This window comes from Bufo bufo, chromosome 4 (genome assembly GCF_905171765.1).
Source record: "Bufo bufo chromosome 4, aBufBuf1.1, whole genome shotgun sequence".
In the NCBI taxonomy this organism is placed as follows: Eukaryota; Metazoa; Chordata; class Amphibia; order Anura; family Bufonidae; genus Bufo; species Bufo bufo.
In genome coordinates, this window is record NC_053392.1 from 362833056 (window position 1) to 362905144 (window position 72089).

Sequence of the window (72089 nt, forward strand, 5' to 3'; positions counted from 1 at the left end):
CGTCCAATGCAAGATTGATGATAAATGTGCCAATTTAAAATGGCAACCCACAATAAATTAGAATATGTGTATGGAAATATAGCTAAAAGTTCTATTAGGATAACGCGCTCAGCAGCACTACACAATCTTATGTCAGACAGGAGGCCACCAAAAATGTCTCCTTGTAGTGAAGTTGATGCATGCATGCAAAATAGGTACATTCTTGTGAGCTTAGTTCTGGCCAACATAAAACAGGGTGACATTTGTGGCAAAAAACATGCTCTTTTAGATAAGATTAATAAAAAAAGAATACAAATTACACATTTGAGATATTTCCACCCCAATAGTAGCAAAAATTGGCAAAAATATGAAATGCCATTTCTTTGTCTAATCATATCTTGTCTTCAAGTTGGTTGGAAAGCTTGTGTATGTGACCTTAAGATATATGGCATGGGCCATAACTTCTGGAAAAATTACATCCTGATCGGTCATGCATGTCAGGAGCAGTGGGCAGTCAAAGTAGGCCCTTAACGGTCATTTGTCAATTTTTGGGCCTATTTTGATGGCATGTACAAATTGAGTCAAGTCTTCTTAAGGCACCAAACTTTGCAAAATTTCAGCCTCCTAGCTTAAGATACTGTGCCTTGACAAAGTTGCCACTTTGGGTTATGCAGCAAGCAGCGCGTTACAGCTGGTCCATCATCAGCTGCCTGAAACTCTGGAACCAACAGAGGTCCAGATGAAAAAATTTAATTTAGGACCCTAGGGAACATCTGTGCAAAATTTTATTCAATTTGGAGAGGATCGGATTTTTAGGTTGGTCCACTTGACATGGAATGACCCTTTATGTATGTTTTATTAGAAAACTCATTAGCATATGTGGCTAAGATCATACAATATGTGCACCCTTAGGTCAACCTGTACATAGCCAGCTGATGCACTGCATGAATTGTTCCACACAACCACAGTATACAATAGTAGTTCATAATAAGAATGTCAAATCCATCAGCAGCAGATTGTTGATGGTTTCCAGTTAGCAACAGCCTTTTCCATCAAAGGTGGAGCTTCACTTTAAAGTGCATGAAGAGACACAATACCACAGGAAGGAGGATGTTTCTTCTGTCCACCATGCTATTCCTTACATGGATGGCAGTGTCCTCTTATGTTTGCTTCCTGCTAAAGGAAAGATGCCAGACTTATTTATGGAAAGACGTGATGCCAGTCATACACAGACATGTGACCCTGAGTGCCTGAAACTCTTCTAGAACTAACCCTAAATTGTCTTGTACTTTAATTGTTTTACTATGTGGAGACTCCATGAAGATTTCATACTTTTCAAGATTCAGACTCCAAACTTTACAATCTCAATAGTTTACCACTGGGCCTAGAACGTCCTGACTTTACACCGGACATAACGTGGGTATTGTGAATTTGTCAGTGCAGCAGAGTTGAGTTTGTCGTTTCTCAGGATGTGCTGTAATATAATGATATATTATTTGATAGAGTAGGTGGCGGTTATCTTGACTTTGTCACAGATGCTATAATATAATGGTGATGGTTGGCACTACAAGTCACATCAGTTGGCCAGTTTTAAAGAAGTTGTGGATTCAGTTCAAGGGGTTATCTCACAACTAATGCAAAAAGTCAAAATGAGAGATCATATAGTACAGTGGTGGCGAACCTATGGCACGGGTGCCAGAGGCGGCACTCAGAGCCCTCTCTGTGGGCACCCGTGCCCTGAAAAAAGTCTATTGTGTGCCAATATACCTTAGACTGCCATTCATCAGCACAGGGAACACTATGAACAGCACAAACAGCGCACTGAATGTAGGCAGACTAGTATAGCTAAATGATAAAGTACATGGAAGATATATTATATTGCTATTCAGGTTAAATTGCTGTGTTGGCACTTTGCGATAAATAAGTGAGTTTTGGCATGCAGTTTGGGCACTCGGTCTCTAAAAGGTTCGCCATCACTGATATAGTACATGACAATCTCATTGTTTTCTTTGCTGTGATGTCACACTATACGTGCTGACCTCTCTGTGGTATGCTATCGTGATTAGGGATCAGCGAATCGACTTCGGGTGAAACATCTGAAGTCGATTCGCATATAACTTTGTTGTAAAGCCCCATTTACACGTCCGCAATTTCGTTCCGCATTGTGCGGAACAGAATTGCGGACCCATTCATTTCTATGGGGCCGCACTTCCGGGTCCGCATTTTCGTTCCCGAAAAAAAAAAGAACATGTCCTATTCGTGTCCGCAATTGCGGACAAGAATAGGCATATTCTATTAGTGCCGGCGATGTGCGGTCCGCAAAATGTGGAACGCACATTGCCGGTGTCCGTGTTTTGTGGATCCACAAAACACACTACAGACGTGTGAATGGACCCTAATACTGTACAGAGCAGGAGCTCAGTACAGTATTAGAATGTATTGGCTCCGATGAGTCGAAGTTATTGCCTCAAGAAGTCTCGCGAGACTTCGAGTAATAATTTCATACATTAGTTTGTACTGTAAAAAAACATTTCCTGAACTCGGGTTCAGTTCCAAGTACCTTGGGAAATGGTTTTTTACAGTACAAATTAATTTATGAAGTTATTACCCGAAGTCCCGCGAGACTTTTCGAAGCAATAACTTTGGCTCATTGGAGCCAATACATTGTAATACTGTACGGGGCTCCTACTCCGTACAGTATTAGAAAGAAGTTTTATGCAAATCAACTTCAGATGTTTTATCCAAAGTCGATTCGCTCATCCCTAATCGTAATGTATATTATCCCTCTTCTGTGACTGTGAGATTTATACTTGTAATGGGACATCACTGTGTGCATTACACCCATACTGGCACATGACTGTGTGCATTAAGGAGATTAAAATAACCAGAAATGTATTCTGAGCTTACTGCTGAAGCTGGTAATGGTGGAGTGGGGGGCCATTACATGTTTTGTTATGTTCCTTGCCTGCTACCTCCCCCCTTAGGGCTCATTCACAGGAACATAAGGGCTTCGTGCCCATGCTGCAGTCCATGATGTACGGGCACCAGTCGTCTGCATTCTGTGGTGCAGATGCGGACCCATTGACTTGAATGAGTTGGTGATCCACAAGACAGCAAAAGATAGGTCATGTTCTATATTTTGCAGGGCGGAGGTATGGGATCTGAAAGCCCACGGAAGCGCTTCGTAGTGCTTCTAGTACATGGATTGCAGGATAAAACTTACCAGGAAAGATTAAAGGACCTTAACATGTATAGCTTGGAAGAAAGACGAGACAGAGGGGATATGATAGAAACTTTTAAATACATAAAGGGAATCAACAAGGTAAAAGAGGAGAGCATATTTAAAAGAAGAAAAACTGCTACAAGAGGACATAGTTTTAAATTAGAGGGGCAAAGGTTTAAAAGTAATATCAGGAAGTATTACTTTACTGAGAGAGTAGTGGATGCATGGAATAGCCTTCCTGCAGAAGTGGTAGCTGCAAATACAGTGGAGGAGTTTAAGTATGCATGGGATAGGCATAAGGCCATCCTTCATATAAGATAGGGCCAGGGGCTATCCATAGTACTCAGTATATTGGGCAGACTAGATGGGCCAAATGGTTCTTATCTGCCGACACATTCTATGTTTCTATGCTTCCGATCCATGCCTCCGTTCAGCAAAAGATAGGACAAATTTTCCCCTTATGATAAATTCCCCCCAATGTATCCGCATCTGCACCACTGAGTGCACACAGCCGATGCTCGTATATTGAGGACCGCAGCATGGGCATGGAGCCCTTGCAATCATGTGAATGGGGTCTTAGGGCTCATGCACACAAACATATGAATTTTGCGGTCCGCAAAAAACAGATCCGCAAAAAATACGGATGACCTCTGTGTGCATTCTGTATTTTGTGGAACAGAACAGCTGGCCCCTAATAGAACAGTACTATCCTAGTCGGTAATGCGGACAATAATAGGACATGTTCTTTTGTTTTGCGGAATGGACACAAGGACATACGGAAACAGAAGGCACATGGAGTAACTTCCGGGTTTTTTTGCGGACCCTTTGACATGAATGGTTCTGTATACGGTTTGCAAAAAAGACGGAAAGGACACGGAAAGAAAATACGTTTGTGAGCATGAGGCCTTAAACAGAGGGCCCTGGTCATTTGTTCCGTCTGCTACAGCTGCTCCACTCCAACCAATGTTCAAGTCTATTGGGACATCATGCCGCAAAATTGACCGTCAGAATCTTGCAGTCACGTAACTTGGGGACAGAGACTGAAAGCTGGGCGTGATTGGTAAGTTAAAGGGGTTCTGCAGGATTTGTATATTGATAACTTATCCCTAGGATAGGTGGGGAGTCTAACTCCAGACAACCCCACCGATTAGCTGTTCTGCGGTAGCTCCAGCTCTGGAACTAGGTGCAAGAACTGCATGTCTACAAAACAGTGTACACAGATGTGTAATTCTGGTGTCTAGTTCTTGTGCTGGAGCTACTGCAGTTGAAATGCAGGAAATAGGTGCCGGGACTTGATAAAGATAGGCCATCAATATAAAAATTCCAGAGAACCTCTTTAATTGTATTATGAAGGCACTTACATACTCTCAAACAGTATATAACATAACAGTATAGAAAACGGTTAGAGAAACTAAGGGTTATAACAGTTACAAGAAGTTATCCCCTATCCAATGGACAGACTAGACTGGTGGGGGTCCAACACCTAGGACCCCCACTATTCAGAAGATCAAGGGTCCTGTGTCTCTCATGAGAATGGAAGAGCGGTTGAGCGGTGATCGCAGGAGTCCTACTGGTCGAGTCCCCAACAATCTTATGGTTTTCTCCTATCCAGTGAATTTAAGGATAACTTCTTCTTACTGTGAATGTTAACACAATGGGGGCCACTTATCATATACCGATGTTTTATTGCTGGTCTTTGATATCCCTGCACCACCTGAGGATATGCCTAATTTATAACCAAACGCAGGTGTTGCCATACATTAAGCTAATCCTCTAGCAGTCCAGGGGCCTAGACTGAAATATACCCCCGCTCGTAGCTGGCATAATGGTAAATGTGCCGATGCTGATGGCCGTACCCACACCACACCCCTGCCACATCTTCATATCCAGAAAGGGTTGGACGGCGCTATAACAACACCACATGCACTTAAATTTAGGCATAATGGTTAGGGATGAGCGAACTGCAAGTTTTGAAGGTCGAGTTCGGGTATAAGCTGAATTGCGTTATGGATTCCGTCATAATAGAAGTCTATGGCCAGCATAACGGATCCGTCCGGTTTCCGTTATGATGGAGTCCCTTGTTCTGCCAGATGCTCACTTGATCTGTGTCTAGTGGAGTGCAATTGAGTGCAGGGGGCCCCAGAAACCAGGTGAATTCATCTGGGGCCCCCTTAGTAATGGTGCACTGAGGGGCCTGGAGCACTTGCTCCATATGCACGATTGTTAATCTGGCTCTGACTAGGGTTGTTACGATACCAAAATTTTGATTTGGTTTCGATACCATAAAAAAGTATTGCGATACTCGATACTAGAGGTGGGATGAATCCAATTTTTTTCCAATCTTTCGAATCTCGAATCCTACGAATCCTGTACATAAGAATTGTGTGAACGGTGTAAGAAACAAAGTGATCCAAACTCAATATTCTTTTAATATGAAAAAATAAAGAGTCCTTACTTTTTTAACAATGGATCTGTATGGGGATGAATGATCACAGACATGGTACTAGAAAATCATCCCCATACAGAGGAAAGGATCACTACATGTAAATGCAGCTATCACATCCTTGGAGGAGCAGGCAGTTACTTCCCAAAGTTCCCAATCACTGCCTGTAATGAGGACCACAGGCTTGGTCTATAGGGCAGCTGCCTGTGTCACTTGCCACCTAAGGGTGTCTTATAAATGGATTTATGTTTGATAGTAATGTATAAAGAAGCTAATATATGAGGCTATTATATGTAAAAATTCATATTGATAAATGATGACTGAAATTGTTAGACCATTATAAATACACTGATGGGCAAAGAGAGAACTATCCTGTGATTATCAATTAGGTAAAATCAATGTATGGAGGGCTGTGCTGGAGAGAGAGTTACCTGAAGCTAAGCAGGAGTGTCACAGGTGCAGCCGTTCGCTCACCAGCACGTGGGGCGTTTGGATCGCTGTGTGCTCACAGCGCGCGCTGGCTGCAGGAAGTAAATAGACCAACGTGGGGGCGCGCTGATTAGAGGGCGCAGCCAGTGGGCGGGGCTACACTCACAATGCCGGCGGGGAACGGAGGGAGCTGATACGAAGGGAATTGACTGGTGGGGGAAGGGGGGGGATAAACCTGATATGATGCTGAATACTGGAGGAAAGTGAGAAAGAATGACTGGTGTGGGAGTAGGGCATAATTCTGATGATATTACTAAAAAGGATTGAAGAAAAGAATTGAACTGGTATTAAGGTTGACAGAATAATTAAGTATATGAGTGAAACATGATATTTAATGCATGTGGAATAACTTGGGGGCTGAATGGAGGGAGAATGAAGTTACTGGAAATGACACTGGGGGGATAGTTGTCACTAACGGTGTATTAATTGGTCTAATTGAGAAAGAAAGGATGACAATATGGGTGTATTGAGACATGACGTCGCGGCGGGATTCGTCGGATTTGAATTTCGTAAATTACGTCGGGATTCAAGTCCACGAATCAAGCAAAATTCGAGGGATTCGTGGATTCGACGGATTCGTCGTCCCACCTCTACTCGATACCATTCCGCGTGCATGCCGCATTTTATGGAACGTCCGGCTCATAATCGAACAGTACGATCCTATTTTTTAGGGGGACAAGGTGACAAAAAAAATGGCAAATCGCGCATTTTTTATTTTTATTTTTTCTGTTCTGGCATTCACCGCATTTTTTTAAAAAATTTTAATAGTTTGAATAGACTTTTAATAGACTTTTCGGACGTGGCAGTTTGTGATATGTTTATTTATTGTAAAAATTGGGAAAGGGGGTGATTTATACTTAATATTTTGGTGCTTCTTTTAACTTTCTTTTTTTTATTGTTTATTTATTAACTATTTCCCCCCTTAGGGGCTATAACCTGTGATTTTTTGATCCCTTGTCCTATACACCCTAATAGAGATATATTAGGGTGAATAGGACTTTACACTCTCCCTGCTAGCCTGTGCATATTACACACAGCAGCAGGGAGATTACCGTGGCAGCCAGGGCTTCAGTAGCGTCCTGGCTGCCATGGTAACCGATCGGAGCCCCAGGATTACACTGCTGGGTCTCTGATCACAACAACCACTGCACCACCAATGAGGAGGGGAGGGGACCCTGTGGCCACTGCCACCAATGATTTTAATACTGGGGGGGGAGGCGCACTGCGCCACCAATGTTTTTAATACTGGGGAGGGGGCGCACTGCGCCACCAATGTTTTTAATACTGGGGAGGGGGGGTGCAATGTGCCACCAATGTTTTTAATACTGAGGAGGGGGGAGAAGGGCGCACTACACCACCAATGTTTTTAATACAGGGGAGTGGGGGGCACACTACGCCACCAATTATAGTTAACCTTTAATACAGGAGGCAGTCCCGGCAGAATCACATAGCCGGCAGACTGCATTTGACAGGGAGCTGCGATCAGCGGCAGTTAACTCTTCAGGTGCGGCACCTGAGGGGTGAACTGCGGCTGATCGCAGCACCTTGTCATAGAGGCAGGGTGCTGGCTATGTGATTCTGCCGCCTCCTGTATTTGTATTAGAAGTTAAGTTTCATTGGTGGCGCAGTGCGCCCGCCCCTCCTCCTCCTCCCGTCTCTCCTAATTGGCAGTGGCGGCACAGGGGGGATGAAGAGACTGCTGAGGGAACACGGTGCGCGCTGACAGCAGTAGCGCAGCCCAGTATCGAAAAAATGGAAATCCCGGTATCGTATCGAAAGCGGTACAAAAGTATCGATTGGGTATCGAAATTTCGATACCCGAAAAAACCCTATCTCTGACCATAGTGCAGCACAAAATACCGCCCCAACAGAACCAAATACCGTAAACCCGCGCAAAACACCGACCCAACAGAACCAAATACTGCAAAGCAGCACAAAATACTGACCCAACAGAACCAAATATCACAGTGCAACACAAAATACTGTTGCCCTCGCCGCGGTATTCAACTGTATCACTGTCCTGAAGATGGTCATACAGTTGAATTCAGAAGGGCACCTGTGGCTACTGGCAAGGTACATAAGGGCCTGATGTTCCTACACTAATTAAAGTAGTTATGAAGATAGGTCATCAGTATCAGATCTGTGGGGGTGCTGACTCTGGGACCCCTGCCGATCAGCTGTTAGAAGAGGCCTTGAGCGCCGCGGCTTCTAGGCCAGTGACATCACTGTACATCAGTCGCATGGCCTAGTTGCAAGTCAATGGCGCTGTCCTTGGAAAGCTGCGGGGAGCTTGGACTCAAGGATAGGTCATCATTATCAATTCCCAGATAAGCCCTCTGGCATTGGCCCACTGGGAAATCTCCCGCCCCTGAATGCTGCCATTTTACCACTGGGGCAGCTATATGGGCAGCCATACTGGTTATCACCCTGCTTTCCCAGAAATGGCTATAGGGCATATGGACAGAGAATGTGAATATAATAACTACAATGTGCTGGAAAACCCCCTCACTGCTGCCACGTTTGTAACCCGCTCCCCTCACACAGGACGCGGTCCCAGGCAGGAGGGGGCGATGTGAGGGACGGAGGTGGGAGTGGCCTCCAGGGGGCGTGCTTGCTGCCGCAGCTACAGGCAGGAGCGTGGGAAAGCAGCGGCGCAGAGCAGGGTGCTAGAGGCTGAGGGAGAGGAAGCTGGACTGTGGGGAGCTGCCAGCCATTCTCCTGGTACACTGACCATGAAGAGACCCTGCGATGACACCAGCTCTGACAGTGATCTGGATGAGACCATTGATGTGGGCAGTGAGAATAATTACTCTGGGTGAGTGTGTGGGACTCTAGGGGGGATTGCATAGGGGGATGGAGCAGTGCTGAAGCTGGCATAGACTCTGTCAATATATAGAGATTTGGTTTGTTTTATTTCGTTTTTATGTCTTTGTTTGTTTTCTAATGATATCTCAGACAATGAGTGTGCATACTTCCTTTACATTGGATAGAACTAGTAGTGGTTTGAATACTACAGTGTGTGCTGGAAATGTCACCTATGGGAAATAAAAGCGTGGCGCCAAACCAGTTCCTGATGCAGGACAGCGGGCACTAGAGCTTGTCAGGACAGCGGGCACTAGAGCTTGGTGGCAACACTTAGGGCTCCTGCACACCACCGTTGTTGTTTTGCGGTCTGTTTTTCACGGATGCGTTGTTCCGCATCTGAAGGGTTTTTTTTTTCTCAGATTCTCTTCCGTTCCGTTATTCCACAAAACATATCCGTATTTGATCCATTTTTTGCAGATCGGAAACAGTAACTTATTAATCACCAAACACCTGAGCAATAGCATTTCTACAGTATGGATCCACAAAATACGGATGACATACGGATGTGTTCTGCGTGCGTTCTGTATTTTTTGCGGACCCATTGACTTGAATGGGGCGTCGGACCGTGATCTGCGGACAATAATAGGACACGCACTACTTTTTTGCGGAACGGAAATACGGAAACGGAATGCACGTGGAGTACCTTCCGTTGTTTTTGCGGACCCAGTGAAGAGAATGGTTCTGCATACAGTCCGCAAAAAAACGAAACGGAAGCAGAAAGAAAATACTTTGTGTATATGAGCCCTTACTGTGACATGAAATGATAAATTTAGATCTACTACATCTCTATATCTCATTGCTAACACATTGCGGGATACTGATATTTAGTTCGATCCATAGATAGTTAATGGAGTGTAGATAGATAGTTATAGAGATAGATAGAAAGATAGTTATAGAGCTAGTTGAGAAAGATGATAGAGAATAGATATATAATAGATAGATATATATATATATATATATATATATATATATAGATAATAGATACAGTAGATAGTTATAGAGCTAGTTGAGAAAGATGATAGAGAATAGATATATATTAGATAGATAGATAGATAGATATTGAGATAGATAGATAGATAGATAGATAGATAGATATTGAGATAGATAATATATATATATATATAGATAGATAGATAATAGATACAGTAGATAGATAGTTATAGCGCTAGTTGAGTTAGATGATAGAGAATAGATATATAATAGATAGTTATAGAGCTAGTTGAGTTAGATGATAGAGAATAGATATATAATAGATAGTTATAGAGCTAGTTGAGTTAGATGATAGAGAATAGATATATAATAGATAGTTATAGAGCTAGTTGAGATAGATGATAGAGAATAGATATATAATAGATAGATAGATAGATAGTTATAGAGCTAGTTGAGATAGATGATAGAGAATAGATATATAATAGATAGATAGATAGATAGATAGATAGATAGTTATAGAGATAGTTGAGATAGATGATAGAGAATAGATATATAATAGATAGTTATAGAGCTAGTTGAGATAGATGATAGATAATACATGGGAGGATAGTTATAGTAGATATACAGACAGATGGATTAGTTATATAGTATTGTAACGTCTAATTGGTTTTAGGCCTCATTCACACAAGGCTCATAGAAGATGATTTGGTGCATTTGGGAACCGATTAATTATCGTAGTCATTGTGACAGTTTTGAAATGTCTTGGGAATCTATATGTCCGTTCTGCAAATTATAGAACTTGTTCTATTGTGGTGCGCAAAATCCAGTCCAAGGACCCATTGAAGTCAACGGGTCTACAAAAAAATGCAGAGGGCACACGGACAGTACGCGTATTGTGCAGATCCGGGGTTTGTGGATCACAAAATACATACGCTCGTGTGCATGAGGGCTTGTATGGAAAATCATGTTTGGCCCCCACCCTACACCAAGAACATGCACTGGAGTCACCTGTCTGCAGTGTGGCCATGGCCGGAGAGCAGTGGTCATTCCCTTCATGTTCACACAGCAGTATTTGGAAGCTAAGTCAGGAGTGACAAAGCCTATTGGGAACGTTTGCACCTTTTGTGTATTTTGGACCTTCTGCTTTTGGCTTCTGAAATACGTCCGTGTGAAGGTGGCCTTAGGCTTCATTCACACAGCCGTACAAGAGTCCGCCTGAGAGCTGTCTACTTCTTGCCAGTAATGGGATGGGAAGTCCATGAGAGGAAAGCAGGGGATCCGTTCTCAAGATCCAGCGCTGTTTTTGGCATGAGATGCATGGCACTGACTCTTCATACGGCCCGTGAATGAAGAATACAGCGTGTATAGGAATCGCAGGAATGATTCGCAATCATTTAGAGGAGCCGTCATTAACCCCTTGTGTGCCAGAACCGGAGTGGTGGACAGGCCAGGTTGTTTGGCAGTATAATGTGCTTATGGTCATCAAAATTACCCTTCAGTTGTCCCAGTCAATAGACTGCCGACCTTCTGACTTTTCAATAAGATGTATGACCTCGAGATAATAAATGTATATTGTATTCACTGCGCCTCTTATCAATATACTGCATACATAGCAATATAGTGTGAACTGGGTTTAAGGTGCCGATATACAGAGTAGGTTCTGCTAGAGTTCTGTTGTACTGGCTCCTACTGGTTAAACGTTTCCCACTATTATATAAACATACATATTCTTAGTATTATTAAACTATAGTATTTCTATTATTATCTATAGTAGTGATCAATCAGAATATGCAGATTGTAAATGATTCCATTAATTTGATCTATCTATCTTCTATCTATCTATCTATCTATCTATCTATCTATCTATCTTCTATCTATCTATCTATCTAACTATCTATCTATCTATCTATTATTTACCTATCTATCTATCTATCTTCTATCTATTTATTGTTTGTTTATCTATCTATCTATCTTCTATCTATCTATCTTCTATCTATCTATCTATCTATCTATCTATCTATCTATTATTTACCTATCTATCTATCTTCTATCTATTTATTGTTTGTTTATCTATCTATCTATCTTCTATCTATCTATCTATCTTCTATCTATCTATTATTTACCTATCTATCTATCTATCTATCTATCTATCTATCTATCTATCTATCTATCTATTTATTGTTTATCTATCTATCTATCTATCTATCTTCTATCTATCTATTATTTACCTACCTATCTATCTATCTATCTATCTATCTATCTATCATCTATCTATCTCAATCTATTTATTGTTTATCTATCTATCTCCTATCTATCTATCTATCTATCTATCTATCTATCTCCCTTCCTTCTATCTATCTATCTATCTATCTATCTATCTATCTTCTATCTATCTATCTTCTATCTATCTATCTATCTATGTATCTACTATCTATCTATCCTTCTATCTATCTATCTATCTATCTATCTATCTTTCTATCTATCTATCTATCTATCCTTCTATCTATCTATCTATCTATCTTTCTATCTATCTATCTTCCTTCTATCTATCCTTCTATCTATCTATCTTTCTATCTATCTATCTTCCTTCTATCTATCCTTCTATCTATCTATCTATCCTTCTATCTATCTATCTTCCTTCTATCTATCTATCTATCTATCTTCCTTCTATCTATCTATCTATCTATCTATCTATCTATCTATCTATATCTCTATATCTATCTATATCTCTATATCTATCTATCTATCTATCTATCTATCTATCTATATCTCTATATCTATCTATCTAGCTCTGTCTATCTATCTTTATATCTATCTGTATCTATCTATCTATCTATCTATTATTTATCTATCTTCTATCTATCTATCATCTATCTTCTATCTATTATTTAGCTATCTATCTACGGTATATTTATCTGTCTGTCTATCTCTCTATCTATCTATTATTTTTCTGTCTGTCTACTTATATATTGGTCTATCTATTTATCTATGATCTATATATTTCTAGCTACCCGTCTGTCTATCTATCTATCTATCTATTTCTCTAATCTATCATATATATCTCTATCTATCTGTCTATTTATATCTATCTATACTAAGATGACACATTTTCTGACAAAAACTTTCTTAGCTTGGCACAGACACATTTTAACATCCATATTACAGCCACAATACCCAGACCTCCGAAGGTCCTACTTAACTGAAAGTTGTAGTGCACCCTCAGGAGGTAGGGGTCCGCCAGACATAATACAGACATTAAAATGCATTTGCAGTAACGCCATTGAATTCAGCCTCTCACCCTACGATCATTCACAGAAACATAGCCAGCCAGTCTCAGAGGAATCCCTAGTGTAATACCTAATGACTTAATTCATCATCTTTTGATATGCACATATAGATGTAGCAGAGCTGCGGATGTTTTAGCCCAACTCATGGGGATATCTAGTTTGAGTCTACATAGGACTGTAGATAAGTCTAATGAGGTCTCCAAACTTAGATAAAGTTATCATAACTTAGCCCCAAAGAGTTGCAAATGTTAAATGCTGCATCTGTGTATACAGTAAAGATATATATATATATACACACACATAATGTGATGCAGATTTCTGCCAGTCACAAGCATTAATAACTCATGTTCTTTAAATTGCAAATTAAAAAAAGATAAAAATATTACATTATTAAGAACATTTCACGCAACGTTGAAACACAAGCTTTGAAAAGCAAGAGCTCTCCTCGCTGATTTTTTAGAATTGCACTTTTTTCTTTGCAATTGCTTTTCATTTCCACTAATCAGATCCAGTGAATATGTTAATATGCCTTACATTGAAATTCAGTCTGTCACCTCATCTCGTATAGCAGGAAGTGTGAAAACGTATGCTGTGATCTATGTCAGCCAGCCTCCGCTGTGATAGGCCATTTGTCCTGGACTTGCTATTGCTGCATTACTTGTTTGTAGCCTGTCTCCAGGTGTCAGTGTCAGTGCACCAAGCTGGTGACGTATTGTTCCTGGCTGTTTAGCAGATTAACTCCTACTGTTAGGGTATTAATCCGTCAATGGATTACTGCTGTACAAGCGAAATGCGTGCAAACCCGCTACCTTATGTAAACTCGGAGGACTCATGATGTACGAAATATGCCACCCTAAAGAGTTAAGTGGTGCATTCAACTCTGCTGCATCTATATATATTAACACCAACAATAATAATAATCATCCAATACAAGCATCAAAATATATCACCAAAGAAGAGCAACATTAAACAGTCATTTCTTAAAGTCCGAATCAGCCAGGTTATTAGATTTAGATTGAAGTCGATTCTACCCAAGTCGAAAATGCTTTAATTACCTGGAAAAATCTCTCTCGCTGCCAAAATTGAATTGGCAAATATTCAAAAAATTTGGGTGGCCAGTCGAATTTTGATTTGTTCATCTCTAATCATCATATAAAACAAATATGTGAAATAAAAAGTATCAATTCGTATTATAATCCAAATAAAATAATTCAACATACATAGAGAGTTAAAAAATCCACACAGGTACATGAAACCAAAAAGTGCTAGTTCACCCATGTCAGGGAAAAATGTATTCATTGCACTAAGTAATGGGCCACTTTTAGAAAGTTGTCACCATTGTTGCAGCTCCGCTAAGGGAACGGCCACACGATCAGGTTCCCTGATGCAGTTTTGGAAGCCGAAACCAGAAGTGAATTCAAAAGAAGAGAAGTCGTATCTTGTCCTTCATACTTTCTCTTCTTTTAGGATCCACTTCTGATTTTGGCTTCCAAAACTGCATCAGAAAACCAGACCATGTGGCCGGACCCTGAGGGTGCATTCACACGTTCCGGATAAGGCATATATACAAATATAATGTCTATTTGTCAAAGAATCCAAGGCTGACTTGTGCTGCAGATATTCCAGAGGATCCGCATGACAATCTGGTCCACTACCATTCAGTAGGGCTAATCTATGGCTTTTCATGTGGTCTTTTTTTCATTGCTTATGGACGGGGTATGAAATACCATGTTTACTTGCTCAGGATTTGGAAGGTCAGTGGAGTTGGTGAGGATGTAGATGTAGAATTCACGCCTAATCCTCATCAAATCCTGAATGTGGGAACATAACCGCTTTTAGCATGTTGTTCATACAGCTCTCATAATTTTGCCATTTTCTAACATTATTTCATGATGATTCACCTATGCTTTTTATATATAAGTCCCCGATGCCATCATACAGTATGTGGTCTCATTTCTGGGGACTGCGAGTGGAGAGAACATTGTCCATTTCTTTCAGGGAGCATATGAAAAAGAAAGCAGAAAACACAATGTGAATATAGGGGAACACTAATTTCTAGTTAAAGGGCTTCTGTCACCCCACTAAACATTTTTTTTTTGTTGTTGTTACTTTTAATCCCTATACTGCGATTTATGCATACATACTGTAATTAATCATTTTGGTTCAGCAGATTCTGTTAAAAACGTACTTTTACCTTGCTACCAGCAAGTAGGGCGGCTACTTGCTGGTAGCAGCCGCATCCTCCTATCCTAAAGACGCCCCCTCCGCATGTTGATTGACAGGGCCAGCGGACAGGATCTTTCTCTGCTGGCCCTGTTTGCATTCAAAATCTGGCGCCTGCGCCGTACCTGTCTTCAGTCGGCGCAGGCGCACCGAGAGACGAACGCTCGCTCGGCTCTCCATCCTCAATGCGCCTGCGCCGATGACGCAGCACCCCCCTTCTCAATGCGCCTGCGCCGGGTGTAGATGTGACGTCATCGGGGCAGGCGCATTGAGGATGGAGCGGCCGAGCGAGCGCCCTACTTGCTGGTAGCAAGGTCATTTGCATATTTTAAAAGTACGTTTTTAACATAATCTGCTGAACCAAAATGATTAATTACAGTATGTATGCATAAATCGCAGTGTAGGGATTATAAGTAACCCAAAAAAAAAAAAAACAGTTTAGTGGGGTGACAGAAGCCCTTTAAGGCCTGGGAACTTTCCACTATCATGAGAAAATCCAGTTAAACCCTTGTATAAAATGAAATCATTGTTACTTGTGTGGTGCCGATATAAAAGGGCAGTCGTATTGTCTCTTAGTCTCCTGACAAATGACACCAGTCTCTGGCGTTAAATGTCACTTTTCTGAATGCTTACTTGTAATGCTTAAAGAGTTGCTAACTTTTAAAATATTTTTGATATGTCATACATAGAGACATGCACTGCAGAGAATGGACTCGAGTTGGGCCCATAGACTTCTACGGAGCCCGTCTTGTGCAATGAGGAGAGAGAGCGCGCTTCTCTCACCTCATTCTAGAAATCGGTGGGGGTCTCAGCACTCAGACCGGAGAGAGCGCGCTTCCCTCACCTCATTCTAGAAATCGGTGGGGGTCTCAGCACTCAGACCGGAGAGAGCGCGCTTCCCTCGCCTCATTCTAGACATCGGTGGGGGCCTCAGCACTCAGACCGGTGAGAGCGCGCTTGCCTCACCTCATTCTAGACATCGGTGGGGGCCTCAGCACTCAGACCGGAGAGAGCGCGCTTCTCTCACCTCATTCTAGAAATCGGTGGGGGCCTCAGCACTCAGACCGGAGAGAGCGCGCTTCTCTCACCTCATTCTAGAAATCGGTGGGGGCCTCAGCACTCAGACCGGAGAGAGCGCGCTTCCCTCACCTCATTCTATACATCGGTGGGGGCCTCAGCACTCAGACCGGAGAGAGCACGCTTGCCTCACCTCATTCTAGAAATCGGTGGGGGCCTCAGCACTCAGACCGGAGAGAGCGTGCTTCCCTCACCTCATTCTAGACATCAGTGGGGGCCTCAGCACTCAGACCGGAGAGAGCGCGCTTCTCTCACCTCATTCTATACATCGGTGGGGGCCTCAGCACTCAGACCGGTGAGAGCGCGCTTGCCTCACCTCATTCTAGACATCGGTGGGGGCCTCAGCACTCAGACCGGAGAGAGCGCGCTTCTCTCACCTCATTCTAGAAATCGGTGGGGGCCTCAGCACTCAGACCGGAGAGAGCGCGCTTCTCTCACCTCATTCTAGAAATCGGTGGGGGCCTCAGCACTCAGACCGGAGAGAGCGCGCTTCCCTCACCTCATTCTAGACATCGGTGGGGGCCTCAGCACTCAGACCGGAGAGAGCGCGCTTCTCTCACCTCATTCTAGAAATCGGTGGGGGCCTCAGCACTCAGACCGGAGAGAGCGCGCTTCCCTCACCTCATTCTAGACATCGGTGGGGGCCTCAGCACTCAGACCGGAGAGAGCGCGCTTCCCTCACCTCATTCTAGACATCGGTGGGGGCCTCAGCACTCAGACCGGAGAGAGCGCGCTTCTCTCACCTCATTCTATACATCGGTGGGGGCCTCAGCACTCAGACCTCCGCTAATCAAAACTTTTACTATATCTCTATGACATATCAATTTTTTTTTGAAAAGTTAGTGACCCTTTACCTGTTTCATATTGGCAATAGACGTGTATAGATCATGTAATTACAACAGTTTAGCCAGATTAAGTTCTGCACTCAGGAATTCTAGCTTCCAAAATTTGCAAAATAGGGCTTTGGGACTTTTTTTATTTATTCGCCAAACATTTTAAGCCATTTAGCATTTTTACAACACTCACTCCAGTTTCCAACATTGGGTGGGTAAGCAAAAGTGATTAGCCTGCCAAGCTGATTATGGCAAATTTCTAAACTGAGAATTTTTAAATTGCAAAAACAATGTTTATTTTACTCCAGTAAAAGTGTTATTGGTGCAAAAAGGGGAGTAACATCTCAAGACAGAAGTGTTAGACTTAGACTCATATAGATTGATGGCATATCACTAGGATATGCCATCAGTGTCAGATAGGTGCAGGTCCCACGTCTGGGACCCACTTCTATCTCCAGAATGTGCCACACAAAGTGAAGGAGAGCACACAAAGCAAATGCTGCCATCCTCCATTCACCACTATGGGAGTTCCGAAAATTGCTTTTTCCAGCAAGTAGTGAATGGAGGGATGACCATGCATGTTTTATGTGCTCTCTATTCACTTCTATGGGGCAAGCAAACTCCCTTAGAAGTGAATGGAGAACACGCATGCATGTGTGGTGCGTTCTCCTTCATTTTGTTGGCCCCGTTCTGGAGATAGTAGTGGGTCCCAGGGGTGGGACTTGCACCTGTGTAACTTTGATGGCATATCCTAGCGATATGTCTCCAATTTATGAGATGGGTATAATCCTTTAAAGATGCCCCAGATGTATGCATCTCTGTGCAACATTTGATAAATTTGGTGCAAATTACAGCCAAACACACTCCTGCAAAATTTACTTTAAATGTCATATAGATGTAGTACAGCCACACTTGTCATTTAACTACGTGCGTTCATAATGTGTGTAATATGTGTATTGATGATCAATCGTTTGAGATGAGTTAAAGCAGTAGGCTCACCTTCAGCCCTGTCTAGAACCTCAGGAAACATATGTCACCAGAAGCTGTTCAAACTCAGTTCTACTACACATTCGGTGTCTGACCTGCTCAGCTCTGCTGCATTTGTGTTTCAGAAGTTGTATTGTTTGTACTAGTGAAATACTGGTAGCATGACTGGAGTCTGACTGACAGCTCAACCTGTTTTTTTTGTATTTTTTTTCACAGACATAGTAGTGGATCACTAATCCGATCAAATTCTCCTACAACAACATCACAGATCATGGCCCGGAAGAAGCGGAGAGGGGTAAGATTTCATTTACTCACCACTAATTCCTATTCCAATGGGGACGCTTGCATCAAAACTAGTTGTACTGATGAAAAAGTACAGTAGAATGTACTATATTTTCCAGACATGGCTGGAGAATATGGTGCAGGTTACTTCAATATAGCCACTTAAAGGGTACAGCCATATGGTCAGGTTTCCTAATGCAGTTTTAAAAAGCCAAAATCAGGGGTACTTTCACACTTCCGATTTGAATCCCGGCAGGCTCTTATAGCAGAGAACAGCCTGTCGGAATTCTCTGGAGCTGCTAGATGTGGATGCATTAGGTATAATGGGGTCTGGCGGAGATTTGTACGTTTTCTGGCAGACAAGCGGAGACCCGGCAGGACACAAACCACTGCATGCTGCGCTTTGTGTTCGACTGATTCTCCACTTGTCTGCCAGAACAGCCATGCCTGAGTTTTATACCAGAGGTGTGAAAGTAGCCTTAAAGGGGTTCTGCAAATTTTTTAAACTGATGATCTATCCTCTGGATAGATCAGCTTCTGATCGGCGTGGGTCCGACACCCGGGACCCCCGCCGATCAGCTGTTTGAGAAGGCAATGGCGCTCCAGCAGCGCCGCAACCTTCTCACTGTTTACCGCAGGCCCAGTGACGTCACGACTAGTATCACTGGCCTGGGCGCGGCTAAGCTCCGTTCACTTGAATGTGCAGAACCCCTTTAAGAATGATACAACTTCTCCTCTTTTCTTGAATTTATTTCCGGTTTTGGTTTCCAAAACTGCATCAGGAAAACCAAAGGGGTTGACCAATTTTTTACAACAGATGGCTGGATATTGCTACTGCGCCCAATTATTTCAGTGGGACCAACTTTGCAGTAACCAGCTCTGTCCACTGCACAATAGATGAGCTGTGTTATGACTGCTGATTGGTGGGGATGCGGGGTGCCGGACCCCCCCAAAGATCAGATAGTCCTGAGGATAGGTAATCACTAATAAAAGAGTGGACAATCCCTATAAGGCTTGGTTAAATAGTGGCAAGTAAAAACTAGTGCTCAGTCCACATCCCATCTAATGCAAGCAAACGTAGTCATGCGTTAGGTGGTTCTGCTGTCATTTAAGTTTGAAATTACCAAAAAATTAGCCTATTTGGACTTATAGTTCTCTCTTATATAGTATATGTATATATTGTATATGGCAGGATCAGTAAAGCTCTTTTCACACTGTGCAGTGTCCATGGGAGGTGAATATAACATATACCAACATTTACACCAGTGGTCTGATGGACACTATTAGACTGCGTCAAGAGCATGTGGGTTTATGGATAAAAAAAAATCTGCATATTTCCGTGCAAAGCAGAATAGCGTTTTATAGAAATATGTACCATGTAAGCATGTGATAATGTAGAATATCTATTATCGAACCAATGCCCAGTGTGACTGCCCAATAATCCGGCAAGTCTACATCTAGGTTTTCATTGCTCTCCTGCTTAGTGCAAGGCCTGCACAGCTCCTCAGAATAGGTTTTAGATGTAGAATTTTTAACTGATCTGATGAAAGATTACTGATTATAGTAATCAATGGTATTATAATGGTATTATTATAGTAATCAATTTTTAACTGACCCGATGAAAGATTACTGATTACAGTAATCAATGGTATGTATAAGTGAAAAATCTTGAAATGATTCGACCTAATAAAAAGTTATAGAATGATCATTATTGCAGCAATGAGCGTACTGTGTAATATGTGATTGGATCACAAAAGTCCATTACAGGTGGGAGTACAATGCAACCATCTAGACAATTGTCCTGATTAGTCATAAATGGCATGGTGTCTGGAAGTGTCTGCCATGTTGCTTCATAAAGCCTTACAGAAGACTTTGAAGAAATTCTTCAGAACTTAGATGGAAACAATAACTGAAGGTGAACCACCACAGGAGTAGATTATTCCGGAGCTTAAATTACATCACAAATTGTCACTGCCAGAGCCATACTGCCACTTGGGCCCATCTGACGGATTTTGTAGTTTATGACACAACCTGCTCAAGTGTTTATGTGTCATTTGTATTGATGTCTAGAGTTCTTTTTGCAGTCTCTTGTCTGGAGGACATCATATACTTTTCCACAAGTTGCCAAAATGCATCTTTGTTGGTCCCAAGTTTTAATATATGCAAATGAGTCTCTAGGAGCAACAGGGGCGTTGCCGTTACACCTAGAGTCTCTGCTCTCTGCAACCGCCACTTCCTCTGCACTTAGATTCCCAAGGCTAGGCGTGATGACTTTTTCACTGCCTGGTCCTGTCAAAGTGGAGAGGGCACAGCAGTTGCAGAGAGAGCAGAGCCTCTAGGAGCAACGAAAATGCATATATGAAAACTTCATTTTCTCAGCAATGCCGGCACATATGAACATGGAACCAACACAGATGTCTTCAGCTGCCAAGAGCACATAAAGCAGGTCATCCAGTTTCATAGGTACAGATCTGCTGATAGATGCTCTTTATGACTACTTCTATACTTTCAGTAGGTTCCATTTTAACTTTGGCACTCATACCAATAGTACAATCAAAATGAATTCGCAGTATTTGCTGATTACTAATGACATAACTTTTAGGGCAATCGGGGCAGCAGAGCGGCTCAGTGGTTTGCACTACAGTCCTTGATCTTTATATTCAACCAAGGACAACATCTGCATGAAGTTTGTAAGTTCTCCCTGTGCTTGTGTGGATTTTCTCCAGTGGAGATATATATATGTATTTATATATATATCTGAGGATTTAGATTGTGAGCCTCGATGGTAACAGAGACTAATGGTATCAGTCTCCGTATAGCACTGTGAAAAAATAGCTTTATGTAAGCAGAGGGATGTAAATAAAGAGGGCTCATGCACATAACTGTATTATGGTTTTGCATAAGATACAAGTTTTTGGGAGCTGTAATACAGCACCAGTAAACTTCTATGACATCATAGTGTACCGCTGTATGCCTCAGATTTCATACTGCCTGTTTATCTGTTATATTTTCTGTCCATATGAACCTGGGAATTAAAAAAAATTTAATAAAAAAAACTCTTTTTCCTTTAGACGCTTTTCATTTTATTTTATGCACTTATATAGCACTGCTATATTCTACAGCGCTTTACAGACATTAGCATCCAACTGTCCCCAATGGGTTTCACACTCTAAGGTCCCTATCAGTATGTCTCTGGAGTGTGGGAGGAAACCGGAGCACCCGAAGGAAACTCACACAAACATGGGGAGAACATACAAACTCCATGCAGATGTTGTCCTTGGTCAGATTCGAACCCAGGACCTCAGTGCTGCAAGGCACCAGTGCTAACCACTATTTAGAGGAGAATAACACTGTAATACATATACTTATAAATGTATATATGTGCTCTTGTTTGTGTGTATGTATGCCAGTATTACATGAGTTAAATAGAAATAAAAAACACATTTACATTTTAGACTGATTTGAAGTTTCCGAGAAAAATTGGTTCTTCTGTTGAGATTTGCATGAAAGATCTGTCCCGCTATAATATAATGAGCTAGCACGTGTCCATCCACACATATTGTTTTCTTGTTCCAGATTATAGAAAAGCGCAGGCGAGATCGTATCAATAACAGCCTGTCTGAATTAAGGAGACTTGTGCCGACCGCTTTTGAAAAGCAAGTGAGTAGTTTTTCCTACAATTCCTTTTTACTACACTTCTGATCTGGAATTGCTGGTTCTCTTCTATGCTCATTAAAATAATATTGCATGTGGCCTTATCTGGCTCGGAGCATGCTTCGCAATTAAATGCTTTGTTGTGGCGAAACTGTTAAAACGTAATCCGATCATGAAAGTCGGGAAAAATTGTTTCCAATCCGGTTCTTGTTTTCCCTCAGGGATTGCATCGTTCATGTTCCCTCAGTTCCTCTCAAGAGGTTATTGTGGTTATTTTATGACATAAAAGAACTTATTAAGTTTCATAAGTGAGCATCCTATACCAGAATAATTTTTGTAAAAAATTTTGAATTAGTTTCTAGCAAATCTAGCGCCTGATGACCCAAATCTATCTTTCTTCTGTTATCCATGAAGTTCCTGAATGTTGATACATGTAAGGAAAACTCCAGTCATTACTGGGGGTACAAAGCTGTCACACAGAAGTTACAGTGCACAAAACTGTGTGACGGCATCAGATCTGATCTTTATTCCCCTTTACATACAGTAATAATTGCTGCATTTAGCATTATTTTTAGTCAGATCAGAAAAAAAAGTCCAAGGGTTACAAATAACGGACCCGATCTTCCATGTGTTCAGCTGAATCATTTATTTTAATTATGAATCTGTGGAGTTTCAGTTTTGTAGTACTCAAGACTTGATGGGAAACAACTATCTTGATGGGAAAAAACTTTGGGTATGTCCACGCAGGGTGTAATTTGTGGCGGAGAAATCTTTTTACATTGCAGTAAATCACATCTGCAATGCTGTGTGGAATTAACGGTGCCTTCACACGTGGCAGATTCTGTGCCCGAAAATTCTACGACTAGAAATCATTTCCATTCATTTGAAAGGGGCAGCAAGGAGATGGATTTCTGCAAGCTCCATCAAGGTGAATGAAACAGATTTTCAGCCGCAGAATTTTCTGCCACAAAATCTGCCGCAGTGCTTGATTACACAACATGATCTGCTGCTGGCAAACGATTTAGGTGTCTACACAAACAATCGAATTAGGGTACTTTCACTCTTGAAGCAGAGGATTCCGGCAGGCAGTTCCGTCGCTGGAACTGCCTGCCGGTATCCGTCAAAACATATGCAAACTGATGGTATTTGTCAGATCCATTGAAATGCCAGATCCGTGTCTCCGGTTCCGGCATTTATTTTTTTTAAAAATTTTGCGGTATCAGCATGCGCAGACAGCAAAAACAGATCCGGCATTCCGGCAAGTGTTCCGAAATTTTGATCAGAGATAAAACCGCAGCATGCTGCGGTATTATCTCCGTCCCGAAAAGGCAAAAAGACTGAACTGAAGACATCCTGATGCATCCTGAACGGATTACACTCCATTCAGAATGCATTAGGATAAAACTGATCAGTTATTTTCCGGTATTGAGCCCCTAGGATGGAACTCAATGCCGGAAAAGAATAACGCTAGTATGAAAGTACCCTTACCTAGCGTGTGGCTCATTCATCGGGTAATTGGCGTCACCTTTACACCGCCAGATAATCGCAAGCAAACATTCCTATGAACTAGTGTTAGCGATTATCTAGTGGATTTTCAGCCTGTTTAAGGAGCCCTTTATGCTACTTTCACATCTGCATTGTGAAATCTGGCAGTCTATTCCGGCTGTGATGCTGTGAACTGCCAGATCTACAATTGTACAGTGGTATCTGGCCACTTTCCGGCATAATTCTGGCTTGCATCCGGATAAAGAAATGGTAAATGTATCTGAAGAATCTCCTATCATTGTAGTCAATGGGGATCCAGCGGTTCACACCATTATCCGGCTATGCAGGATACGGTTAATAGCCTGCTGGATATCAGAACGCAGATGTGAATCTAAAGACCAGCATTGGCCTTTCTTCTGTGTAGTTTATGGGAGTCTAGTTAGGGCATACTTTTCATAAATTACTTCAGGAAGAACATGAGCTTTCAGGAAAATTTAGTTACCGGCCAGGATGCCCATAATAACAACCACAATGCCCCAGGTTCCAAAACAGTCCCAGTCATATAGCTACACCTATAAATTGACTTTATAATTTGTCATTGTTGAATGATGCAATTCAGCCAAACACAGTGCCCTCATAAGATACTGTAGTAGATTATATTCACTGAAATGCCCATAATCAATAAAAAGTAACTTTTATTCTAAAGTTTAGTTTCAAGTTTGCGTTTTATTCACCACAGACTTTTCTGTAAAAATAATCTACAATTCAATATTTGGTGAAGTGCTGTTTTCTGCATTTTTTAGATCATCAAATTACCCCATATATTGTAAGCCAAATTGTCATGATAACGAAGCCAGCCACAGTGCTCCCATAATGTCACCACAGTGTCCGCATAACGGCAGTGTTTTACCCTCGCTAATATCTGATCATTTTACCTTATCAGAAAAGATACCTGAAATGATATGGGATTTCCAGGACTCGGGTACTGATGATCAATCCTTAGGATAGGTTATCAATATCAGATCGGCAGGGGTCTGATTCCCAGCACTTCCGCCAATAGCTTTCCCTTGAATGGGAGCAGCATTGCAGTAACTAGGCACCGCCACTACACAGTCAACAGAGCTGATCAGCAGGGATGTGGTAGGGGTTCTCCGGGTCCAACAATGACATTGAGGACCTTTCCATAGGGGCATCAGCTGTAGAACCCTAGAATGATCACTACACGCTGCCGTGGTGTTCCAGAACCTGCAGCTGCCACTCACACAGTTTCGGTTGGGGTCCAGGGCATCAGATCTGCAGTAACGGTCATCTCCTATTGATGACCTATCCTATGTTAGTCCCGGAAAAACCTTTAATTGCAAATCAATATGAAATCCTGCAACCTTTTCTGCCCTTATTCTTAAAGAGAAAAATGCTTCAGCTATTCAGCGTACTTATATCTAACTTGCTGATGTCTGTATTGCATCACTGAAAAACATTACACGTAGCTAGCCAGAGACTTAAAGGAGCTATCCCAGGAAAAGACATTTACCAGCTGTAAAGCTGTTTCTGTCCGTCCCATAGACTTTGAATAGCATAGCAGTGCATATGCTTGACCTCCTCTCCATTCAGACATTGGTCATGTTCTAGCAGTGGCGAAAGGTGTTACATTTTTTTTGTGGGATAACCAGTTGAAATCTTTGTCATCAGGGCTGTCCATTTGTCTGATGTCCACCTGAGATTAGCAGCATGAAGGCCCTATTAGACCGAATTATTTTGGTGCCAGTTATTGAGAAGAAGTGTTCATAGGAATGCTTTCTCCCAATTCAGCAAAACGTGCAATTTATACATTTCAGTCTCTGCACTTTCTTATCTAAGTTGTACATGGGGCCATCCCATCAGTGACTGACAGCTATCCCTGTATACACACTTAGGGTCCATTCAGACGTCTGTAAGTGTTTTGCGGTCTGCAAATTGCGGATCTACAAAACATGGATACCGGCCAAGTGCATTCTGCATTTTGCGGACCGCACATGTCCAGCTCTGTGATAGAAATGCCTATTCTTGTCTGCAGTTGTGGACAAGAATAGGACATGCTCTATCTTTTTTGCAGGGCCGGAGAACTACGTGTGCTGTCTGCATCTTTTGCGGCCCCATTGAAATGAATAGGTCCGCGGACCCAGAACTACAGACAGCTGAATGCACCCTAAAACAGAGAATGCCATCAATGAGTGCTAATAGCTGAACAGCCTAATGAGCACAGAAAGAGAAGAGATTTATTTGTGTAAAATTACAAGTTTTACTCAATCTTTTCCCACAAAACTGTGTGGGAGATTTATCAAAACTGATGTAAAGGAAAACTGGCTTAGTTGCTTCAAGCAACCAATCACATTAATCCTTTCCAAAGGAGCTCTGAAAAATGAAAGGTTGAATCTGATTGATTGCTATGGACAACTAAGCCAGTCTGCCTTTGTAGTAGTATTGATAAATCAGCCTCTCTCTCTCTCTCTCTCTCTCTATATATATATATATATATATATACACACTCACCTAAAGAATTATTAGGAACACCTGTTCTATTTCTCATTAATGCAATTATCTAGTCAACCAATCACATGGCAGTTGCTTCAATGCATTTAGGGGTGTGGTCCTGGTCAAGACAATCTCCTGAACTCCAAACTGAATGTCAGAATGGGAAAGAAAGGTGATTTAAGCAATTTTGAGCGTGGCATGGTTGTTGGTGCCAGACGGGCCGGTCTGAGTATTTCACAATCTGCTCAGTTACTGGGATTTTCACGCATAACCATTTCTAGGGTTTACAAAGAATGGTGTAAAAAGGGAAAAACATCCAGTATGCGGCAGTCCTGTGGGCAAAAATGCCTTGTGGATGCTAGAGGTCAGAGGAGAATGGGCCGACTGATTCAAGCTGATAGAAGAGCAATGACTGAAATAACCACTCGTTACAACCGAGGTATGCAGCAAAGCATTTGTGAAACCACAACACGCACAACCTTGAGGCGGATGGGCTACAACAGCAGAAGACCCCACCAGGTACCTCTCATCTCCACTACAAATAGGAAAAAGAGGCTACAATTTGCACAAGCTCACCAAAATTGGACTGTTGAAGACTGGAAAAATGTTGCCTGGTCTGATGAGTCTCGATTTCTGTTGAGACATTCAAATGCTAGAGTCCGAATTTGGCGTAAACAGAATGAGAACATGTATCCATCATGCCTTGTTACCACTGTGCAGGCTGGTGGTGGTGGTTTAATGGTGTGGGGGATGTTTTCTGGGCACACTCTAGGCCCCTTAGTGCCAATTGGGCATCGTTTAAATGCCACGGGCTACCTGAGCATTGTTTCTGACCATGTCCATCCCTTCATGACCATCATGTACCCATCATCTGATGGCTATTTCAAGCAGGATAATGCACCATGTCACAAAGCTTGAATCATTTCAAATTGGTTTCTTGAACATGACAATGAGTTCACTGTACTAAAATGGCCCCCACAGTCACCAGATCTCAACCCAATAGAGCATCTTTGGGATGTGGTGGAACGGGAGCTTCATGCCCTGGATGTGCATCCCTCAAATCTCCATCAACTGCAAGATGCTATCCTATCAATATGGGCCAACATTTCTAAAGAATGCTATCAGCACCTTGTTGAATCAATGCCACGTAGAATTAAGGCAGTTCTGAAGGCAAATGAGAAATAGAACAGGTGTTCCTAATAATTCTTTAGGTGAGTGTGTATATTAACCTGCTCAGCTCTTTATGCTCTCTAACATGTTGCAGGTAGGTTATACTGCATTTTGTGTTTACTGGTTTTCTTTAAGCATGTGGCCATTTTAACCTTATGCCTAAAAAACGATTTTGCCAATTATCTATAAATGTGTTATTAGCCAAAAATTCTGTACATGTCACCCTGTTTGCTTCAGTTACTGTAGGTTTATTTAGGTTCTGCAAAGGCAGGAGCATTTAAAGCAGGGATATAAACTGGCACACACAGAGGGAACCTTTAGCAGAGCTCAAACAGGCCCCAGTTCTGGTGCCAGGTTTTACTGTAGGTGGTCCTGATCAGAAAAGTTTGTACTCCTGCTTTATTAATGAACTATTTAAATAACATTACCCCACAATCTGCATTTAGAATAAGCACATACAGGCCGTCCCATGGCAGCGTCCCGCGCTTCGCCCAGACACGGAGAGTCTGATAACTATCTGCCGCCTACATTCACATAGTCACAAATTTTTTATTGCTGTTATCATTTAAAAAGAAGAAACATTCCACTTATAAAAACATTGAAAAAAATATTCTGTAGCCACCTACTTACCGTACAATTTCAGTTAGGCCAAGCCTGAATCATGACAAATCTTACCTAGTTAGAGATAGTTCCAGGCACTTTGGTTACAGTACATCTAGTTTGCTGAAATCCCTAGTGTATTACGTTTGCAGCGTACCACGGTTTTAATGAATGATAGTTGTAGTGTATCATGATTTTATAGTTTCACAGTTTTATTATATGATGGTTGTAGTTCGAGATGAGCGAAATTTAGAAATATTTGATTTGCCAAGTTTCCCAAGAAATTTGATTTGTTATGAATTAATTTGTCACGAATCTCTGTAAACCAGGTGTACCCAGGCCACTCTACCTAATCATATTCTTCCCACTTGGTGGCCCATGCTCAGTGTGAGGGCTTGGAAGTTAACCCTTTCCCGACAGTAAATTTACGTCGGCAGCCAGGCATTTAAAAATGGCCACGGCCACCAGATTTCTGCTATTTTAAAGAGCAGACATTCTGCACTAATGTCATGACTGGCAGTAATGCCGGTCGCGGACTTTCAACTCTTCAGATGCCTTGGCATCCGGGTGTGCACTGGCGGGGATGCAGCAGCCCCTGTCCTCCTGTGTGATGGTACCAGAGATGGTACACAGCACTGAGATGGAAAAAACCTTCCTCAAAGCAATAAAATTGAGTGATCCACAACAGGGATGGCCATAATCCCATGAGGATGAGGCTTTTATAGGGTTGTGACACCACAGGGGATGGCTACCTGCTCATTGGTTGGCAGCATGGCAATATGGGTGATCTCGCTTTCCCGGACTTCTTATTTTCACTTTTTAACATGTGCAGCCGCCATTTTCGAAAAACCTGACTTGTTACCACGAAGGACAAGCAAATTCGGCTTCACAGTTACATAGTTGATAAGTTGAAAAAAGACATAAGTCTATCAAGTTCAACCAAAAGATAGGTGGGGACGTGAATCCCAGAAGCAAGTGAGACTGAGATTCGTTGCAAATAGAGGTTTTCCTAAAATTCGGACTGAATTCCGCTTTGAATGCTTCACTTCGCTGAACACTACAGTAGTTCTAGTGTAACACAGGTATAGTGTATGGTGGTCTTAGTGTAGTGCTTTTTTAGTGTATGAAGGTTGCAGTGTATCAGAGGTGTAGTGTATCATGGTTTTAGTGTATGATGGTTGTGTACCATGAGTGTATTGTATCATATGTTGTAGTGCAGGGATCGGCAACCTTCGGCTCTCCAGCTGCTGTGAAACTACAACTCCCAGTATGCACACGTACTTGCCTGTTCTTCTAACTCCCATAGAAGTGAAAGCAGAATTCTGGGAGTTGTAGTTTCAGAACAACTGGAGTGCCGGAGGTTGCTGGTCCCTGTTCTAATGTATCACGGTTTTAATGAATGATAGTTGTGGTATATCATGGTTGTAGTAAATAATGGTTTTAGAGTATCACGTTTTTAGTGTACAGTGGCTGTAATATATCACGAGTATAGTATATCATGGTTGTAGTGCATCAGTTTTTAGTGTATCATAGTTGTAGTGTATCACAGGTATACTGCATCACAGTTGCAGTGTATCATGGTTGTAGTGAATCACAGGTGTAGTGTATCATGGTGTAGTGAATCACAGGTGTAGTGTATCATGGTTGTAGTGAATCACAGGTGTAGTGTATCATGGTTGTAGTGAATCACAGGTGTAGTGTATCCAGGTGTAGTGTATCATGGTGTAGTGAATCACAGGTGTAGTGTATCATGGTTGTAGTGAATCACAGGTGTAGTGTATCATGGTTGTAGTGAATCACAGTTGCAGTGTATCATGGTGTAATAAATCACAGGTGTAGTGTATCATGGTTGTAGTGAATCACAGGTGTAGTGTATCATGGTGTAGTAAATCACAGGTGTAGTGTATCATGGTTGTAGTGAATCACAGGTGTAGTGTATCATGGTGTAGTAAATCACAGGTGTAGTGTATCATGGTTGTAGTGAATCACAGGTGTAGTGTATCATGGTGTAGTAAATCACAGGTGTAGTGTATCATGGTTGTAGTGAATCACAGGTGTAGTGTATCATGGTTGTAGTGAATCACAGGTGTAGTGTATCATGGTAGTAGTGAATCACATGTGCAGTGTATCATGGTTGTAGTGAATCACAGTTGCAGTGTATCATGGTTGTAGTGAATCACAGGTGTAGTATATCATGGTTGTAGTGAATCACAGGTGTAGTATATCATGGTTGTAGTGAATCACAGGTGTAGTATATCATGGTTGTAGTGAATCACAGGTGTAGTATATCATGGTTGTAGTGAATCACAGGTGTAGTATATCATGGTTGTAGTGAATCACAGGTGTAGTATATCATGGTTGTAGTGAATCACAGGTGTAGTATATCATGGTTGTAGTGAATCACAGGTGTAGTATATCATGGTTGTAGTGAATCACAGGTGTAGTATATCATGGTTGTAGTGAATCACAGGTGTAGTATATCATGGTTGTAGTGAATCACAGGTGTAGTGTATCATGGTGTAGTAAATCACAGGTGTAGTGTATCATGGTTGTAGTAAATCACAGGTGTAGTGTATCATGGTGTAGTAAATCACAGGTGTAGTGTATCATGGTTGTAGTGAATCACAGGTGTAGTGTATCATGGTTGTAGTGAATCACAGGTGTAGTGTATCATGGTAGTAGTGAATCACATGTGCAGTGTATCATGGTTGTAGTGAATCACAGTTGCAGTGTATCATGGTTGTAGTGAATCACAGGTGTAGTATATCATGGTTGTAGTGAATCACAGGTGTAGTATATCATGGTTGTAGTGAATCACAGGTGTAGTATATCATGGTTGTAGTGAATCACAGGTGTAGTGTATCGTGGTTGTAGTGAATCACAGGTGTAATGTTTTTTGTGTATCATCAATTTAGTGCATGACAGTTTTAGTGTATCGCGGCTGTAGTGTATCAGAGTTCCTTTTACAATAACCAGGAACATTTTCTGAAAATGTGATACTTTAAAATATAATATATGATCCTATGTAATGCACAGTTGAAAGGATCTTTGTTGAACTTCGGCAGGCTGTTTTATAGAATGATCCCTTGATGTGGTTAGTCCTGCATACATAGCACTGGCTTCACTGGTAGAACAGATTCATGGCTTGCTCCTGTTATGCATAAAAAAACAGCTTGCAGATTGCATATCAGCTCTCTAATGTGCATTTTCCCCTTTTGCTTTATGCAAGTTGCTAAAATTGAAAGGAAAATTGATCATATTGTACAATAAACAGAATGTCTGCCAATATGTAGTTATGGGTTCAAATTCAGATGACCATGGGTTTCATGTCCGTGGTACCACCTCATCCACATCATATTTCTTACATAAATGTTTCCTCAAAACATAAATAAAGAATAATGTGTAAGGGGTGCCTGATGATAATGTGTGAACTAGCGCCACGTACCAGGTCCTCCAATTGTCCAACTTGCTGATGTGGATGCCAGATGTCAAGGGAAAGAAGGATCTACCATGTTGGACCTTAATACACCTGATCCTTTTTTCCCACAGGAGGTAAGTCACCACCAGAGGTGTCTAGAAGTAGCATTTCACCCTCTCTCCATAAAGAAGCCAAGCTAAGCATGCATGTACTGTATATGTGTATGGCCCGTTTTATATATGCATGGACAGTTTTAGTTATGTTTATTTTGTTCTGATTTTTATATGCGGTCATGATTCTTCAAATATATTATATATTCCATTTTTCTTTTTTCTTGTTCTTGATTTTTATGATATTTGCAACATCAATATAATAATTGTGCTTTATTTATTGTTACACATCATTAAAAGTTGTTTCTTGTATTTTTAACCTTTTTTATGGTTTGCTTTAGTTTGTATATGTAGGACCATATTTAATGATAATAATAAAATGTATTTATATAGCACCACCATATTCCGCATATATTCCTATATTTAAAGTACTTTAACTTTTAGGGTACCCTCTGCTGATACTGCCATCCTTGTTCTTTTTTTCAAATACCCCTCACATGCCCCGCTGTGCCCCCCTGCAGTTGTCGCGCCCAGTATGTTAATACTGAGCATCGATACAGGGAGGAGGAGACACCAGGGTTTCTCAGTGGGCGTCTCCTTCTCCCTGGCTGTGACGCACTCCACCGCAGATCTGTTCCACGTGCGCTTGCCAGCTGAAGACATCTGTGTTGGTCCCATGTTCATATGTGCCACATTGCTAAAAAAAAATAAGTTTTAATGTATGCAAAAAAGCCTCCAGGAGCAAAGCGGGCGTTGCCATTACACCTAGAGGCCCTGCACTTTGATTGACTTTAGGAGAATTCAGGGCCAGGCATAATCATGTTTTCACTGCCTGGCCATGTCACTCAAAGTGCAGAGGACACAGCAGTTGCAGAGAGAGCCGAGCCTCTAGGTTCTTTTCCATATATTAAAAAATTATTTTTCTCAACAATGCGGGCACATATGAACATGGGATTAACTAACAAGTGCACATGTAACAGGTCAGACAGTTTCATAGGTGCAAATCTGCTGACAGATGACTTTAATGTTTAAGGCTACATTCACACGACCATAAGGGCTCCATACCCGTATTGGGCCCGCGATCTGCAAGATACGGCCAAATATAGGACATGTCCTCTCTTTTGTGGAACAGTGACACGGATCGGAAGCACTAGGAAGCGCTTCCATGGGCTTTTGGGTCCGTGCCTCTGCACCTCAAAAGATAGGACATGTCCTATCTTTGTCCGTATCTTTCAGATCGCGGACCCACGGGGTGCAAATGGCTGGGGCCTGTGCATTGTGGACCCCAATTGCACGGACGGCTTCTGGCTTTCTATTGGTTCCAGTAATCAGTTAATGGATTTGGCGGTTTTATTTCAGTGTTTTACATGGGAATCTTACTGTGGATTATATGTCACAGAAAGGGAAGGATGGATTAAAAAGATAAAATAAGCATTACGCACTTCACCAATCCCTTCCCGCTCCCATTCAGATGCTTACCGGGTTACCTCTTGTCTCCACTCCCTGGTCCAGGCTCCACATACAGGAAATGGCAGGAGATGCTGCTCAGTGTGTCAATGCCACAATGTTGACCCTCCTCAAGCAGTGGTTGGGTGTGCGGATATCTTGTGCTATTTCCTAAGTGTTAAGCCAGAACAAGAAGTGGAGACCAGTGGGGACCTGGTAAGCATGTGAGGTGAGTAATGGGTCATTTACTTTTTAACTCTTTCTGCCCCTTATTTAACAAAAAACGTATTTCACTGGATAACCCATTTAATCACTAGAAGAGTGTGACAGGTCTGTTGGTTCTTAATAGACCCACCATAGTTTTTATTGTTGTTTTCCTCTGGACTGGAATGGTAAAAATAAATATTTCCCCAAATATCTTTTTGATCTTATGGAGAAAGTAAAAAAAATAAAAAAATAAAAATATATATATATATATATATATACGGTTAAAGCAAGCAATTGAATTCAACAGCTTGAATATGTAGGAGATACCTTGCATATGTGTCTGTATGTGTTTATGGCAACATTAGGTCATGCAATATATGACATGCAGCATATGTAGCTGTCATGTAGCAAATTTTGAAAATATATGTCAGACTGGTTAAATAGCAGCTTCCCTCTCAAAATTTACAACGGCGCCACCGCTGAAAATTAGGGACAGTTGAGAAGAAAGCATTTATAATTGGCTGGCTTCTTCTGCCTGTACTGGAAAAAAGATCTAGAAGACGGTTATTATTTGTATGCAGGATATTGAAACCAGAACAGTCAAGTATCTCATCATCGCAAATGACTGGCTGCAATCTTAGAAGTAGGCTCCATTAATGGAAATGTGCCTTTTCAGGGATCTGCAAAGTTGGAAAAAGCTGAAATTCTCCAGATGACAGTAGACCACTTGAAGATGCTACAAGCTACTGGAGGTAAAGGTAAGGCGTTTACTGTCTGTACTTTACACCGTAAATGAGCATAGCAGTCTATGCAAACATCCCTTTGACAAATGCTGGTAGGTGGATCCAGATGAAAGGAGTAGAAATCACTGCTAATGGTAGGATTGAACTCGTGGGAAAGAACGACAGGCACAAAAGAAGCACTTGACCCTGGGCTTGTGTTTGCTTTCATAACACTGTGGGAGTAAAAGCTTCATTCACAGACAGTCCAGCCACAGATTTGTTTGGGGTTTTGCAAAGACGGCGAAAATCTGTGCACAGAGACAAAACAAACACACAAACATTGGAAAAAATAAACAGCAATCCCGGAGGCCTACAATGGTACGACGTGGTGTCTGCCTGGACAGGAGGAAGTGCAGGAGGGGAGCTCCATTTATTGCCCACACAGTTTTGTGGGGCACAAAAGAGAACAGGGTGATGTATGTACAGATGCACAATGGCCAAAAAGGAAATGGAGAGAATAATTGTTCCTGTGATTATCGCAGCATAGAAATTCACTTCCTGATGCCATTCCATGTGCAAAGAGTCTCTTGCTCATTCAGACATTTACTTTCTATAGGGAGGTTGTACAGTTTTTGTTTCTTTTTTTTTATTTCCAGTAAATGTGAAATAAAGGGGTATTGGACATGGCATGGCTGTCTACGCAACAGTTCAGATTGCAACCAGGCCTTAACACCTAAAGGGAATGTATCAGTTAATTTTTTTACTAAGGCTAGTTTCACACTAGCAGCAAGGAACTCAAGCAGGCTGTTCCGGCGGGTGAACAGCCTGTCGGATCCGTGCTGCCGCTAGTGCACACTTGCCCCGGGACTACCGCTCCGGCCCCATTGACTATAATGGGGGCGGGACGGAGTTCCAGCGGCAGCACGGCAAACATGCCGAGAGGCGGGCGGAATTAAACTACAGCATGTTTGCCGTGCTGCCGCCGGAACTCTGGCCCGCCCCCATTATAGTCAATGGGGCCGGAGCGGTAGTCCCGGGGCACGTGTGCACTAGCGGCAGCACGGATCCGACAGGCTGTTCATCCGCCGGAACAGCCTGCCGGAGTTCCTTGCCGCTAGTATGAAAGTAGCCTAATTGAAACCAGATAGTGATATGTGTTGCTTTTTTTCCTAATCTGATTCCTTACTTTATTTACTGTACATGATTATGGGGGCAGCCATCTCTTCTGAGCTGCTGCATTTATAGACTTGCTTTACAGCACCCACACGGTCCATATACACAATAGTCTGGAGGGGACTCATTGACTTTTGTGGGAGAGTTTTTTTTTTTTTTTTACATATCGCCTATACAGAGGTTATTGTATAGGGAGGGGGGTGGATAGGAGGTGGATCCTGTGTGATCTATCCAAGGTGTTATCTATCATTGTAATCCTGCCTGTGATGAAAATGAGATGGCTGCCGAGAAGTGATCTGGACATAATAGGAAGTCTCATCATATTATTAGGTGTAGTGGCCCAGTGTGAAAACTGCATGATTTTTTTATTTATTTTTTTAAAATATAGACAGTGACTTTTTTTTTTTTTTTCAATCACAACAAATTATAAAAAAAATTGTTTAACTTAAAAAAACTTGATTTAAATAATATATCATTTTCTAATGCCGCACAACAAATTATAAAAAATATGTTTAACATAAAAAAGGAGTCCAGATCATTACCCTGTTACCTCGCTGTCAGGGTTTAATGCTGCACTGAAATACATTACCAGAACCGCACAACAAATTATAAAAAATATGTTTAACATAAAAAAAACTTGATTTAAACAATTTATCATTTTCTAATGACACATACCCTTTCATTTCAAATAATGAGGATACAAATTGGGTAAGCTACCTTAGCTATCAGGAAGAAGATAGAAGCTGAAACCAAGCACTGGATTGCTTACTATGGACTACCTTACTGGTAGGGGTTAGGGGAAGAACTGGATTGTTTTTCTTTATGGTGCAAACTCAGTGCTTTGCAAAAAAGTATTCTTCCCTATACGGAATAGAATACAATATACAATTGACTCATTCCTTACAGTCATATTTAAGCAATGACTAGTACTTATACAGAATAACGTCATCATATGCTTAAAGGGAATCTGTCTCCATGACCTAGGACTATTATCTGCAGTAACATATGCATAGTATTGTCGATAAGGAGTCTGGATCACTACTCTGTTACTTCGCTGTCAGGGTTTAAAGCTGCACTGAAATACATTACCAGAGCTACAGTGTATGTGCACAGGAGTCCTCTCCATTATTTTAACATGGCACAGCAGTCTAGACTGTGTTTTTTGGTGCAGCTTTGAGTGCTGATAATGGGAGAATGGGGAGCAGTAGGAATATAAAAAATGATTATCTGGACTCCTTATGTGTAGTACTGCTCTTATATTACTGCAGATAATAGTATGGAATCGTGGTGACAGTTTCTCTTTTAACATTCACTAATTTAGTGACATTTTTGATATATTGGTGCTAATTATTAATACAGTTGATTTTTTTATATAGTGCCAGCATATCCTATAGCTCTGTGCACAGATTTTCTCATGCACTAAGGATATTTTGATATGAGACCATATGACTTATCACTGCATTGTGATAACTTTTTTGGGTTCACAAGGATATAAGTGTTGGATTTCTAAAACACTGAAAATATATATATATATATATATATATATATATATATAAAAATAGATTTTATATATTATACATACTGTGTGTTCTTTAGCTTATTATATTATTATACACTAAGGTCCTGACTCCTTGTACACATTGTCAGCTGCAAATTTGTAAGTAAAGCTCGGAAAAAGCATCAGTTGAGACTGAGTGCATGTGTTTATCGTGTATATTGCTTCCATTAGAATTTTTTAGAGGAAGGAATGCAACAGAAAGATGTTCTTAGTTTGCAGTTAAGTGACAAAACATGTCATAGAATACAGCAGTATAGCACTAAGCAGATCATATATTCAAAAACTGTTCAAAAATCAAGTAAATATCAGCCTGGTAGAGACAGAGGAGACGGAGCTCCCTTCATTTAAAGCCTTTCATCTTTGTGTGCGCGTGGGTTAGTGAGCAAGCCAGGGAGGGACACTGTGGATCAGAATTGCCATGGGAAAGCTTCTCTGGAATGTCCCTTCCCCACAAAACAAGACGAGAGGCACCACCATACATTTCTAGGAGTTTTGGGAACTGCTGTTCTTAATTTTTTTCTGTGCTGTATTATTTAATTTCAAGCACAGTAGTGTATTATGTTACCAGACGCTATGATACATTATATTAGCACAGCGCTGTTCCATAACACAATAGTCTACTCTCATCCCCACATCATGTTAATTGACCTGACTTGCAGTTGGACAAGACGAGGTTATTTTTTTTCCATCTTTCCATGCTTGTGATTTTGTTATAACTAATGTAGATGCCTTAATTACTATGCCAAGTCAGTGTAACATAGTACATATGGCTGTGCAGCTTGTAAGGGTCATTTAGTAACAGGACTTGTAGGAATATACCTTTTTGCCCTTGCCTGAGAGCTGTATACTTACAAAGTAGGACCATCAGACTGATAACTACAGCTGATTTTACCAATTCGACTCAATATATTACATTTATATCCTGAAAATGCACAGTACATTACATATAGATTAGAGATGAGTGAACTTCTTGAAATTTGTTTTGTGTCCAGTTTGTCAAATCTTTCCAAAAACGTATTTGTCTTCAAATTGATTCTACAAAAATCAAATATGCTCCAGTTGGCCTGCAAATTGGTATATAACACTCTAAGGTCTCCTAGGGTAGATTTGTTTATATCTTTTCATTATCTATTTTTATTTTGCTTCCCCCTATTTAAGCTCTTTAACACAATAATAGCAAATAATGTCAGAGTGACTTTGACATATATAGCCTTGGGTAAACACATGGTTGATGGTGTTAACAAACAGCATGTTTAAAAACAAACTGCCCAGTTGCATGTGTTATGCATTTTCATATTATAAACCTTCCAAAAATAGTGATGTTGCAGATGGTATTTAAACACACAGTGTTATGGGAAAAAACTGTGGCTTGTTCGGACAAAGCATTTAAAAATTATGCCTTAATGGGGGTAAATACCTGCCCCTGTTAATACACACACACACGTAATGTCATAAGTAACAGTGGCTTGTTCTTTACAAGCGGCCAAAAATTATGCGTTAATATTCAGATTGCCTGCCCGTATTTGTACACACACAAGTGTTAATTGTCACAAGTGCTTCTTCTAGAGTTGAACAAGCCTGGAAAAATGCTTGCTAGGGTAAGTTGTGTATGGGCAATAGCTGGCAGCAATAGTAGCTCCAGTAGTTGTAGCATAACTTGGAGTAGATAAGGAATAGGAGGGAGTGGGAGCAATGTTCTGCCCTGCTTCAGTTGGGGACAGGAGGATGTCCATGGGGGAGGACGTGAATGAGAAAAATAAGCGCCTGGTGTGAGAACACAAATGTGGAGATGTCAGTAGGACTTGGCCTTGTTGCTGTGGTTCTGCCTCGCCACTACCGCGAAAAACATTGACCCGGTGGGCCATGAAAGACATATACTGTCCCTGCCTATAACAGCTGCTCCAAGGAGCGGACCATATTCTCCGCCATGTGACAGTACAAGACAAAGAATGTCTTTTTTTGGGAGAAATAGTGCCAGATAGGTATCTTCCAGCAAGGCTGAGCACATGCCATTAGTTCCCTAAAGGCAACATAATCCACTAAGTTGTACAGCAGACACTGCACAGAGACTTTGCCAAGTGGGAGATTGCTGAGCATGTAAAGTTGTTTCATGGCCACACATTCCATTATTGATGGCTGACATCATAGTGGGAGGAGGTATAGTCTGGGCAGGAGAAGCAGTAACTGAAGATGATGACAAAGGAGACCAGGAGAAGGTACACACTCTTCTTGTGCTAGCTGGTGGCCACTTATGTTTCCCCACTGATTCAGGTGATCACGCTTCATGTGCTGCAGTAGAGCCGTGGTGCCTATCCACGGCTTAGTTTAATCTTGGCCTCCTCCTTGGCCATTTTTGGGAGGGTCTAGCCGTATGTTACCTCTGCTCTTTATTGCCGCCACTGTGGCCATCGGCCTCCACCTCCTCAGACGTCACCTCCTCAGCATCCCAATCTGGCCTCTAATACTACTAGTGACTAAACAGCTGGTGCTGCTACTGCTGTTTGCACTGCTAACTACATTCTGATTCGCTGATTATTAGGCATGGTTTGCCAAACTTCTGTTTACCAGACATTTTATTATGAGACCTGTAAATGAAAAGTCACGGGTTTAATACACAGGTTATTAAACAGTACTAGCAAAATTGCAAGTGTTTTTTCTATAACTTAAAAACAGAGGCGTAATTAAATGTCCTCCCCTTCTACAAACACACTGCTCACTGGTATTCACAATTTACAATGCTAATAGTACAGCTTTTGCAGTAAAATGTGTTTGCTATAACACTGAACGGTTTCTTGAAGTAATATATTTATGTTCACTAAAACGGGTATATTAATGACATTATTGCTGTATTGCTTTGGTATACCAGTGAATGGTTTCTTGAAGTAATAAAACAACGCGTTCACTAACACAAGTATAATAATGGCGTTATTGCCATATTGATTGGTATAACATTCAGCGGTTTCTTGAAGTAATAGAACAACGCATTCTCTATTACTGGTATAAAAATGGTTTTATTGCCATATTACTTTTGGTATAACAGTGAACAGTTTCTTGAATTAATGTACAACGCGTTCACTAACACGGGTATAACAATGGTATTGTTGCCATATTGCTTGATATAACATTGAACAGTTTCTTGAAATAATAAAATGTGTTCACTCTAACACAGGTATAATAATGGTGTTTTTACCGTATTGTGGTTTCTTTAAGTAATAAAACTGGCAACAAGCCTATAAACTGTAGAAACGTTTTTACAAAAAAAAGCTGGCTGGCTGTTCATAAAGAAAAATATGACATTCTTACAGTTATCTGTAATGCAGAACTTGCTAGCAAGCTGCATGAAACTGTGCTGTTCCTTTCATATTGAATTTCTGCACTGTATTATTTCTTGTTTTTACCTATGTTGTTTTAATCTATTGTTCTCTGCTGCCATCTGCTGGCCGGAATTTGTATGCTGCACGCTTCGTTCGTTGTCTATAAAGTTTTATCTCTGGGCGTGGTTTTAGCAGCCTTGGGCCTGGTCACTTCCTGTAGCCTTTTTCAGTGCTGCATCCTTTGTGACTGGAGACACACACCTCGGCTTGTGAAGGCATCAGTTTTTGACCAGCAGTTGCCTCAGCAGTAGCCTCAGCAGTTAGCCTCAGAAAAGACATCCACACCACAGCATCTACTGCATTCCTGTATTGTATCACTATATGACACTGCTCTGGATCAAATAAACCCACGTTTGATTGCATCCTCATGTCTACGTCTGGATCCATCTAACCTGAGCATCTGCCGGTCCGGTCTGCTCCACTGCTTGGATACGAAGGTAGGACAGTCACAAAGTCATTATCAGTTACACCTTCAATCGCCTTCATGTGGGGACAGAACAGTCAAAAACTGCCTTAAAGCCTTGTACCCCAGTCAATATCCGTCTGAATGTCCAATGCCCGGCTGCAGGTTCCCTCAGAGCCCAGTGCCACACTCAGGAACCTCCCCTGCAACAGGCCCACTCCCAGCAAATCTGCCCGGCAACAGTGCACGTCCCATAAGCCTAAGGGGAAGCACGGCGTGTCTGCAGTAGATATACTCTCGCCTGGAAGTCCTCCACTACTCGCCAAGCCACTTTCTACATCCTATATTAACCCTTGCTCGCATGATATAAGAACTGTTCACGCACGCGGGGCCTCCCTTGAACCAAAACCCCGCAATTCACTAAAAGGACTTTGGGAAACTCATCGGGGTGCCTCATCTGAGCCGCACTGCAATTTTCAGCCCCCAATTCAAAAGTTCGATTTCTTAAAGAGACAGCGCACCTTAAATCAAAATGTCCGAAAAGGACCTTGTACAGTTCCCCAGCGATGAAACAAAGCAAATGCAACCCGATACTGATCATTATGAACAGCTGGAGGTAGAACCCACACTTCCAGCAGACCAAGTCACGCGACCAAGGCGCTCTCTCAAACCAACTATAAAGATCACAGAAAATTATCACACCAGGAAAGATGAGCTATGTGACAACCTGGAAGAGCTATGGGAACGAGTTTCCTCCCTCATATCAGGACTTAAGTCCTCCTCAGGCGATACCACCAGTTTACAAGTTGCCGTCGGGCGGCTGAACGCAGCCCATGAAAGATACAAGAGACTGTCCACAAGGTATATAACCTTTCTAAAAGACTCTAATATTGAAGAAGCCCCGTCAGAATTGTGCAAGGCAGAATCAATAGACAGACAAAGAGACGCCATGGTGCTGGATGCTAAAGATAAAGTGGAACTCCGTATCTCTCATTTGCAAGAAACTAGATCACACAGATCGCATTCGTCCAAACATTCCTCACGGTCCTACAGATCATCATGCTCTAGAAGCTCCAACCTGAGCGACAGACTACTAGAGGCCCGCATAAATGCAGAGCTATCCAAAGTAAGGCGTTCCTTCACCGAAAAAGAAGTCCTTGCGAGAACAGAAGCACAGACGGCGGCGGCCAAGAGGGCAGAAGCGGAGGCAGAAGCCAAGAGGGCAGAAGCGGAGGCAGAAGCCAAGAGGGCAGAAGCGGAGGCAGAAGCCAAGAGGGCAGAAGCGGAGGTAGAAGCCAAGAGGGCAGAAGCGGAGGCAGAAGCCAAGAGGGCAGAAGCAGAAGCAGAGGCTCGAATAAAGATCCTCGAATCAGAGAGGGAAGAGGAAATCGCATTAGCAAGAGTAAGACTACTTGAGCAAGCATTGAGCCAAGGCCTTGATTCAGTCTGCTTACCGCCAGAGGAGATAGACGATCCAGTTGATCGCACCAGCGACTACATACTGAAACAGTTATCTGCACCACCCCCAGTGTGCAGTACTGTCCAAGCCAACAACACTGAAACCCCCAAGTCAGCTCTACCTGCAGTGCCAGTGACACCCACAGCACCCGAGCAATCCAATAACAGTCGCCCAGACGTGCTCTCTCAAGGGCAGTTATTACAGCAAGATGGCTACCAGGTGTTTCCTGGCCTACCTCCACAGCTCAAGCAGCAGTCATCAGAATCTACAGAGGCTAGACCACAGCTCAACCCTGCAGCAACATCATTCTACCCGGAAGCATCTCACCCTTTCACGCCACGCAACCTATACGCCCCAGGGGCATCACAAGTTGTCATGGCAACAAGCAGTGAGAAATCAGATATGTCTGAGTTTGCCAGGTTTATGGTGAGCAGAGAGCTAATTAACACCAGTCTCTCAAAATTTGATGACCGTGCGGAGAGCTACAGAGCCTGGAAGGCAACCTTCAAAGCCGCCATCGCCAACCTCAACCTAACCGCAGAGCAGGAGCTCGACCTCTTGATCAACTGGCTGGGCCCAGGCTCCACAAATCGCATCAAGAGCCTTAGAACTGTCTATGTGGGACAAGCAGAAGCAGGTCTCGCTGCAGAGTGGCAGAGACTCGAACGCACCTTTGGCAGTGCAGAAGCAATAGAGAAGGCACTATTCAGGAGACTGCAGAACGTCCCCAAGATCAGTCTCAAGGATGTCCATAAGCTTCAGGATTTAAGTGATTTGCTCATGGAACTGGAGCTCGCCAAAAGAGACCCTCGTCTGTCCGGGCTGTGCTACCTGGATACAGCCCATGGGGTGAACCCAATTGTCGTGAAGTTACCATACAGCCTGCAAGAGAAGTGGGCGGCATCAGTCTCAAGGTACAAAAGAGTGCATGACGTCACTTTTCCCCCATTTATTCATTTCTGCAGATTCATCGATGAACAGTCCCAGATGAGGAATGACCCCAGCCTCGACTTCCTGGAGTTCAATACTACAGCTTCAGTGACACCATCATCAAGGTATGAAAGTATTGTGCATAAACACAGAGATTTTAAGAGCAGCGTGAATGTTAGAAAGACTAACCTACCATCATCTGCAGTACCCACTGGTAAACAGTACAATACCTCAACAGGAGACAAGGTCTTCAATCGTGAATGTCCCATTCATAAAAAACCACACTCACTGAACAAATGCAGAGGATTTAGATCCAAAACAATACAGGAGCGCAGGAAAGTCCTGACCGAGCTTGGGGTATGTTTCAAGTGCTGCGCTTCATTGGAGCACATGGCTAAGGACTGCAAATCCATTATCAAGTGTGAGGAGTGTCATAGTGATAGACATGCCTCAGCTATGCACCCAACTCCACTCACAAGGGATTCACCTGCTGCCGTCACCACCAGTCCTGCTCCAAGTCATGGCGGGGAGCCCCAGAACCACGCTAACACAGCCACTGCTGTTTCCTGCTCATGCTTGGACGTATGTGGGGAGGGCCAGAGTGAGAAATGTTGTGCCCGCATATGCCTAATCAAGGTCTACCCGGAGGGGCTACCAGAAAAGGCAGTAAAAATGTATGCCATCATTGACGACCAAAGCAACCGCTCCCTAGCAGGACCTAAATTCTTTGAAGCCTTTGGAATAAAGGGACCGTCAGAACCCTACATCTTAAACACCTGCTCGGGTCGCATAGAGACTAGCGGCAGGAGGGCACAAGGATTCATCGCTTGTTCCGTCAGTGGAAATACGGAAATACCTCTACCGACGCTGATCAAATGCGATCAAATACCCAACCATAAGGATGAAATTCCTACCCCGGAAGCTGCATTTCACCATCCACACCTAAGGCACCTAGCCAACGTTATCCCACCTATGGACAACAACGCCGAGATTCTACTCCTGCTTGGCAGAGACAATCTAAGGGTACACAAGGTGCGTCAACAGTGTAATGGTCCCGACTATGCACCATACGCCCAGAGACTGGACTTGGGATGGGTAGTCATAGGAAATGTATGCTTGGATCAACCAAAAATCCGCTCATTCAAAACGTACGTGCGTGGAGATGGACGCACAACTTGCATTAAGCCTTGCCCTCATCACTATGAGGTGAAAGAGAAGCCTCCAGACCTCATACAACCACCTGACGACATTCCTCCCTTTGCCGACAACTTGGGAAGATTAGTCTTTCATACCAGCAAGGACGATGATAAAGTAGCTTTGTCAGTAGAGGACAGAGAATTTATCAAGATAATGGACAATGAGTTCCTTAAAGACGAAACCAATCACTGGGTTTCTCCATTACCCTTCCGAGCTACCAGGGTGAGACTCCCGAACAATAGGGAACAAGCTCTGTCTAGATTTAACTCTCTTCAGCGTACCATGAACAGTAAGCCTGAGATGAGAGAACACATCATTGCCTTTATCGACAAAATATTCCGCAACAACCATGCAGAACCAGCTCCATCCTTAGGGAAGAACGACGAGTGCTGGTACTTGCCTTCATTTGGAGTGTATCACCCACGGAAACCTAATCAAATTAGGGTTGTTTTCGACTCAAGTGCCAAACATCAAGGTGTATCTCTTAATGATGTCCTTCTCACAGGTCCTAATCTGACGAATAACCTAGTTGGAGTGCTGATGAGGTTCAGAAAAGAGCTCGTTGCCATCACCGCCGACATTGAACAGATGTTCCACTGTTTCGTAGTCAGAGAGGACCACCGGAATTTCCTCAGGTTTCTGTGGTACAAGAATAACGACACCAACGCAGAGATGGCAGAATATCGTATGAGGGTACACGTATTTGGAAACAGCCCTTCACCTGCCGTGGCAACTTACGGCCTTCGGCGAACTGCCTTAGAGGGAGAATCCGAGTACGGTAAAGACGCCAGAGACTTTGTAGAAAAGGACTTCTATGTAGATGATGGACTCAAATCACTACCGACTGAAGAAGCGGCTATCGATCTGCTCAAAAGGACTCAAAGTATGTTGTACCAAGCTAAACTTAGACTACACAAAATTGCTTCAAACAGCCTGGCCGTTATGAGGGCCTTCGAATCAGGCGATCATGCACCAGGATTCAAGGACATTAACTTGGGACTGGACAGTCCACCTGTGCAGAGGAGCTTGGGCCTCAGATGGGATCTCTCGGCTGACTCTTTCGGCTTTCAGATAAGTTGTGCAGACAAGCCATTCACAAAACGAGGCGTCCTATCAGTGGTAAACAGCCTATTTGATCCGCTGGGATTTGTAGCGCCCATCACCATACAAGGTAAATCTCTACTGAGACAGTTTTCTGAAACAGTCAAGGATTGGGATACCCCACTTCCCTCCGAGAAAGAGCAAAAATGGGAAGCCTGGAAGCGATCTTTGTGTGCCTTGGATGAGATCCACATCCCGAGATGCTATATTAAAACCTCACTTTCCTCTAGCATAAAGAAAGAACTCCACGTGTTCTCAGACGCTTCCACGGAGGCCATCGCAGCGGTTGCCTATCTGAAAGTCACAGAACCCAACAACCAAAATCACGTTGGATTCGTCTTTCGTCCAGAGTTTCTGCTTGGAGAGGCGGACGAATGTGTACAGGAAGTTTTCAGCATCCAGGATCCGGATAATGATCCAGAAATCCGCGCTGAAGTTAGTGCATTAGTCACTGGAACAAAGCAAACCGCCAGCTTCAGTTGTCAGCGCTTTGAACGTTTCTCCAGTTGGATGAGACCCATCGAGAACGTCCCTGATGGGTGAACAGGACTGTATCAAGCTTCGCAGATCTTCTCCATTCCAAGTTGGAAAACAGGACTAATCTATGTTTGCATTTTAACATGTTTTCTTTTACAGGTTGTTTATATTTTATGGACATTCGTCATAGTGAAATCCCCAAAGTGAATTTCAGACGGGGAGTGTGCTGTTCCTTTCATATTGAATTTCTGCACTGTATTATTTCTTGTTTTACCTATGTTGTTTTAATCTATTGTTCTCTGCTGCCATCTGCTGGCCGGAATTTGTATGCTGCACGCTTCGTTCGTTGTCTATAAAGTTTTATCTCTGGGCGTGGTTTTAGCAGCCTTGGGCCTGGTCACTTCCTGTAGCCTTTTTCAGTGCTGCATCCTTTGTGACTGGAGACACACACCTCGGCTTGTGAAGGCATCAGTTTTTGACCAGCAGTTGCCTCAGCAGTAGCCTCAGCAGTTAGCCTCAGAAAAGACATCCACACCACAGCATCTACTGCATTCCTGTATTGTATCACTATATGACACTGCTCTGGATCAAATAAACCCACGTTTGATTGCATCCTCATGTCTACGTCTGGATCCATCTAACCTGAGCATCTGCCGGTCCGGTCTGCTCCACTGCTTGGATACGAAGGTAGGACAGTCACAAAGTCATTATCAGTTACACCTTCAATCGCCTTCATGTGGGGACAGAACAGAAACAACTAAGACAGTGACCAGTCCATCACTCACCCTGCTAAACTTTCCCTGATAAAGGTCTAAAATCTATCCAATTATATCTCCAGTTCTCTCTCTATAGTGCCCCTATAGTGTCCCTAGTAACTGCCTTGTGTCTGCAATTGTTTTTTGTCAGACACAGCCACAACACATCCTATCACAACGCCATCTGCATGTGGAATGGAGAAGGAGCTGGCTGAACACTGCCCCCTGATTGGCTTATCAGGCTGTCTGTAAACCCCTGAGCCAATCAGGGCAGGCCTTTCCAGTGTCATGTGATCCTTCATCTTCTTCCATCCTGCCCTTTCACCTGCTAATTTTCACATTGACATAGACGTGATTCGTCTAATTGCCAAAACGTTAGATTAGTTTGGCAGACACATTTTTATATAAATCATAACAAATCCTTTTAGTTTAGAATTTATTTACTCATCTCTAATACAGATCTCACATTACTGCAACCTGACTAGCCATGGCATACAGGAGTGTGAACCTGTGACAAGAAACGTTTGCTATGTATTAAACAGGTATAAACAAGTAGGGCAAAAGTCATTCTGGGCAATCATTGGCTCCCCAAAGCAACAAGAGTCAAGAATCAGGCTCATAAAGGTGATAGATATAAAAGAGGTTGTCCTCTTTGAACAACCACTTTTTAGTAAAAAAAAAGCTTCCTTAACTATAAGCTGAACACAGACTATCCAACCTCTGGAACCTGTCAGCAAGTGCTTAATTACCCTGTACTGCCACTACAAGGGACATGCGGCATTACATATTGCCATAGAAACCAATGTTTAATCAGAATTAATTCATAGAAATTTGGGAATAGTTCTTTTAAATCAGACAATTCCCATATTTGGCCATTGCTTAGGAGTTGCCCATTGCACCCAAAGGTCTTATTCCCTTTGTGCAAATTATGATCTCTCCCTGTGTCCAGTATCTACATTATATTGAATGACAATGTACAGTTTTTAAGGTAAGGTTATGTAATGTTTATGAAGGTCTACATAAATGACCATAATTTCTGTTCTTTTTCTGAAGGTTATTTTGATGCCCATGCCTTGGCTATGGATTTCATGAGCATTGGTTTCCGAGAGTGTTTAACGGAAGTAGCAAGGTATCTCAGTTCTTTTGAAGGCCTGGACACATCAGATCCTCTCCGAGTTCGACTAGTCTCTCATCTTAGCACATGTGCCTCACAGAGGGAAGCAGTAGCCATGACGTCAATGACCCAGCCCCAGCATTCCCTGCATCCACACCACTGGGCGGCAACTTTCCATCAACTTCCTGTTTCTTTGCTACAACAAAATGGACTCCATTCCTCTGAGAACATGCCTTGCAGACTTTCCACCAATACAGAGTTACCACCCCAACATGGTTCTGCCCTTCTCACGGCTACATTTGCTCATGCAGATGCTGCTCTAAGAGTGCCTTCTGTGGGCAGTGTAGCTTCAGGTGCCCCTCCTCTCTCTACCTCTTTGCTCTCGCTTTCAGCTACAGTACATGCCGCAGCAGCTGCTGCTGCACACAGCTTTCCACTGTCATTTGCTGGAACATTCCCTTTACTTCCACCAATGGCAGCAGCAGCAATGGCAGCTTCTGCAACAGCCGTAACATCTCCCTTGTCAGCAACTTCTAGTCCTCGGCAAGCAAGTGGAAATAGCAAGCCATATCGGCCCTGGGGGACTGAAGTAGGGGCCTTTTAACTTGCTGCTATTTAAGTGGACTTATGTAAAAAACAGTCATGTGCAGGAACAGTGTCTTTAGTAAAATTCAAATATAATGTCTGATATATGCAGATGACCTGTGGATTTAGATAATACGTAACAATCTAACACTATGGGCTCTTTCACATGAGCGGATGCCGTGCGGGTATCTGCTGTGTGAAAGTGCCAAGCCCCGTTCCGAACAGCAGAGACACAGAGCAGTAACATGATTGATAATGCTCTTTGCCTCTCTGTGACCTTTTTACTACAAAATCACAGTGACAACTTTATCTCACTGTAATTTTGTAGTAAAAAGATCACAGAGAGGCAAAGAGCATTATCAATCATGTTAATGCTCCGTGTCTCTGCTGTCCGGAACGGGGCTTGGCTCTCTTTTACGCAGCGGATTACCCGCGCGGCATCCGCTCGTGTGAAAGAGCCCTATATGTTGTTTCTAGAATTTGGATCTCACTTACATTGAAACATTGAATTGAACCTGTGATAGGCCTCACTTTTACATATATACAAGGTAAGACAACCTCATGTGCCCCTACCTTTTCACCATCATTTCAAGCCGTACGTTCTTTAAATGATTTCATCCAAATGAAAAGTCAGGGTTGTCCTGCTGTTCATGAGTTTAGACACAATTTATATAATATAATTCTTCACCATGTTCATTAAAGAAAATATGCCTAACTGACGGGTCTGTTAGGCTGATGTGTAAAAACAAGAAAAAAAACGGCTTGCTGACAAAAAAGTATTCTATAGTCTGGACCCTAAGTGTTTCCAAATTTCTGTGATCACTATTTATCCACCATGCTGTTATCTGTTTGCACTGAATTTGATGAAGTTACAGTAACAAAACTTGGGATTTATATAGAAATATATTTTAGTTTTACCTTGTATGATATTTTAAGGGCTGGACCCATTTAAAAGTCAATGTTATTGCACAGGGGCCAAATTTGACACAGCATAATGTATTAAAGCTTATATGATGCCTTGGGAGTAAATAGCAATCACTGTTAGCCATGAATTTAAACTGTTTAAAGTGAATGTTTTTCATATATTTTTTCTTGTTTATTAGATAAAATTTTCATAATATATCAGATTTGTGGAACTGACCATGCTGATTATGTCAGTATGAATTTATAATTGAATACAGGATAAGTACATAGGACATCTAGGACCCCACTAGTGTATACATGTAAACATCCTTATTATTAAATGGGATTTCACTATTATAATTTTCCTGGTTTTATTCAGGGGAACTGAAGAGTGACCTTATCACCAATCTAATGATTTCCACTTTGAACATTTTAAAGGCTTTTGGACGTCTTTGGGGCCATTTTGTTTATTATTGCATTGTACTCATTTTGGGTTAAAAATCTTTTTTTCAGTTGGTCTTTATTAAAAACTTTCAACAGTTTTTCCTTTACAGCTTTCATTTGAAATGTATTTGCAGACTAGCAGGCTGTCTGCTACACATTGAGTCTGCCAGCTCGGTCTGTAGCCCTTATCTCTGAACTCCTGATAACTAATAAACAATCTTATGAATTTCTTAAACTGATAAGAGTGTAGCTATAATGAGTGTTTATGAGCTCTCAAGAGTTCAGAGATAAGGGCTACAGATAGAGCCAACAGAGCTTCCTGGTCAGCAAATGCACATCAAGTGAAAAATGTAGAGGAAAGACTGTTGACAATTTTTAAGAGAGACTAACTGAAAAAAAAAAGATTTTTAACCCAAAATCGGTTGAATGCAATAACAAAAAAAAACTGCTTCCAAAGGCTTTAAGTAATTTTGAACAGTTTACACAAACCCTGTCACATTGCCCCATGCATGGGTTACATAGTGCTCAGTAAAAAAAAATCACTGCAGTCAATCTACTGTCACCAAAACAGATTTGAGAAAGGTGTTTAAAGTTACATAAATTATACATTTCAAGAAGGAAGAGCAAATTATCTATAAAATTCATTCATCATTGTATGGTATGTCAAATAAGGTGAGCCTGTTGTAATGAGTCAATGACTAAAGCAGTATTAAATTCATATTAGTAGTGTATTAATGTGAGATTCACATGTGTAGGGGTAAAGTCATATTGGCGGCTATGACATTTGGGACAATATTATTAAAATTTTCATTTCTGCTGAAAAGGACATACTGGGGTCTAATGTTTCACAGATGTAAAGCTTGAGAAGAGGTCTCAGAGACGTATTCTGTATTTATATTGACGCTCCTAAGGCACCTTGGCGTGCATGCATAAAAACGAAATTGTCAGTGGTTTTCATAGCAACCAATCAGATCACTTCTATCATATTAAGCATCTGAAAAAGATAAAGATAATTTAATTGGTTCTTGTGGGCAACTCTGGAACTCTTTTGGTAAAAAAACAAAAGAAAAACTTTTTATGCATGAGAGCCTTCATGTGTTGGGTTGTGTCATCTTTTCATTGCTAATTTTTTTTAACTATCTCTGACAGAATATTGCCTTACAAATGTGGATATGTGTAGGTGATAAGGCCTGACAGTGTGTCAGTATGTCACTGGCATACTATAAGTCAGATTAATGTGAGTTTTTAGATTGCACCAGAACATGTCCTTTGTACAATATAGATAAATCAGATTCAGCTGTGTCCATTGATCTGTATGTAAGTTCTGTATATGGAGAGGTATACAAATGCTGTCTTCACTTAGCTGTGGGAACGAGAAGAAAGGACGCTTGACTGTTACGGTCGAACGTATGGACAGTAGGAGGCGCAGTGAAAACCTTATGTCAGCGGTGCAGGAGGTACGGCTGGCGTATCAGCAGCACGAGGTGAACATAAGGTTTTCACTAACAACCAAAAAACCTCTGACTTGATAAAGGGGTCAGAAGTACCCCGAAACGCGTTGTCTACCAATAAACCTGAAAATTACAAATTATCCAGTTGTGATAGTGCGCCTCCTACTGTCCATACGTTCGACCGAAACAGTCAAGCGTCTTTTCTTCTCGTTCCCACTGTCTAACCCGAGTGGTGGGGTGGCTCCCACCCAGGGGATTCGGATAGATCTGGCCTGCACCAACTGTGAACCGTCTACATACAACCGCTATTGGGGTTGCACCCAAGCAGGCACAACCTTAATAGGTGAGCATACATAAAAAAATAAAAAATTATTTTAGTGGATTCTCCACTTATTGAACACACTCACCCTATGAGCGCCTTTCTCTACCCTCTCGCTATTATTCACTTAGCTGTGGCAACGCTGATGAGCATCTTACATAGCAAATTTAGCACCATTTGTGCTCAGCTCCATTTACTTCTACATGCCAATAGCAGAATATTCCTTTAAATAAGTTTTCTCAGTCTCAGGCCATGTTCACACAGCTGTGTCTTGATCTTATGTTGTATCTGTAAATTTATTGCCACAAATGGTTCCATTCGAGAAATGTAGAAAAACCTGATTAAATGTATTCCTGTTTTTGGCAAGATATATATGGATAAAGAAAGGAATATACCTTATGGCAGCCCTATAGAGAATGAATGGAGCAGCAGCGGACATGTGCAACTTGCTGCTCCATTCATACAGGCATATGGGAGCCCTGTTCTTGTGATATGTGGGGTCCCAGCAGTCAGAACCATACCAATCAGATATTTATTCCCTATTCTCTGTATATATAGGATATGTTTCTAATTTGGCACAACCAGTTTTATAAAATATGTCAGTCCAGATTATCAACTAAACTCATCTTCTGATGTATAGGCCTGAAGCACATGCTTGGTTTTTGTTACCTTGAATGTCCCTTTTACCACTGACTGGCCCATATTACTGGATGTCCAGCTGTCAGGCCATGCTAGTGTAGACTTAAAGTCGTTTTCCGGCAGTACAATTCTGATGACCTGTCCTCAGCAAAAGGCATCAGTACCTGATCAGGAGGTCCAACTCCCAGCACTCTCACCAATCAGCCATTGGAAGAGGCTGCAGCACTCAAGGGAGTGCTGCAGACCCTTCACAATGTACCAAGTACAATGTGTACATTGTATAGTTCCTGTACTTGATATTGCAGCCCAGAGCTGCAAATAGGTCATTTGACCAATGTAGGAAGACTTGGGAAGAAGCCGCAGAGCTCGCTCTTTAAATAGCTGATTAGCAAGGGTCCTGGGTTTTGGAGCCACACTTATCAAATATTGACGACCTATCCTGAGGATATGTCATCAGTATCTTACTGCCATAAAACAGAAAACCCGTTGAAGTACATGGCAGGAACCAGTAACATTGTGGTTATCAAACTTTGCCTGTGCAGCGCTGATGCTGACGTCCAGAAGTGACAGCAAACAAACAGGTCATATATTGTTTAGCAGTTAACACAGCATGTATCATTATGCACTTCATTTCTCTGCTGTGTGGAGAATGCAATAAATGTTAAACATTATGCAAGCTAAACATAAACTATTTGTTTTATAAATACTGTACACTAGTATGCAGCTGATTCTTTTGTGCATTTCTTTGTAACCTATTTTATATGTCAACAAGAAAAATATTTACACTACTTATTGAATGAAGTCTTTTTTGACTATTATATGGTGTGTAGGCACGAAACAATGGATATAGAAACAATGGCTACATAAAGTGTTTGTAGAAATTAAGACTGGCATAGAGGAAAGTAGACTCTACACATTAAAATGGGGCCTGCTTTCTAATGCAAACCATAAAATATTACCACCTTACAGGGGTTGCCCAGGATTTTACTATTATCTTCAGGATAGGCCATAGCTCTGGTGCCAGAAGTTGGTGCCATAACTACACAGCTCTATCTATTGTGTAATAAATGAAGCTGGTTACTGCTGCTACTATTCACTTCAATCAGAACAGCTCTGTAGTGACTACACAGTGGACAGAGCTGTGTAGTTTTGGCACCAGAGAGATCCTGAAACTATTGATTGGTGGGGTGCGGAGTGTAAGCCCTCATTCACACGTCAGTGTTCGGTCAGTGATTTCCATCAGTGATTTTGAGCCAAAACCAGGAGTGGAGCCTCCACAGACATAAGGCATAAGGGGAAGATCTGCACCTGTTCTGTGCTTAGAGCCGCACCTGGTTTTGGCTCAAAATCACTGATGGAAATCACTGACGTGTGAATGAGGCATAAGACCTCCATCTGTCAGAAATTGATGGTATTTTGCCACGATGTGTATGTAAGTCTCTGATGGCAATATCTTGTACAAGCAATGAAAGATAGTGAACTCGATATAATCATTCCCCCTAGCGACACCAGTTGCATGTAGAATTCCAGTCATTTAGATACAATGGATATCCATTTAGGTAATGCATTGAATGTAAATTGAGAAATTATGATAGAGGTCAAAGGAAAATCCTATCTCCAGTTCTGTGATGCATGTCTGACAAACATGCAAATACTGTAGGAAACAGGATATGAGGTCATAGAAGAGGGGGAGTTACAGAATGAATAATTTGGAAATTTCAGCATTGATAACTTATAACAACAATTATAACAATGGCCACTAGGTGACAGCATAGTACACTAAGTATAGTTGATAACAGATATAACACAGAATGCAAATAAATGAGTTCTAAATGATAGCCATTAGCTGGGACAGCACAGATAGCCTGTCTTGAGGATAGGCCATCAATAGTAAAATCACGAACAACCCTTTTAATATCTGGTTGCACCACCTTTCACACGTGCTTAATTTGGGTCTGCATTCGTTCTGCAATTTGCGGACCCATTCACTTTCAATGGGGCTGGAACGGATGCGAATCTGCATTTTCGGGATCCACATCCGTTTTTTCGGGATCCGCAATTCCGTTCCTGAAAAAAATAGAACATGTCCTATTCTTGTCCGCAATTGCGGACCAGAAAAGGCATTTTCTATTATTATATTATAGTGTCTGTGATGTGCGGTCCGCAAATTGCGGATCGCACATTGCAGGTGTCCGCAAAACACCATGGATGTGTGAATGGACCCTTATCAAGAGAAATAATAGCAGCCAAATACATACAACAATGTCTTCCACATTGCTGCTGAGGAGCCACACTCTTCATTCTAGAACTTCTTTAATTCAAATGCCCATTTCAGGTTCCAGGTTCTGCATCACTATTGAATTGTACTTGGCTTATGAAAAAAATTACCAAATATTCTTGTTAGGATTTTTTCTGCAACAACATTTATATAATACTGTCATCTCCACATTATCAAACTACCACTACCAGGCAGACACTTATGCCATACAGGGATTATTTTATTTTTTTTGACCTCCATATATCTATTTTTGACCAGCCTACTGTAACAGTGACCTTACCTGAAGCTAGATACACTTGTAGTTCTTTTATCTTCTTCTGGAAAATTTTATGACCCATGTAGTCATTTTTACCCAGGTCAGGCACTTCTGGGAAATTCTATTCTGCTAAATTTTATAGATTCATAAATGTATGATAAATTAAAAAATTGTCACATTATCTAGGATTTGATTTAATTATGGCATATTGTTCTGGTCCAACACGTTTTACTATTGCACTCTTTCGAGATTTTTACTTACCAGTGATGTGAAAGACTGATATCAAATTATAACAAGTGTTAAGTTGGAACACCCATCTAGTACGCTTAAAGGGCATCTGTCAGCAGATTTGCCCTTTTGAAATTGGCTGACCTGTTACATGTGCGCTTGGCAGCAGAAGGCCTCTTTGTTGGTCCCATGTTCATATGTGTCCGCATTGCTGAGAAAAATTAAGTTTTAATATGTGCAAATGAGCCTCTACGGACAGTGGAGGCTCCGATATGCCCTCTACACTGTGATTAACAAGGCCAGGCAGTGTAAACATCATTACATCCGGCCCTGTCAATCGGAGCCTCTAGTTGTAATGGCAATGCCTGCATTGCTCCCAGAGGCTCATTTGCAATGCAGGCACATATGACCAACACAGTTTCAGAGGCACAAATCTGCTGACCAACCAGTGGCGTGCCAAGGGGGGGTGGTCCGCCACTGGGTCAGGACAGAGACGGCGACAGCGGAATGCTTTTTTTTTTTTTTCTTGTATTCATGCCAAAGCTGTCAGTACTTGGGCAACTACAGGGGTGGGAAGGGTATTATAAGTACAACAAGGGTGAATTATATCGACTAATAACACAGGGGGGCCATTATATATTATAATAAAACAGAGGGGGCCATTATATATTATAATAATACAGAGGGGGCCATTATGTATTATAATAATAAAATGGGGGCTATTTTTATAATAATACAGGGGAGAGGCTATTGTATTATTATAAGACACACAGAGGGAGCCATTATACAGTATATTATAATACAGATGGGGCTATTATATATTATAATAATACAGAGAGGGGGTTTATATATACTAATAAGGCCGGGTTCACACGAACGTGTGTGACCCGTGCCTGTAAAGCGGCCCACAAATAGCGGGCCGCAATGCTCGTTCGCCGGCCGTAGGTCAGCCGCATCGGATCGCGGACCCATTCACTTTAATGGGTCCGCGATCTGGCCGTTCCGCTAAAAGATAGGACTTGTTCTATCTTTTTGCGGAACGGAAGAACGGGACGTAACCCCAGGAGGCACTCCGTAGCGCTTCCGAGGGGTCCCGTCCCGTGCGGCCGTTCCGCGATTCCGGATAAGCGGACCCATTGAAGTGAATGGGTCCGCATCCGTGATGCGGAATTCACACGGAACTGTGGCCGTGTATTGCGGCCCGCGATTTGCGGGCCGCAATACGGCCACGGATCACATACGTTCGTGTGAACTTAGCCTAATACAGAGGGAGCCATTATATATTGTAATAATACAGAGTGGGGCTATTATATATACTAATAATACAGGGGGGACATTATATATTATAATAATAAAGAGGGGGCTATTATATATTTTAATAATACATGAGGGGACCATTATATATTCTAAAAATACACAGGGGGCTATTATATATACTAATAATAGAGAGGGGGACATTAAGTATTCTAATAATATGTGGGGGTTAATTATATATACTACCAATACCGATGGGGGCATTATAATTGCTATCAATACAGAGGGGGCATTAATTATACATATGGGCACTACAGGGGGCATTATAATACAGAGGCACTACAGGGGGTCATTATAACTACAGGTAGCACTGCAGGGGACTTTATAAATACTGGGGCTACTACAGGTGGCATTATAACTACTAAAGACACTATAGGGAGCTTTATTACTCCTGTGGGCTCTGTAAGGGTGCCTTATAGAGGGGAATTGTTACTGCTGGGGGGACTATAGGGGGCCTTTTTTCTACTAGGGGCCCTATAGGGGCATTATCAATATTGTGGGTGCATTATTATTGAGCACCATATGAAGGACATTACTAATGAGGCTGCTAATGGGGGTACTGTAGGGGCACTATTGCTATTGAGGGTGGTCTGGGAGCCCTATTGCTATGGGTGGGGGGTTATTGTATGGCACTGTTGTTTCTGCAGTATAGTATTTGGGGGCATTGGGGAGCACAGCGGACATAGTATTGGGGGTAGCAGCAGGATAATAATGTTGGGGCACCAGGAGGAGGAAGATAGAAAAGTAAGGAATTTAAGATGTTTGTGGGATAAACTCTGTAGAGATAAGATGCAGCTGAGGGAGTTTATCAAGGCATTCTGATCTCCAAACGGAGAAGATGAGGAAGGAGAAAGTCTACCTCAGAGGAGACATCACTGGATTTAAGAGGCATCTGGTGCTGTATTCTGTATGTTTCGTAGTGAGGTATGTAATGTTCACCCAAATATCTCTTTAACAGTAGGGTTGGGGGAAGGGGGTTGGATTGAGAATTTGCCCCCCGGGGGAAGGGGGGGCTGCCTGTGGGTGTTGGCATTTCAATTTTCCTGCCTTCTCTCTGCTCACCAAGCACAGCACTGTCCATTTGATAGCAGCTGTGCTTGGTATCGCAGCTAAGCCCCATTCACGTCATTGGGGGAGGGGGTGCTGAATACCTTAGGCATGCCACTGTGACGACCAATCCTTTTTTGTATATATTGTGTTGTAGCATTTTGCAGTGTATGGACAAGCAGCACTAAGATTGCAGCACCCACATCAATCTATACACTTACACCCAGTTTAACGCTATTGCTCCAGTGTATACTGCATTAACCCATATGTGTTCTTTAAAAAGCAGTTGCGTAGAATATGAAAAAATTTACTCTACCATATTATTAGGAATATTTGAAGTCTCCTTAGAAATCTACTCTGCAACCTCATGCTTTTATATGTTCACTTTACTTATCGGTCTTCTAATATTCCTATAATTCACAGTAGGGCGGATATTATGTATATTTCTATTATGTATTATATGAACTGATAAACCAGAAAGTTGTCTTTCTTTTTCTATATTTCTGTGCAAAGAACAAAAAAGCCAGGGCAAATCAGAAAATCACCCAGAAAATAGGTTCCGATACCCTATTATCAGGCTGAAATTGCATTTCCTAACAATACTGAAAAATATTCCCTTTGCAGTTAATCCATTAAATCATAGTACTAAATACATTTTCCATCATGAGGTTTTCTAAATTACCACATTAGTCACTCAAAATCCTGTGTTTATCCCCAGAAGAAGAACACATGAGTAGAATATGAGTCTTTAACAGTCATTTAATATAGTAATATAGAAAACAGTAGCAATTCCCCCATCGGTACTCACGATCACTCTCTTTAGCCATGAAGGTGTTCTAAAAATAAGATTTTGCTGCACTTGACCTGCAGATCCATCATCAAGATTTGATAGGTCATATGCCTATTTACCAGAAATATTTCTAAGTTATATCTTCTTCTATGGTTCCACCTTTAATTTTCCAAAGGAGCTGTGAAAAATGAAAGGTGGAATCTGATTGGTTGGTATGGGAAACTAAGCCAGTTCTGCTTTACACCAATTTGCTAAATCTCCCCCCATGTCTTTTGCTCTGGAGAGAATGATTGCTATGATTCAAGAAAGGCCAGAGTTGTGGGACACCTAAATAGACCTCTACCACGACCGTATCCAAAAGGATCTATCGTGGGAGGAGGTTGCGCAGCAATTGATGCAGACCGAGTGGGAGAATGGAGACAACAAAGTCCATAAAAAACTTGATAATGGATTTTAAACTTGTGTGCAATGTGTCTAGCATGTGCTATGTGCAATGCAAGGTGTTTGCAAACTTTTAAGTAAACCTGCTTGTCATATATTTTTATTTATTTATTTGTTGCTTTCAATTATTTAATACGTTTCATAAAATTTTAAGTTAACTTTGAAAATTTAATATTCGTCATTTTCAACAGTCAAAACTTTGAAAACACGCTAGCACTCCTGCCTACACCAATTTCGGAGGGACGAGAATGTCCGTAAAGGGAAAAGTGGAGATGGAGGAGGAAACCACTCATCTGCAATTTCTTAATCCTATATTTGAGCTTAGACCATAAGTTTTTTTTTTTATTCTTTAATTTTTTTGAAAATATTTAAACAATAATAAAGTTTATGAATTCTAATTTGAGTTTAAAAGTAAATAACTGCACATACAGTACAGACCAAAAGTTTGGACACACCTTCTCATTCAAAGAGTTTTCTTTATCTTCATGACTAGGAAGGCATCAAAACTATGAATTAACACATGTGGAATTATATACATAACAAACAAGTGTGAAACAACTGAAAATTTCATATTCTAGGTTCTTCAAAGTAGCCACCTTTTGCTTTGATTACTGCTTTGCACACTCTTGGCATTCTCTTGATGAGCTTCAAGAGGTAGTCCCCTGAAATGGTCTTCCAACAGTCTTGAAGGAGTTCCCAGAGATGCTTAGCATTTGTTGGCCCTTTTGCCTTCACTCTGCGGTCCAGCTCACCCCAAACCACCTCAATTGGGTTCAGGTCCGGTGACTGTGGAGGCCAGGTCATTTGGCGCAGCACCCCATCACTCCTCTCCTTCATGGTCAAATAGCCCTTACTTTCAAAGTTTTCCCAATTTTTCGGCTGACTGACTCACCTTCATTTCTTAAAGTAATGATGGCCACTCGTTTTTCTTTACTTAGCTGCTTTTTTCTTGCCATAATACAAATTCTAACAGTCTATTCAGTAGGACTATCAGCTGTGTATCCACCTGACTTCTCCTCAATGCAACTGATGGTCCCAACCCCATTTATAAGGCAAGAAATCCCACTTATTAAACCTGACAGGGCACACCTGTGAAGTGAAAACTATTTCAGGGGACTACCTCTTGAAGCTCATCAAGAGAATGCCAAGAGTGTGCACAGCAGTAATCAAAGCAAAAGGTGGCTACTTTGAAGAACCTAGAATATGACATATTTTCAGTTGTTTCACACTTGTTTGTTATGTATATAATTCTACATGTGTTAATTCATAGTTTTGATGCCTTCAGTGTGAATCTACAATTTTCATAGTCATGAAAATAAAGAAAACTCTTTGAATGAGAAGGTGTGTCCAAACTTTTGGTCTGTACTGTATACTACACTAATATATATTATAATAAATGATGGTGTCTTGAACATTGCAGCCTAATGGCCCACTGCTGCATTTCATTTAACCTATTGATTGCACTGCATTGTCGGTCTTCATTGTTAATGGATGCTCTGAAACAATAATACTGTACGCCCATTCAATTTTCCAATTTTTTTTAACTTTTTTTTTACAAAAGCTGAAATGTTAAAATATTTTTCTATATTACAAGAAAAAAAAATATTCTAAATCTATAATTTAATTTTAAAAATTGATTTTTTGGGGGGAAAATAATATATTAAAATATTTTTTTCATTTATTAATAAATGTATTTAAAATATTTTGGGGGTCATTTATTAAGACCGGCGTTTTAAACCAACGATTGCCACAAATTCTATCCAACTGCCATGATAATGCTGCCTCCGAACTAATGAAGTAATCTGCATAGCGTTCCCAAACTGCAAGTCCAGCCGTTCCAGGTCTTCCATGAAGATTTTGGTCTAGTCCAACAGATGAAGTTGTCAGAAAATGGTCCACTTAAGGTTCAGAGGGTGCATCATGAATCCTAGTTAACCACCTCAGCCCCCAGTGCTTAAACACCCTGAAAGACCAGGCCACTTTTTACACTTCTGACCTACACTACTTTCACCGTTTATTGCTCGGTCATGCAACTTACCACCCAAATGAATTTTACCTCCTTTTCTTCTCACTAATAGAGCTTTCATTTGGTGGTATTTCATTGCTGCTGACATTTTTACTTTTTTTGTTATTAATCGAAATTTAACGATTTTTTTTGCAAAAAAATGACATTTTTCACTTTCAGTAGTAAAATTTTGCAAAAAAAACGACATCCATATAGAAATTTTGCTCTAAATTTATAGTTCTACATGTCTTTGATAAAAAAAAAATGTTTGGGTAAAAAAAAAATGGTTTGGGTAAAAGTTATAGCGTTTACAAACTATGGTACAAAAATGTGAATTTCCGCTTTTTGAAGCAGCTCTGACTTTCTGAGCACCTGTCATGTTTCCTGAGGTTCTACAATGCCCAGACAGTACAAACACCCCACAAATGACCCCATTTCTGAAAGTACACACCCTAAGGTATTCGCTGATGGGCATAGTGAGTTCATAGAACTTTTTATTTTTTGTCACAAGTTAGCGGAAAATTATGATTTTTTTTTTTTTTTTTTTTTTCTTACAAAGTCTCATATTCCACTAACTTGTGACAAAAAATAAAAAGTTTTATGAACTCACTATGCCCATCAGCGAATACCTTGGGGTCTCTTCTTTCCAAAATGGGGTCACTTGTGGGGTAGTTATACTGCCCTGGCATTCTAGGGGCCCAAATGTGTGGTAAGGAGTTTGAAATCAAATTCTGTAAAAAATGACCTGTGAAATCCGAAAGGTGCTCTTTGGAATATGGGCCCCTTTGCCCACCTAGGCTGCAAAAAAGTGTCACACATCTGGTATCTCCGTACTCAGGAGAAGGTGGGGAATGTGTTTTGGGGTGTCATTTTATATATACCCATGCTGGGTGAGAGAAATATCTTGGCAAAAGACAACTTTTCCCATTTTTTTATACAAAGTTGTCATTTGACCAAGATATTTATCTCACCCAGCATGGGTATATGTAAAAAGACACCCCAAAACACATTCCTCAACTTCTCCTGAGTACGGGGATACCAGATGTGTGACACTTTTTTGCAGCCTAGGTGGGCAAAGGGGCCCATATTCCAAAGAGCACCTTTCGGATTTCACTCCTCATTTTTTCCTGAATTTGATTTCAAACTCCTTACCACACATTTGGGCCCCTAGAATACCAGGGCAGTATAACTACCCCACAAGTGACCCCATTTTGGAAAGAAGACACCCCAAGGTATTCCGTGAGGGGCATGGCGAGTTCCTAGAATTTTTTATTTTTTGTCACAAGTTAGTGGAAAATGATGATTTGTTTTTTAATTTTTTTTTTCATACAAAGTCTCATATTCCACAAACTTGTGACAAAAAATAAAAACTTCCATGAACTCACTATGCCCATCAGCGAATACCTTGGGGTCTCTTCTTTCCAAAATGGGGTCACTTGTGGGGTAGTTATACTGCCCTGGCATTCTAGGGGCCCAAATGTGTGGTAAGTAGGTAAATGACCTGTGAAATCCGAAAGGTGCTCTTTGGAATGTGGGCCCCTTTGCCCACCTAGGCTGCAAAAAAGTGTCACACATCTGGTATCTCTGTATTCAGGAGAAGTTGAGGAATGTGTTTTGGGGTGTCTTTTTACATATACCCATGCTGGGTGAGATAAATATCTTGGTCAAATGCCAACTTTGTATAAAAAAAATGGGAAAAGTTGTCTTTTGCCAAGATATTTCTCTCACCCAGCATGGGTATATGTAAAATGACACCCCAAAACACATTCCCCAACTTCTCCCGATTACGGAGATACCAGATGTGTGACACTTTTTTGCAGCCTAGGTGGGCAAAGGGGCCCATATTCAAAAGAGCACCTTTCGGATTTCACAGGTCATTTTTTACAGAATTTGATTTCAAACTCCTTACCACACATTTGGGCCCCTAGAATGCCAGGGCAGTATAACTACCCCACAAGTGACCCCATTTTGGAAAGAAGAGACCCCAAGGTATTCGCTGATGGGCATAGTGAGTTCATGGAACTTTTTATTTTTTGTCACAAGTTAGTGGAATATGAGACTTTGTATGAAAAAAAAAATAAAAAAAAAAATAAGCATTTTCCACTAACTTGTGACAAAAAATAAAAAATTCTAGGAACTCGCCATGCCCCTCACGGAATACCTTGGGGTGTCTTCTTTCCAAAATGGGGTCACTTGTGGGGTAGTTATACTGCCCTGGCATTTTCCAGGGGCCCTAATGTGTGGTAAGTAGGTAAATGACCTGTGAAATCCTAAAGGTGCTCTTTGGAATATGGGCCCCTTTGCCCACCTAGGCTGCAAAAAAGTGTCACACATGTGGTATCGCCGTATTCAGGAGAAGTTGGGGAATGTGTTTTGGGGTGTCATTTTACATATACCCATGCTGGGTGAGAGAAATATCTTGGCAAAAGACAACTTTTCCCATTTTTTTATACAAAGTTGGCATTTGACCAAGATATTTCTCTCACCCAGCATGGGTATATGTAAAATGACACCCCAAAACACATTCCCCAACTTCTCCTGAGTACGGCGATACCAGATGTGTGACACTTTTTTGCAGCCTAGATGCGCAAAGGTGCCCAAATTCCTTTTAGGAGGGCATTTTTAGACATTTGGATACCAGACTTCTTCTCACGCTTTGGGGCCCCTAGAATGCCAGAGCAGTATAAATACCCCACATGTGACCCCATTTTGGAAAGAAGACACCCCAAGGTATTCAATGAGGGGCATGGCGAGTTCATAGAAATTTTTTTTTTTTGGCACAAGTTAGCGGAAATTGATATTTTTAATTTTTTTCTCACAAAGTCTCCCGTTCCGCTAACTTGGGACAAAAAATTCAATCTTTCATGGACTCAATATGCCCCTCACGGAATACCTGGGGGTGTCTTCTTTCCGAAATGGGGTCACATGTGGGGTATTTATACTGCCCTGGCATTCTAGGGGCCCTAAAGCGTGAGAAGAAGTCTGAAATATAAATGTCTAAAAAATTTTACGCATTTGGATTCCGTGAGGGGTATGGTGAGTTCATGTGAGATTTTATTTTTTGACACAAGTTAGTGGAATATGAGACTTTGTAAGAAAAAAAAAAATAAATTCTGCTAACTTGGGCCAAAAAAATATCTGAATGGAGCCTTACAGAGGGGGGGATCAATGACAGGGGGGTGATCAATGACAGGGGGGGTGATCAATGACAGGGGGGTTGATCAATGACAGGGGGGTTGATCAATGACAGGGGGGTGATCAGGGAGTCTATATGGGGTGATCACCACAGTCATTGATCATGCCCCTGTAAGGCTTCATTCAGACGTCCGGATGCGTTTTGCGGATCCGATCCATCTATCAGTGCATCCGTAAAAATCATGCGGACATCTGAATGGAGCTTTACAGGGGGGTAATCAATGACAGGGGGGTGATCAGGGAGTCTATATGGGGTGATCACCACAGTCATTGATCATGCCCCTGTAAGGCTTCATTCAGACGTCCGGATGCGTTTTGCGGATCGGATCCATCTATCAGTGCATCCGTAAAAATCATGCGGACATCTGAATGGAGCTTTACAGGGGGGTGATCAATGACAGGGGGGTGATCAGGGAGTCTATATGGGGTGATCACCACAGTCATTGATCATGCCCCTGTAAGGCTTCATTCAGACGTCCGGATGCGTTTTGCGGATCGGATCCATCTATCAGTGCATCCGTAAAAATCATGCGGACATCTGAATGGAGCTTTACAGGGGGGTGATCAATGACAGGGGGGTGATCAGGGAGTCTATATGGGGTGATCACCACAGTCATTGATCATGCCCCTGTAAGGCTTCATTCAGACGTCCGGATGCGTTTTGCGGATCGGATCCATCTATCAGTGCATCCGTAAAAATCATGCGGACATCTGAATGGAGCTTTACAGGGGGGTGATCAGGGAGTCTATATGGGGTGATCACCACAGTCATTGATCATGCCCCTGTAAGGCTTCATTCAGACGTCCGGATGCGTTTTGAGGATCGGATCCATCTATCAGTGCATCCGTAAAAATCATGCGGACATCTGAATGGAGCTTTACAGGGGGGTGATCAGGGAGTCTATATGGGGTGATCACCACAGTCATTGATCATGCCCCTGTAAGGCTTCATTCAGACGTCCGGATGCGTTTTGCGGATCCATCTATCAGTGCATCCGTAAAAATCATGCGGACATCTGAATGGAGCTTTACAGCGGGGTGATCAATGACAGGGGGGTGATCAGGGAGTCTATATGGGGTGATCACCACAGTCATTGATCATGCCCCTGTAAGGCTTCATTCAGACGTCCGGATGCGTTTTGCGGATCGGATCCATCTATCAGTGCATCCGTAAAAATCATGCGGACATCTGAATGGAGCTTTACAGGGGGGTGATCAGGGAGTCTATATGGGGTGATCACCACAGTCATTGATCATGCCCCTGTAAGGCTTCATTCAGACGTCCGGATGCGTTTTGAGGATCGGATCCATCTATCAGTGCATCCGTAAAAATCATGCGGACATCTGAATGGAGCTTTACAGGGGGGTGATCAGGGAGTCTATATGGGGTGATCACCACAGTCATTGATCATGCCCCTGTAAGGCTTCATTCAGACGTCCGGATGCGTTTTGAGGATCGGATCCATCTATCAGTGCATCCGTAAAAATCATGCGGACGTCTGAATGGAGCTTTACAGGGGGTTGATCAATGACAGGGGTGTAATCAATGACAGGGGGGGTGATCAGGGAGTCTATATGGGGTGATAACCACAGTCATTGATCACGCCCCTGTAAGGCTTCATTCAGACGTCCGGATGCGTTTTGCGGATCTGATCCATCTATCAGTGGATCCGTAAAAATCATGCGGACATCTGAATGGAGCTTTACAGGGGGGTAATCAATGACAGGGGGGTGATCAATGACAGGGGGGTGATCAGGGAGTCTATATGGGGTGATCAGGGGCTAATAAGGGGTTAATAAGTGACGGGGGGGGGGGTGTAGTGTAGTGTAGTGGTGCTTGGTGGGACTTTACTGAGCTACCTGTGTCCTCTGGTGGTCGATCCAAACAAAGGGGACCACCAGAGGACCAGGTAGCAGGTATATTAGACGCTGTTATCAAAACAGCGTCTAATATACCTGTTAGGGGTTAAAAAAAACACATCTCCAGCCTGCCAGCGAACGATCGCCGCTGGCAGGCTGGAGATCAACTCTCTTACCTTCCGTTCCTGTGAGCGCGCGCGCCTGTGTGCGCGCGTTCACAGGAAATCTCGCCCATCGCGAGATGACGCATATATGCGTGACTCTGCGCAGGGCTGCCACCTCCGGAACGCGATCCTGCGTTAGGCGGTCCGGAGGTGGTTAAGTTGTGTAAAATCCCACATGCCTGTCTCACCAGGGTGGCATTTTCCGGACTCATTTGCAAGAACGACATAAACACTCTCCATTTATTAAAAAGTATTCCAAAAGCACATTTAACATATCGTCGTGCACGAGACAATAGTTGAATATGCGCTTCCGGACATCCAAATCGCATTGTGGAAAGGCCCGCATTAAGTGTGGAGATAATGCAAAGCCTTCATCTGCAATGATTACAAATGGAGTGGGTGAAGCAGAAGGACCTGACAGTCGCCTGGGCTCTGGCAAGGTGAGTTGGTTGGCACAAACCTGTTGACCCATTCTGGAAGCACAGAAGTTGCGGGCATCAGCTGTGCTTCCATAGGCCTCGATATTGTTTACAATTAAAATATCATGACACTGAGTGAGGCAGCTTCCTAATATGTATGTGTTTGCCATCCAATGTCCCTAAGCAGATTGGAAACTGTATAGATTGATAAAAACCCTCTGCGATTCTCAGCCAATCTTCTGCTTTGGGTTGAGGCATCAAGTCACTGCCAGATAAGTTGACATATGTCACAGACGATCCCAGAAATGGTTGAGATTCCCAGCAGATACTTGAAATGCATTGAAGCAAATGAGTTAGCGGAAGCAAGGAATCTGTGAAGAAATAAAATGATTTACTCAATATTTCCAAAAACATTTATTTCTAAACAATAAGTTAATGTAAAATAATCTATAATAATAAGCTTTTCTTTGGACAGAATTAGTAAAGCTATACATGTAAACCCAGATATTCAAAACTTACCAGCACATAGTACTAAAACAGCATGTCAATTAAAATTTTGTCATTGTTGCATTGTGTATAAGTGATAACTCAGACTTTGACATTGGAAGTCTATATGTACACTTATGTACAATAGGGGGATTGTGTAGAGATGTAATGTAGCCATATTCATGAGCCCTCATGAAGCTTTAAACATGAAATTATTTATACTGTATTTTGTTTGACAATTATTGGCCTGGTGCTGTAACTGAGTTTCTGCTAGAATATCAGTCTCAAATCAGCTGTCAAATGTAACTAAATTCAAGTGGAATCAAGTTTTGTTTCCATTAATATCATTTTGGAAAGATGGAATAACTTGCAAAGAATGTGCTTATAATCTCCATACTGTTTGTGTATGTACATCGTGTGAGTAAATTTCATAAAATGATGTGAAGGCAACCTTCCAACATCTTTAGGGTAAGTACAATACTGGCTTTGAAAACTTTGATCTAAGTGAAATGCTTTTTGTCTGGAGGCTATCTTCTTGTTAAGAGAAAAGCCACAACGAAATTCCTAGCATTCTGCTTAGGCCTGTTTGTACATTTGTAATCCATTTTCATCATTAATATAACCACATGCATGGACTACCCTCACCCACCATGACATTTAAAAGCATGCAACACAAATCATTTCACACATTTTATATATTGGCACTGAAAAGAGAAGAGATAGGGGCCTCCACAGTGTTAAATATACAGAATTACATACACAATCAGAGAGAGTACCCTTATATTTTATAGTAGTCTAGATCAGAACTTCTCAAACTTTTTCTGCTGGAGCCTCAGAACATAGTATAGATTGGGCCTCACAATCCATAAAGTCTATTCTGCTCAATGTACTTCTCATTTCTCTTCTGCACCCATTAAAATAAGAACAAAATAAAAATTATGTTAATAGCATATAACAGATATTTGTGTAGTCAGAGAAAGTCCTTTGCAGCTTTTGATCACTTTTGACTCCGTAGATGGGCCTCACCAAGAACTAGGGGTCACCTCACAGTTTGAGAAGCACTACTATAGACGAAACATGGTAAGATTAGGAACATTGGAGGAAATGTAACATCTTGATGTTAATGGAACAATCAAAAATAAAAGAATGATTAGTAAAACGTTTTTGTGATTTGTTATATTTTTGTTTCAGTATGTACAAGGAGTTTCCAGATGAGGACTGTCGGCACACTTAACCATAACCACCCTTGTCCAGAGCTCTGTGCCTCATATCTAAGTATGTGTAACCATAAAGTTTGGGCCCTTTGTTAGTTTGTTGCCTTAATATACACATTGTTCAAGATAAACTTTGTTGAGTCCGTGTGAGTCTCTGTCATCCTCGAGTGGGATACCATATAATTGTAATAGGCCTTACCCATATAGTAACAGTTAAAGGGGTTATCCTATGACTAATGTAAAAAATGAAAATCAGACATCATATAGTACATGACAATTTCTTTCTAACAAAGCTAGAACCAGCCCTGTACCACATATGGGTCCAGAGATCGCCCCATTCATTGCTCTACTAGGTTTATATCAAGCTGAAAGCGCAAGAGGAGTGTCTTTTCTGTTGCAGCTAAGGGGGCGTGTCTCAGCTCTCCCTATCACAGATCAGGAGGCAACTGAAGGATGAAAATGAGCCATCTCAGTGAGCAGGTCAAAGAAATAAGGAAAAAAACAAACTGTAGGTGGCACTAGACAGATAAAAAAAGTTTTAATAACTCAGTGGCTATGCTATTAAAAAAGTATTCAGAAGCAAGTGCTGGTTTGAAAACTGTAGAATATTTTTGGTGGGACAACCCCTTTAATAGTTACATAGTTAATATGGTTGAAAAAAAACGCAAGTTCAACCAAGAGATAGGTGGGGATGCGAATATTAGAAAAAGGGTAGTGAGACCCAGATTTCTACACTGATACTGCCCTTGTAAGATTTGATTTTTACCATCAAACTGGGCAGATTCTTTTTATTAATTACTAGTTTTTGACTGAGACTTTTTCCCTTGGATTAATTTCCATTTAAAGAAAACATCTTTAAAAACAGATTTCTAAATCTTATGAAAAACAACACCTAAATTATATCAAGGACTTTGACCAAATCCCATTTCACTGTCTGAAGCCAAACATGTTAAAAATGTGGATTTCTGGAAGATATCAGAGTCTATGTCTTGATACTGCCAGCAAGTGACCTTCCCTTGATATAACTCATTGAATGATACCAACAAACCCCCCTCAAGTTCACATCATCACGTTAGTAAATCATAGTTGGATCATTAAACTTTTAAGCATGTTGTGCAGGAGAATGAGGATTACACCAAGCAGTGCATATTGCTCTCTGACAATCATGGGAACCGACCTGAATAATAAACCCATGAATTATCTAGCTTGCAATGACCCGTTCTCACGCCAGTGAAGCTTCTTTGATGTGACCATTTCAATCCAAGGGTATGCCAAACCAGTGACCACATGAATAACAATACACCAGTAATAACTCACTATAACGTTTTGCTGCCTCCTGCATAACACAATCATTTGTTCATTATCAATATAGTGTGATATAATGATATGACTGTCTCTACTTAAATTATCATTTAACTTCTTCAGTTTAAATCAAATGTCAAGAGACTCAAGCTTTAAAAAAGTTTTATGCCAAAAAAGTACGGGAATGGGAAATTCTCATTCAAGCCATAGTCTATTGTGGATATCTATATCACAACTGGTGAGACACCGAGATGAATGGTACAAGATGACCAATTTTTTTTAAGCCTGTGTTATTTATGTAGTGCCTTACAAGTTAGGCTACTTTCACACTAGCGTTCGGAGCGGATCCGTCTGATGTTTCATCAGACGGATCCGCTCCGATAATGCAGACGTTCGCATCCGTTCAGAACGGATGCGTCTGCATTAAAACTTAGAAAATTTTCTAAGTGTGAAAGTTGTCTGAGCGGATCCGTTCAGACTTTACATTGAAAGTCAATGGGGAACGGATCCGCTTGAAGATTGAGCCATATTGTATCATCTTCAAGCGGATCCGTCCCCATTGACTTACATTGTAAGTCTGGACGGATCCGCTCGCCTCCGCACGGCCAGGCGGACACCCGAACGCTGCAAGCAGCGTTCAGGTGTCCGCTCACTGAGCGGAGCGGAGGCTGAACGCTGGCAGGCGGATGCATTCTCAGTGGATCCGCCTCCACTGAGAATGCATTGGGGCCAGACGGATGCGTTCGGGGCCGCTCGTGAGCCCCTTCAAACGGTGCGCACGAGCGGACACCCGAACGCTAGTGTGAAAGTAGCCTAATGCATACTTTGGAAATATGGCAAACTAATGTATATGAAAAATCTTTACACCTTACATCTTCATAAAAAGTTGTGTAGCTCTGTAAACACTTTGTGGCACATTTATTAAGACTGGAGTTTTAGCACCAGTTCTAAACGTAAGACAGCTTCCTAGCAGTCTTACATTTAGACCATTTTCTAGGCCTAAAACAGGCTAAGAATATGATGAATGAGATGGGCCCGTCGGCCCTTCCCCACCCACGCCCATAATTTTAAACCTGGCATGAGAGGGGAGAAGTGGCAGATAGCAGTGCAAGATAGGCGTATTTCAGTATAATAAATGGCCCCCTTTGTGTTTTTTTTTTACAGGTTTTGAGGGATAAGTAGTTTTTTATTTCTATGCATAGCTGATTTCAAAATTCAGCTTCTTATAACAGAGACACTTGTGCAATACACCAATACAGAACAAAGCAGATTACAGACAAATCCAAGGCAAAGACAGAGATAAACCCTGACCACTGGCAGACAGAACCAGCACAAACCCAAACAGACTACAGAAACTGGTACAGACATAGCGGATACTAGACAACAGTGGTTAAGAAGTCTAGGAGGAAGAAAGCACAAGATGCTCACACAGTTGCTAAAAAACAGTTCAGACACTACAGGTAATGGAGAGTATTGAAAAAATACTAATATGTGTACTCAGGGCGCCAAACCACTGAGGTGAACCATAGATTGAGGACCGATATAAGTGGAAAATAAAATCTAAATATATGGACAATAAAATATATATTAGAGAGCAGAGGGAGCTGACTTCAACAGATGGGCCCCACACTGCCCACCATATATAGCAACTAGAGATGAGTGAATAGAGGCTGACAAAATGGAATTCGATCCGAATTTCAGGAAAAATTCGATTCGGACCGAATCCGAATTTGCTCACACTTTGTGGTAACGAATCAAATTTTTTCCTAAAAAAGCTGCTGCACGTGTGAGGTCATGGAGCAAGGAACTCTGGGAAGACGGGATCACCCACAATGCCATGCATGCAACCAATCGGTGTCATGGATCAGCGGATGTGAACCCGCTGTTCTACTGACTAGCAATACTCTGGAGGGGAGTAACTAAGCAACTACCCAGATTTCACTAGAGCCTCAGATGGTGAGGATAGGCTTGACCGTCGGTAATTGTCAGGGGCTACTCCTGAGCGTAAACCAGTCAGTGGCAGCTGGTCCAGGCAGACCAGGAGGTACCTGCGAAGGTACCGACAGTACAGACGTGGTCAGACAGGCAGGGTCGTTACCAGGAGCAAAACGAAGTCCAGGAACGAAGTATGAAGTCAGAAACACGAGTGGTAAGCAAGCTCTTAGCACATAAAGGGTTGAGCCACTTAAATACCTGCAGGAGAGCCAGGGTAGGTTAACAAGATCACGACATGACTCAGCCCCGCCCATAGAGTGATGCATACTGCAACATCAGCAGCCGAGTACAAGCAGTGTCCAGGTTAAATGGAAGTTGTGGAGCGGAATCCACATAGGTAATACCAACCACACAGGCAGAGTCCAGAGCTGCCACAGAGGCTGGAAGTAGAGATCACAGATGAGCACAGCGCCCGGGACCACGGTGATGAGTGGGGGAACAGCGTCGCACAGAGGTCGCTGTTACAATCAGCAGCCAGCCAGCCTTTTGATGTCACAGCCCTATAAATAGCCTCAAACATCTTGGATTCTGCCATTTTCCAGTGTACTTAGTGCAGGGAGAGACGTCAGCAGGCGCTAGGGACAGTGCTAGAAAAAACTTCATTGTGCTGAAAAAACGATTTACAAGTGCAGGGAAATATTATTCAAGGTGTAGGGAAAGGATAGGGAGGAATCATTCCACAGCATTTATGTAGAACAGGGTTCAGTAGGGGAGGTGAAAGCCTGGGTAATAGGAACAATCCTTTTACACCTTGCTGCACTGACTGGGCACCCAAATTGCCATTATACAGCTCTGTAATTCCAGCAAACCATTCTTGTTATTGGGGTGTTATAGACATTAACAGGGTTTATTACAAGGAAATATTTCTACGTCTCATTTGCCCTTGTGCGGTGCACTTATATGTTCTAAAGCATTTTTTGGCTTGTATTAGTGGTAAAAAAGGGTTTATTAGCCGTTGTGTGGTGAAGTGCTAAAATTACAGCACTTTATGTCATGTATTAGTGGCAAAAGAAAAATATATTTGCATTTCAGTGGTGCAGTTATATGTTCTAAAGCCTTTTGTGGCGTGTATTAGTGGCAAAAGAAAAATATATTTGCTGTTCAGCAGTGCAGTTATATGTTCTAAAGCCCTTTTTGTCGTGTAATAGTGGCAAAATAAAAATATATTTGTCGTTTAGCGGTGCAGTTATGTTCTAAAGCCTTTGGTGGCATGTATTAGTGGCAAAAGAAAAAGAAATTTGCCATTCAGCGGTGCAGTTATATGTTTTAAAG

At 41.8% G+C, this 72089-nt stretch overlaps 1 protein-coding gene across 2 annotated transcripts; it reads left to right on the plus strand.

Moving 5' to 3' along the window:
• The first annotated feature begins 8823 nt into the window (after nt 1–8823).
• HEY2 (hes related family bHLH transcription factor with YRPW motif 2) lies at nt 8824–48301 on the plus strand. 2 transcript variants are annotated; one of them, XM_040429096.1, is made up of 5 exons: nt 8824–8949; nt 18553–18631; nt 22195–22278; nt 33896–33977; nt 47422–48301. In XM_040429096.1, exons 1-5 carry the CDS (start codon nt 8867–8869, stop codon nt 48084–48086), a joined length of 993 nt encoding a protein of 330 aa, XP_040285030.1. In that variant the 5' UTR covers nt 8824–8866; the 3' UTR covers nt 48087–48301. The 2 variants fall into 2 exon arrangements, with proteins under 2 accessions (XP_040285030.1, XP_040285031.1); XM_040429097.1 differs by having other exon boundaries at nt 33896–33971.
• Nucleotides 48302–72089: the final 23788 nt, after the last annotated feature.

Coding starts and splice junctions, on each gene's coding strand:
- HEY2 (XM_040429096.1), top strand. CDS start 8,867: ATGAAGAGACCCTGCGATGACACCAGCTCTGACAGTGATCTGGATGAG. Junction 8,950..18,552: donor AGTGAGAATAATTACTCTGG/GTGAGTGTGTGG, acceptor TTTTTTTCACAG/ACATAGTAGTGGATCACTAA. Junction 18,632..22,194: donor CCCGGAAGAAGCGGAGAGGG/GTAAGATTTCAT, acceptor TTCTTGTTCCAG/ATTATAGAAAAGCGCAGGCG.